At 44.6% G+C, this 55395-nt stretch overlaps 2 protein-coding genes across 3 annotated transcripts in view; one reads left to right on the forward strand and one right to left on the reverse strand.

The window, feature by feature from the left end:
* The window catches only part of PPIL1 (peptidylprolyl isomerase like 1), a 17651-nt gene extending 12465 nt beyond the window's left edge, over positions 1-5186 (reverse strand). The window contains exons 1-2 of the mRNA XM_016223738.2: positions 4929-5186; positions 2726-2880 (exon numbers count right to left, since the gene is read on the reverse strand). Of these exons, the coding sequence (XP_016079224.1) occupies positions 2726-2880; positions 4929-4984 (211 nt within the window). The 5' untranslated portion in view covers positions 4985-5186. The remainder of the gene's footprint in view (positions 1-2725; positions 2881-4928) is intronic.
* A 7717-nt stretch (positions 5187-12903) lies between these two features.
* Positions 12904-44006, forward strand: C5H6orf89 (chromosome 5 C6orf89 homolog). Of its 2 annotated transcripts, XM_016223737.2 has the most exons (9): positions 12904-12986; positions 17352-17443; positions 23167-23374; positions 23827-24040; positions 35300-35454; positions 35581-35720; positions 36825-36954; positions 39777-39900; positions 42793-44006. In XM_016223737.2, the coding sequence occupies exons 3-9, from the start codon at positions 23186-23188 to the stop codon at positions 42885-42887; spliced, it is 1047 nt and encodes a 348-aa protein (XP_016079223.1). In that variant the 5' UTR covers positions 12904-12986; positions 17352-17443; positions 23167-23185; the 3' UTR covers positions 42888-44006. The 2 variants fall into 2 exon arrangements, with proteins under 2 accessions (XP_016079223.1, XP_016079222.1); XM_016223736.2 differs by lacking the exon at positions 12904-12986 and having other exon boundaries at positions 15821-17443.
* The last annotated feature ends 11389 nt before the right edge of the window (positions 44007-55395 follow it).

Genomic DNA, 55395 nt, shown 5'->3' on the forward strand with positions numbered 1-55395 from the left:
GGGGACAGAAGCTCTGGCACTCGGGACCCTCCCAGACCTCGCCCTATGCATCTCTTCATCTGGCTATTCATCTGTATCCTTTACCATTATCCTTCAACAAATGGGTGAACCGAAGTGTTTCCCTGAGTTCTGTGAGCCACTCAGGCAAAGCAATCAAACCACACAGGAGGGGGTCGTAGGAACTTCCCATCTATAGCCAGTTGGTCAGTAGATACTTGTACATGGGCTTGTGACTATTGCTTGAAGTGTGTGTGTGGGGGGGGGGGGCAGTCTTGTAGGACTGAGCCCTTAACTTGTGGGATATGACACTATCTCCAGTTAACAATGTCAGAATTGAGTTAAATTGTAGGACACCTAACTGGTGTCACCGAGAATTGCTTGTTGTGGGGGGAACCTCCATTCGCCTGGTGACCACAAATGTCAGAGTGAAGTGTTCTGTGTTAAGCCTGTAAAAGCAAAGGAGAAACAAAGGAGAGAAAGATGGAGTTTTCCCCAACTCAGGAGGTATGTAAAACTGAATTTTCCTAAACAACAGGGATGGGTAGAAATTTAAGTACTAATTACCTCATATTTCATAGCAGGAAGTCAATTTTTCTGTTAAATATATACAAAATTAAATACACTCCTTTTTGTGTAAAAAACAATAGCATGCAAGACACACCCTATTCTCTTGAAATTATTTCCATTTAGCTAGTTATGCATCTATCCATCCCTTTAACTAGGTATCTGAAAAGAAAGTGTTTAGAATAATGGCCACCAAAAGTTAACACTGATCATTTCTGAGAGGTGGGACATTGGGGAAATAGTTAATGGTGGTTAAGAATCTTTAGGAGGTATAATTATGAGTGATTTTGTTCTTCTTTTTTTTCCTACTTTCCTATATATTCTATATTTTGAAATGTGTCCATATACATTGAAAAAATTGAATGCCTCTGGTCATAAAGGATAAATAAAGGACAAAAGAAGAATGAGACTGAGAAAGGACTGCCACAGGGAGAACCAAGCTATTTAAAGGCAAGAGAGCAGGAACAGGGATTAGCAGGGAGAAAATGCAGACTGAGAAGTAGAGGCCTTTGAAACTAATAAGTGTTATTACATGTCACTAATAAATTTCATTAATAAATCCCATTCACTTTTTTTTTTTAATTCTCATCCGAGGACATGCTTAGAGAGAGGAAGGGAAAAAGAGAAACATCGATCCGTTGCCTTCCGGACACTCCCCAACTGGGGATCAAACTCGAAACCCAGGTATATGCCTGACCAGGAACTGAACTAGCAACCTCTTGGTGCACAGGAGGATGCTCAACCAAATGAGTCACTCCAGCCAGGCACTAATAAATCCCACTGAAATGATGGTAACTCCCAAATTCATACCCCCACCCCAGACCTTTCCATGGACTGCTGTACTCATATCCCATTACTTACTCAGCATCTCTACTCAATGTGTCCAAAACTAAAACCAAAAGCAAATTCTTAATCTTCCCCCTCCAATCACGCTTCTCTCTTAGCCTTCCTCACTTCACTAGATTCAAGTCAAAAACTTTGAAGTCATCCATCATTTCTTTCTCTCACACACTCACACACCCCTAATCCAATCTCAGCAAATCCCATTGGCTCTATTTCCATCAAAACATAGCCTCAATCCCACCACTTCCCACCGCCTTCCCTACTATTGGCCTGTCCTACCATATATTCCTAGAATGAATGACTACAGCAGCCCGTGAACAGGTTGCCTGCTCTCACTCTTGCCCCTGTATCTGTTCCCTAAACAGCAGCCAGAGTGATTTTTTTTAAAGTATATCTTTATTGATTTTAGAGAGAGGAAAGGAGAAGGAGAGAGAGTGATAGAAACATCAATGATGAGAGAGTCATTGATCGGCTGCCTAGCCTCCAACCCGGGCATGTGCCCTGACTGGGAATTGAACCCTAATCGCCTGGATCCTAGGTTGATGCTCAACTGCTGAGCCACGCCTGGCCGGGCCAGAGTGATCTTTTTAAAGCATCATGGAATTCCTTTGCTCAAAACTTTCTACTGGCTCCCATGTTACTCAGAATAAAACCCAGTCTCTATGCCCTACAAGATCCTCTATGATCTTCTACGTGGGCCCCTGCCTCTGGCCCCTGGGCCTGCTTTTTCCTCCAGTCGTAAGTTTCATTTCCCTCCCTTCTTTCAGATCTCCGCTCCATTAATAACATCTACAGAGGGCTTCCCTGGCCTTTCCACTAAAATCACATGCCTACATCCTTTTCCTGTTTTATTTTTTAAATGTATCTTCATTGTTGAAAGTATCACAGGTGTCTTTTCCTGCTTTACTGAGAACAAGAAGTTGTTTTTCTCTGTTCATGGCTGTACCCAAGAGCTTAGAAAAGTATCTGACACAAAGCAGGGGTTCAATATTCGTTAAATGAATGAATTAATCAAAGTATTCTATTTTTCTCACAACAATGCAATCTTTCTTACTTTTGATTATCAGACTATTCTATACATTACTAGCATTCAGGCAATATTATTTGCTCTTAGTAAGCAATACATGGAAGTAATAATAAAGCCCAGGAGTCCAGATTAGTCAATTCCCCATGTGTGTGTTTGGGGAGGGTGTGTGCTAGGGAGGGAGGAATAGCCACCAGAATCAAACCCAGTCCCTGGCATGCAGAAGGAGTCCTGCTGCCCTACTTCAGTTACAACAGAAGGAAGCCTCAGAAATTAACATTGGCTTAACTGTACCTGTCCCCGTTGGGTCACCTCCCTGGATCATGAAGTCCTTGATGATTCTGTGGAATTTGGTGCCATTGTAGTAACCTCGACGGGCCAACTCAGCAAAGTTCTTACAGGTCTTTGGAGCATGCTTCCAGTACAGCTCCAGCACAATGATCCCCATGCTGCAGAAGGAAGGGGACGGTAGAGTTCCAGTCAAAAACAAGGTCACGGCAGATAGGGATGATATGGGACTGCGCCAGGACTCTTCATTGTCAAGCTTGTAAGTCATGAAATTGTGATAAACATCAGATTTCATGCTCAGCAAAGGGAAACAACACAAGACAAATAACATCAACACAGTCATCTCCTCTGAGCAAAACATGCATGGGCTTCTGGTACTTCTTTTAAGCAATATAACTGTGGACAATTAAAAATTTAGGGTCCAGGGCACCCTTCCATCCAGGGCACATTCTCATTCTCTCTCTCTCTCTCTCTCTCTCTCTCTCTCTCTCTCTCTCACACACACACACACACACACACTCATTCACGGAAATGAAACTTTATTCAAGGACCTGCTGTACTACTCATATTCAACACAGATGAACAATTACTCTGTGCAAGGCACGGTTCTAGGTGCTTTTCCCTTCATGGAGCTTACATTCTGGTGGCTATTTTTTTAAATACAGGTAATAACTTTAGAATGGCAATCAGAAAGTACATATACAATTTTGAAATGTGCATACTTTTTGACAGCAATTTCAACTTCTAAGTATCTATTCTATAGAAAAAGTTACTAAAGTGCTTAAGGGTACAATATGTGCAAGGATGTTCATTCCAATATTTGTCATAACAAAAAACAAGAAGCAATTTGAATGCCCTTCAAAGAGGAAATTACTAAAATCTGAGACATCTATACTATGAAAGGCTGCATATATTAGTGAGCAAAAGAAAAGCAAATTACAGGGGAAAAACATACAGTATGGTCATATGATCGTATTTTTGTTAAAAAAATAGAACATAAAAGAGAGATGTTTATGTGCACACAGAGAAAGGTCTGGAAGGTCATTCAACAAACTATTAAAAGTGTTTTTACACGAGGGGTGGTCTTCACTGCTTATTCTATACATTTCTACACTGCTTGGATTTAAATTTAAATTTATTTTGTAGTTTTAAAAACATGTTAACAGGTGAGTTCAGAAATTACTTTCAAGCTGGTGCCTGAAGTAGAATTTTGCCTTAAAAGTTGGGGAAAACGGCCTTGGAGCAAAAGCAGCACCTGAGAGAACTGTGCTCTGGTGGGAAGCAGCTTAGGCAAGAACAGAAAGAAGGCAGAGGGGTGATGGCTGGACCCTGGCTACTAACGGGGAACGGCAGATGTAGCAGAGAGGTAGGAAAACACCAGATAAAACAAATCACCTTGAATGTCAGACTAAAAGTTTTAATTTTATAGTGTTGTAACAGTAAGAAGTCACTTCAGGTAATCTGTCCTACTTCAGAAAGATCACTCTGAACGTTTTCCAAAGAGGCGATGGAATGAAGGAGACTAAGGAACCTAGCATGTGAGTTAGGCAGACACACCAGGCTCCAAGTGAGGTTCCCCTACTTACTAGCGGTGTGGCTTTGGTCAAGCCACTTAATATGTAAGTTCTGGCATTTCCCTGCCAAAACTGGAGAAGAGAAGGTGAATGCCTACATGATATGAGCTGCGAGGAGGATTAAACTAGATGTGATGCTTGCTATACACCTGGGGCACGACCAGCTGGTTGGTGCTCAATTATATTACATTTGACAGTGGGGGAAATGGGCTTCTTCCCGTGTCCCCCTAGCAATCTGTCTGTGCAGCCGTAGAACTTACATGACAACGGTACGACCTCTCCCGTTAACATTTCTGTAGCTGTCTCCTCCACTATAATGTAAGCTCCTAAAGGCATGGCTGTGCGTTTCATCCACCCCTGTATCCTCAGAGGCAGATCCTACGTCCCTGGGCTGAATGCAAGGATGGATGGATGGATGAATGAACGGAGGGGTGGGAGGAGGGCAATCGGGCAGCTGTCGCCAAGGTCCCAGCGCGAGTCGGTGCGGAGCTCGGACGCCGGCGGCGACGGTCCACACGTGCCCTCACGGCCGCCGCCCCACGAGGCGGGGATGCCCGCGGGGAATCCGGCCCCGCGGCCAAGCCCGGGCTCCGCGTCGCCTCCGCCGGCCCAGCCCCGAGGCCCGACCCCCTCACCTGGTCTCCAAGTAGACGTTGGGCGGCTGCCAGGAGTCCGGAGGGATGGCCGCCATTGTGGTGCCGGCGGACTCTCTCCAGCAGAGCTACTTCCGGCGTCGATTTGCCGGGGGACCCGCCGCCGCTGCGCACACTTCCGGTCCCCGAGGTTCAACCCCGCGATGCCAAGATTTGGGGAGTTAGGAAAAGGAGGAGGAAGGACCCCACCTCCAAGGCCGCGAAGCTGGGGTGCGAGGCGAATACCGGCTGGCGGCGAGGACAGAGGAAAGCGCCGGCTCCTTCGCAGGTGGTCTCCCAAGTGGAGCCACCGCGCCACTCTCCGGGCGCTCTGATTGGTTCGTTTAGGCGTGGAAGGCGGGAACAACCAGCAAACATGCACTCCGATTGGAGCTCTGTCCAAACTTTAAATTCCAAGAATTTCCTAAGTCCCACGGTAAGCCGGGGACCGAAAGGAGAGGAATAGAGGTGGGAGAAGCCCGGGACTAAGGCTCTGTCCAGTTTACACAGCACTCGCACTGTATTATCTCACCTACTCAAAGTAGATGTTGCTATTCTCATTTTTCAGATCTGAAAACTGAGACTCAGCAGTTAGATGACTTATTTGTTTGTAGACAGACAGCAAATCCGAGCCTCCACACTAAAGGCCGAGAGCCTGGGGAGAGAGGGAAGGGCCTGGAAGAAAGTGAGAGACAGGGAAAGGGAGAGACAGCGGAATGAAGATCAAAGGGATCAGGGCTAGGGCAAGGCCTAGAGTGACCTGCTGGGATAGCCGGTCGCCTAAGGTTGTTAGGGGGGTTCGCTCGGGGTCAAAGATGGAGAAGCAAGGTAGAGGCACTTCAAGGAAGTTTGAATGGAGGACAAGAAAGAAATGGGGTAAATAAACCTACACAGTAAATGCTACGCGCACCACTTAATAATGATAGCTAAATGAATGCTTACTTTGTGCCAGGCGTGGACCTAAGCACAATTGTTTACGTTCACATTGTTAAAATCCAACACAGACAGAGACCAGACTTGCAAACTCCCTGAGCAGGCAAACCAGGTTAGCCATTCAAGCAAAACTTAGGCCAGTTCTTGTTAATGCTTCCGAAAATGATACACAGAACTTAAACTGTTCCCCAGAATCGATGTGAGCTAACCACTTTTCACCCATTCTCTATCACTAGGAAAACCCTAATTTTACAACTTATCTCTGGAGAATAAACGCCTTTGCCTCCTCACTACGTAAGCTGCTTTATAACAACACGTCTCTGAGCCTCATTTGTATTCAGTCTGAATGCTCCCAGTTTGCAAAATGCTTTGTTTTGTGTGTGTGTGCAATAAATTTTTGCTAATTATTATTTCAGTGATCCAGTGATTTTACTTCCACTATTTCTGAACTTTTGACAACACTTAATCTTCAAAACGCCATGAGGTAGATATTACTATTCCCTTTTTACTTTGAGGAAACAGATTAATAACTTGCTCAAAGTACCACAGCTGTGAGCCTGTGCTCTAACCACAGTTCAATCCTAGTTTCCTTAATTGTCAAGTGGGCATAAGATAATGCAGGTCTTAAACATCAAACTAGTCAGCAAGCTCTGTGAAAGAGGAACTAGGCCTGCTGCATCTCTGTGCCCTCCTCACAGAGAACTGAGCATAGGTTGCTTAGGTTTCAATGAATGAATAATAGACATAAAACCATGTTTTAGCCCTGATTGGTGTGACTTAGTTGGTTGGGCATTTCCTGTGCACTAAAAAGCTCCTGATTGGATTCCTGGTCAGGGCAGTGCTGGATTGCAGGCTCCATCCCCAGCATGGGGCATGCAGGAGACAGCCAATCAAATCGATGTTTCTCTTTCTCCCTCTCCCTTCCTCTCTCTCTAAAAATCAATAAAAATATTTTTTTCAAAACCAAAACAATGTTTTAAACCGATGAGTGCTCTGCTAATGTAAGGTATAATTAAATTTACATCTCCAGAGGTCTTGTGTTAATGCCCTTTGTGACCCTTGAACTGGAAAGAAAAGTCTTTATTATTGATCCATAATGTGTGTTATTGTTTGAGTTGCCTTTTTCTGGACCTTTTGTACTTTCTTACTATGTATTTTGGGAGGCTTAGGGCACAGTGAGGATGCTTTGGGGTTTTATGCAAGAATAAGACAGTGTCTTGCTGTCTCATTACAAAATCCTTCCTCTAGAGGCTCAATATTTGTTGATCTTTTTGTCCCCTAGAGAACATTGGGTATCAGTGACTTCAGGAAGGAGTTGACAAAGAGGCCTGGATTCCTTTCCTGAGTTATAACTAATAGTTCACATTAAGTTAGAGTAGCTTGTATTTATTTCATTTATTCTGCTTCTGAGCTTACTGCATCTTCTGAATAAATGTTCTTTATTTTAAAAAATTATAAATTTTATACAGAAGCATCATTTTTCAGGCTGGAAACCTTAAGATTATCCTTTCTCTCTGATTTCTCTAAGGGACATATCATCAGGTGTTGGGAGTCGGTGACATGTCTGGACATGGTCCACATCACCTGAGGGCTGGAGTTAAGGACTTGACCCTCCCCACAAGTTCCCATGAGGAGGCTTGCTATCCGAGATAAGGAAATACCAAGGTCTGGGCTCATGCAGGAGGCAGGATATTTACTCTGAAAGAGTGTTTATGCAGCCTTGAAGGAACTACTTTACATCACGCTCACCTCATTACCAACTGTTTGTCACTTACTATATAATAAAGGCATTGAAGCCATTTGGGGCTGCTCCTCGCCAGAGGACAGTCCTCCTGATCCCATAACTTTGTTTGTCTCTTTCATTCCCACCACTCGAACTCAGGTTTGTTCGTTTCTCAGGCTGGTTCCTGACAATCAGGACCTGTCAATTCTTTTTCCAAAGGTCCCCAAATTGTATCCCTTCCCACTCCCACTTCTGTTTCAGACCTTTAACAACAAGGTTATTTCAGAAGCCCCCTGGCTGGGTTCCCTGACTCTGGATTTCCCCCACTAAACCGTCCTACGCACACACAGCAGCCAAAGCCTTCCTCTGAAATGTCACTTTGCCTATTAAAGTCTCATACCACTTGTCCTGGGCTTGAAAGCCCTTCACCATTGGCCCCCCTCACTGACTTCTCCAGCCTGATTTCCTACTATTTTATCCATGACTTAAATGTGCCACCACATTCCCACTCCCAGGCCTTTGCCCAGGCTGTTCTCTTTCCTTGCAATGCTTCCCAAACCTTGCCCATGCCTTTGTCCCAACTCCTTCAGAAACCTCTCTACTCCTCCTGTCTACAGTATACTCTTCTCCCCTTCTCTCTTCTTGGCCTTTCATTCTGTGCTGCCTTCCATTGTTGTCTAACTGCCTGTGTCAGATTCTCTTTTCTCCAAGTAGAATGTTAAGAGCCCATGTTAAGGCCCATGTCCTAGTTCACTTCAGTTCAGCACTCACACAGGGCCTGTTCTAGGCTATAACCTGAGCGGAGGGAATCTCCAATTGCTGAGCAGAGCCAAGGCACCAACCCACAAACAAGCAATTCTGTTACACAGGGTGCTATTACCTGGGAACCTTGTCAAGGGTTTTTCTAAATCTCAACAGAGAGAAGCCAACACTAAAGAAGTGAGATTTATCCATCATTTCCCCCCTTATTCTCTCCCCCTAACCAGTTCCTCCTCCCATGCCTCCAATCACTACTGTCTTAGTCACCAGACATCTTTGACTCCTCACACTCCCTCAGCTACATCCCCACACACGTTACAGGTTTCCAACCACTTTCACACTCATGATCTTTCTCAGTCTACATTGACCAGGTTCTAGAGCAGAAGCTCTGAGTGACTGACAGAAGGAAGCGGTCAGCTTCAGACCCACTAGGATTTACTGTGTCCCAGGACTCAAGCCTTTCCCCTGCTATCTTCTTCTGAGCCCTTTCTACTACCTGGCAGTCTTTCTGATCTGTTTTACCTGGGAAATGTTTCTTAAGTGGATTCTCATTCCTTTTACCTAGACCATCAAGGTTGTTTTTCCCTTGAACTTTCCAAGTTAATTTTTTGTTTTCCAAGATAGCCTTCATCCTGCAGTGGATGAAGATGTCCATAGCAGAGCTCTGAGCATGTCACACCCTTGCTCAAAAACCTTCAGTGCTTCCCACTGCCCTCACATTAAAGTCCTAGCACTCCAGGCCTTCCTGGCTATGCCAACGTGATCTTTAAAGATTGGTTTTTCTTCTATAAGTAGTCTTGCCTCGGCCAGATTGACATTCCAGGCTCCCAAAACGTGCTCATGTCTTCCCTCCTGAATCTTCTCACTCCTATACCTTGTGCCTGAGATGTTCATTTTCAGGCTCCAATGTCTGAATCCTTAAGGCAATCTCCAAACTCACTTTGTCCCTAAATCTTTTCCTGGCACACCTACCAACCACCAGGCACTGGGGAAGACAGACGTGAGTCACATGCACTGTCCTCAGCCCCAAAGGAACCCATATTCTAGGAGAGACAGACAAACACATGGCTACAGGAGAGTGGAGTGAGGGCTGTAATAAGGAAGCACATGTGCTTCCTGAGCTTGAGCTCTTCCAGAGCTGGCTTTAGGTAGTTAGAGATTTCTCTAGGAGTGGTAACCTGAGCTGACATCTGGAAAATGTTGAAACCAGGCGAGGTTTCTTTGAAGATCTGGAACAAGATAAAGAGATTGGGAAGTCAGAGATTGTTTCTCAAGCTGTCCTAGAGCTGAGTAGGATCTTGAACTTGATTCTGAGGGCAATAGGGATCCGTGAAATGACAGAATCAGATTTGTACATTGGAAGTGTCACTCAGGCTGTGGTATGGAGAGTGACAAGAAGGGCCAGAAAGACGTGGGATTTTTAGGACTCTCCAGAGCACATTTTTTCACGTAAAAATTTAAATTGAAGTATAATATACATCCAGAAAAGTAGAGATACTAAGTGTGACAGTTTAATGATTACAAAATAAACCAACCTGTGTAACCACCATCAAATCAAGAAAAAAATGTTTCTAGCTCCACAGAAGTACCCCCATCAATCAGTGACCTGCCCCACTCCCTAAAGGTAACTAACCACTTCCTGACTTCTACATTCATAGATTAGTTTTCCCTGGTTTTGAAATTTATATAAATGGAGTTGTAAGGTATTTTTATGTCTGGCTTCTTTTGTTTAACATGTTAGTGAGGTATATCCATGTTGTTGTATGTAGCGGCTATTGTTTCATTTTTCAGTGCTGTGTAGTATTCTGTTGCATGAATATACTACAACGTATTTATTCTATTGCTAATGGGCATTTGGGATGTTTCCATATTGTGGCTGTTACAAATAACGAATCTGTTAATATTCTTTTAAAATTTTCATTTATTGGTTGATTTTAGAGAGAGAGGAAGGGAGAGAGAGAAATATTGATTTGTTGTTCCACTTATTTATGCATTCATTGGTTGACTCCTGTATGAGCCCTGACCAGGGACCAAACCTGAAACCTTGGCATATGGGAATGACACTCTTAACAACTGAGCTACCCAGCCAGGGCTAATATTCTTGTATGCATCTTCATGTACATTAATTTTTGGGGGGTATATCTAGAGTTGGAATTGCTGGGTAATAGGTTACGTTTATATTATAATTTAGTAGTTTAACACCAGGTTGTTTTCTAAGGTAGCTGTAGTAATTTACATTCCTACCAGCGGTGTGTGAATTGCTGTTGCTCTGCTTCCTTGCCAACACTTAGTGTTGCCAGTCTTTTTCATTTAAGCAATTCTGGAGCCTGTATAATATCTCAGAAATCACTTGCCTAACCACTAATGATTAATGAAGTTGAATACCTTTTCATATGTGTATTTACCATTTAGATATCCTCTTTTGTGATATCTTTTTGTGTTCAAATCTTCTGCCCATTTTTCTATTTGGCTGTTTATTTGTGGAGTTCTTTATATATCTTGGGCACAAGCTCTTTGTTGGTTTCTTTTACTCTACAGCTTGTCTTTTCATTCTCTTTATTGTGTCTTTTGATGATCAGAGGTTTCTAATTTTAATGTAGTCCAACATGTCAATTTTATCTCTTACAGAACATCTCAATTCTGACTAGCCACATTTCGGGTATTCAATAGTCACTTACACGGTGACAATATTGGACAGAACAGCTTTAAAGTTTTATTGTTTTTCTCATATCGATCTACAATGCACATAGAATTTATTTTGCGATATGATGTGAAGTTGGAGTCAAGTTTCATTTTTTTCCTATACGATATACAGCTGACTCAGCACCATTTATTGAAAGCGTTATCCTTTCCTCACTCCTCTCATACCTCTTCGTCATAAAGCAGGTGTCTATATATGAGTGGTTTTCTGGTTTTGGTTTCTCTGTTCTGTTTCATTGGTTTGCCTTTTTCTGCATCAATATCACATTGCCTTTGTAGCTGTAGCTTTATTAGTCTGAACCCAGCAGCATTTTGCTTGCAGATCTCTTGCAGAAAGCAGTTAAGATCTTTGGCACTAAAGACAGGGCAAGATAAGGAGCCTGGCTTTAAATCCTGACCTCACCACTCTCTACATATGTAATCTCAGCAAGTTAACCTTTCCATAAGCCTCAGCTTGGTTGGTATAAGGATAAACGTGGGCTATTTATGTCATAGTGTTGCCGAGGCGGTTTCACAAATATAAAGTGGCACAGAGTAATGTCTGGCACAGAGTAAGCTCTCAAATATAGTTGAGCCCTGGCAGGTGTGGCTCAGCTGGCTGGAGTCACCCCACACAGCAGGCGGCGGTCCGGGCACAGACCCAGGTTGCCGGTGGGTCGCGGGTTTGATTCCCGGAAGGGCCTGTGCTGAAGGCAACCCATTGATGTTCCTCCCATGGATCTTTCTCTCTCTCTCTTCCTCTCTCTAAAATCAATTTTAAAAAATGGAGCGGGCCGTGTGTAAATCTGAGTTACCTGTTTGCTTGTCTCTGTTTTAGTCAAGGAGCTCCAGAGGTAAGGGCCTGCTTTCCATTTATTATCCCTCCCACACCCACCCCTCAATTCCGATCTCGCTGCCTGGCGGGCAGGAGGGGGCTCAATAAATGCCTGTTGAATGCTCACTTCAGGTACTTACTCTGCGTTAACGCAGGCGAGGGAAGACCCCGGCAAGGACCGAGGAGCTTTGAGGTGGAAGAAGCAGCTGACCACCAGGGGGCGCAAGGATCCGTGCTCTCCAGATCTCGCGAGAGAACCCGCGTGCGCCCCGACTTCCCGCGGTATGTTTTCGGCCGAGCGCGCCGCTGGAACTAGAGCTGCTCTTGGGTTGAGCCTGCGGCACGCTTGTAGCGTGGGAGTCGCTTCCGGGTTGCGCGCCGGAAGCAGGAAGTTGTCGGCTTCTCATTCTCGCCGGGCAGCTGCTGTCCGCGAGGCGGGAGGAGGCCGAGGGGCGCGGGCCCCGCATGTGAGTGACTGGGGCCCGAGGCCGGGAGGGGGAGGTCGCTCCGTGACAGTATCGCCGCCCTGCTCGACTGTGACATCCTCGCGCAGCCTCTCCCCTGCCGCTACAGCCACCTCTTCTTGCCTCTCCGCTGACCCCTTTTTTGAGCCTCTGGAGTTTTGCAGACTGAAAGCGCCGCAGGCAGCTCCCCCGGGCTCGACTCCCTTAAGACATGTCCGCTACTTCCCTTGGTTTTCCCGGGGAGAGCAGGCGGGGTCGCCCCGGCTTGAACTTATTTCCCAGACGTCATCGCTGTGTCCAGAACATGAGGGGTGCTAGCGAAGTTTAGGTGTCACTGCCCTTTGACAGGTGGCGAATTTTTCTGTATATCGAGGTTGGCTCCTCAGCCCCCCTCTGAAACGTCTTTCTAGTTGTTAAAGAGGAAAAGTTTTTTTTGGTAGGTGATAAACATGGCATCTCGGATTTCAGGAAGAAATGTAACTTGGTTCATTGGCCTGAAAAAATGAGCTGTTTGTAATCGCCTTTCGTCTAGGGAAATTCGCCTCCTTCGTGTTCCGTAGTATTTGAAGGCCGGCTTGTAAGCCGCACTTTTTCTGGAATACCACGTAGCGTTTGTATTCGCGAATATGTATCTTCCGTCTTCACCTTAGAGTAGAGACTACTCTGAGGTATTATTATGACTTTATCTGGTTGCTCATTTGGTTGTCCCCATGGTGAAATCTTCCATGACCATCTCTCCCTTAGTGAATTTGAGTTTGAGTTATCACAATTTCCCTCTAAGGAACAACATGCCTTAACCTAAATTCAACTTTAAAATTGCTGGGGCTATAATATCAAATATAAAGTATTACTTTTCCTCCCATCTTCTAAGTTCTCCTAGCTGAGCTAATAATCAGATAAACAGGAGAAAGTAAAAACTTCAATATGTGTGCACAGGGAATTCACACAAGCATGAAACTCCCAAAGACAGTGAGGCACAATTGGTGTATTTCTGGACAAAGGAGGGGGAGAGGAATCTTAGATTTCAAAAGTAAGAATGAGTGATTTGCAGGTAATTGAGGGAAGAGGGCAACGTAAGTGGCAGGTAAATTTTTGCCAAAACAACCCAGAAAATGATGGAGTCTTCCTGAAGCAAGTTTTCCCACCTGAATCTCTTAGGGCAGAAAAGCCTGGGAGGATCAGAGGTGCTTTGAAGTCTTTTCTTGATAACCAACTTAAAATATTCCAAAAGGCAGCTTTAGGGTGGCAAAACTTGGTCTCCTTCACTACATGGAAGCTTTCACGAAAGTTCTCTTAGTCCAACTTGCTTAGCCAGAGGCCCTGTTTGCCCCTTTCTGCTTTGGACCAAAACAGTGTTCAAGACCCAGTTTGAATCCCTGTTCCTCCACAGCTACTTTATAGCACCTGCACACGGAAACCTTCACTATACTAATGTGTTGTGTGTGTTTTTTTAAAGAATAGTTTATTGATTTTTTAGAGAGGAAGGGTGAAGAGAGAAACATCGATGTGAGACTGCAGCATCGGTGGCTGCCTCCTGCAAGCCCCCTACTGGGAATCGAACCAGCAATATTTTGGTGCACAGGACAACACCCAGCCAACTGAGCCACACCAGCCAGGGCTAATGTATTTATTTATTTTTTAAGTAGAAGAATAAGTAAAATGCATAAACCATTAGTTACATTAAATTAGTTTGGGAACAGAATGATCACTTTAGGTCCTTTCTATAAATTTCTTCCACAGACACTGATGAGGGTCCACATCTCTTAGTTGAATTTGCATGTCTGTTAGTTTCTTGTGTTGTTACTGTCTCTATTTATCTCTGCCTTCAGAAAACAATTTAATGTGAGAGGAAGACAAGAAAATAGATGTAATACAAAGTGATAGAGTTGTGTTTAAGGTTTAAAGTTTAGAAGGTTTAAAAATCAGGGTTGGAAGAGAGTTTGATCATTAGAGGAAGCACTGGGGGCTAGGCTTTGTAGGCAGAGGGCATCCTGTGTACAGACGCAAGAAGATTTGCAACGTGATGTCAGTGAAGAATGTGAGGAGGGAATGGGAAATGAGACTAAACAGGGAGGCAGTGACCAGATCATAAAGGGCCATGCTAAGTAACTGGGACTTCTTCTTATAACAGTATTTAATTTGGATATTGGGACAGATGTTTTACATCCATCATTTTTTAATCCCTTAACAACATTGTTGGATAGACAAGCTTATCCCCATTTTATAAATGAAAACTCTGGGGCTTAGAGAGGTTAAATGTTGTCTCCTGGCCACACAGTACATGGAGCATCTAGTATTTCATTCAGCTTTTTCCAACTCCAGCGCCTGTATTCTTAACCACTGTGCTGAACTGTTCCCTACAGGGCATGGGGGAATCTAGGAAGGAGCTTTAAATAGATGAGTAATGTGAGCCAGTTTTGTTTCAGCTAACAAAACTTTTGGGGAGGGTCAAGGATGGATCAGTAAAGAGGTGAGCCAAAAATGTAGAGATTAAATACATCTTTGTGATGGTCCGTGGGAGAGATGTTTCGGGCCTTAACTGCCATTAGTGTAGACCTACAGAGGAGGTGACGAATGTGAGGACTATGCAGGAGGCGGGGTTGAGGATCTGGTGATTGGTTCATTGGTGGGGATGAGAAAGGAGGAGGAGGTTTTAAATGTGGAGACCTGGTGTTTCCATTAATTAAGAAAAGGAATGTAGTAGGAGAAATCAGTTGCAGGGGAAAAATAATAAGTCAGTTATGGACACTTTACATGTAGGGGGCTATAGGAAATTTGGGTCTTGAGTTTGGGAGAGAGTTCTAGGCTGGAGAAGAGATTTGGGACTCACTAATAGCTGGCTGTTAAAGCCATGGAGGGAATGAGAAGGTCAAGGACAACTGCGATGAGCAGCAGCATTCAGGGACGTAGACTCTGGGAAGAGAACCAGAGAATTATGCCAAGGTTTAAGAGCACTCGATGGAGAGATAACGGGTAGCCAACGCAGCTGCTGCGGAGAGGTCAGGTAAGTTGATAACTGAAAAAACGTCCTTTGGACTTGGCATGTAGAAAGCCATTGGTGACCTTAGTGAAAGCGGTACCAGTGGCATGATGGGGGACAGAAATATGATTTCAACAGGTTAATAAGTGAATGGAGACCTGAGAAATAGAAAGATGAAGTGATGGCGTTTTTTTAAAGAAATTATTTATTTATTTTAGGAGCATGCATTGGAATCTAGAGAGGAAGGATTATTATCTCTTAAATAGTAGAAGCTGAAAAAAGTGAGGATAGAACGCAGGTAGAGATAAGTTTAAAAATATGGGGACTCCTGCTTTAAATATGTCAATGTCATAAAAGAAAGAAAAAAAGCCAGAATCTGTTCTAGGTTTAAGCAGATCAAAGAGACACAGCAGCAAACTGATGTGTGACACATTGGTTGGCTCCAAGATTTCTAAAAGGCAGTGTGGCTTCTTGGGAGGGGGTGCAGTTAGGGAAATTTGACTATAGACTGGATTAGGTAATATTAGAGAGTTATTAATTTTAATAGATATGGTAATGATGCCTAATGCTCTATATAATAATGTCCTTATTTTTAGGACATGCGTGCTGAAACATTTAGAAGTGATCTTGTGATGTGTCGCAACTGACTTTCAAATGTTCTGGTAAAAACAGAGACAGACAGAAAGCAAATACGGCCAAGTGTTAACAATCGGTGGATCTCAGGATGTACAGATGTTCATTGTAGTCATTCACTTTCTGGAGGCTTGAAACATTCAGCGTAAAAAGTTGGGGGGAGAATTTTGGAGGAGGCATAGTCTCGGAGAGTGAAGCCAGTACCAGACTCTGCGAATCTCATTGGACAGAGGTGGCCAGAGAGGGACCCTTAGATTCAAGCGATAAGAATGTGAAAAAGTAGATTCCTTCAGTTGTAAATGCTAAGTACTTATTGCAGTTTTAAATTGCTACTCTTTTAAGTTATGTTTTATCAATTATTTTTTCTTTAAATATGTTTGTTCTTTCTGAGTGGTTTTTGTTACAATCCAAAGATGACATTTTCCCCCTGTAGCATAACATATCTTTAACCGACGTGAATCACTGGACAAAATATAATGGAATATATTCATAACACCAAAGAATGGATTAGTATACTACATAGCTAGCATAATAGTAAAGAACCTAGTAGGGAAAAAACGAAGTTTAATATTACTTTGGATATTGCTCCCATTGTTGAAGATTGGGACATATTTAGATGGGCTTTTGAAATTTTATTTCTCAACTATAGCATTTCCCCTTTTGTGTGTTAACTAGATGAATCAGTATTGCCTCTTAGGATTGCCTACCTGGCTTATCTGTTTAGTTTGGCAAGTGACAACCTCCAGGCTGATGCCACGTCAGTATTTAGGATATAGTTGTATCATTAGAGGAATTAATTCTATATTAAACAGGGCAAGTCTGACATCTTAACTGTTTTCTGTTTTAAACAAACAGATTTATTGGTAAGTTCCATCAGAGTCATTCTGTTATGCCTCTGTCCTGTTTTTTCCTAGACTGAGACCCAGAAGGAATTGTGGAGAACCTTTCACCAGAGCTGTCAGTTTCTTCCTCCTATTCTTGGAGTTCTCCTTCAGAAGTGGACAGCCCTTGGCTAACCTCCCCCAGGCTTCTCTTGAAAGCAGGATTTCGCAACCTCAGCACTCTTTTAACATTGCTTGAGCAGGGCAATTCCTTGTTGTGGGGTCTGTCCTGTGCATTGTAGGATGTTTAGTCTATACCCACTAGATGCTAGTAGTATCCCCTCAGTTTTGACAATGAAAAATATCCTCAGATATCACCAAATGTGCCCTGAGGAGCAGAATCAACCCTAGTTGAGAGCTATTTTAAAGCAGTGTCTTCTAGTTGAGGGTGTGCCTCTGGTCAGCAGGGAAGAGGTTTGAAAACTTCTGCTCCTGGGACCCTGTCTCAGAGGTTCTGACAATTCAGCATATCCATGGTGTGCATGCATGATACTTTGATTTTTGTAATGCTGCTAGTGATCCTGCCTGTGTCCTTGCAGGTATAAGGCATTGTTAAGAGTCAAAGTCACTCTTTGGAACTTCCCTCTGCGGCAAAGCTCGTTTCTGCCAGAGTCGGACCTTCTTTCTGGAGGTAAAGGGATTGCCGTCAGGCTTCAGCTGATTTCACTCAGTTCCCTCATACTTGATGCTTAGCCATGACTTTGTGTTTGATTTTTTTTGAAGGGATATGATTTTATTTTTGTACAAACCCTTGTGTCTGAAGGCTGACTTTCACTAGATCACAGGGAGGGGGCTGCTCTGGTGGTATGAAACCCTGACCTAAAGGGACAAGATTTTTGTTATTTAACATCGTATCCACTAGATGCCAGTAGTACCCCTCAAGTGTGACAATCAAAAATGCCTCCAGACTTTCCAAAAGTTCCCCTGGGAGCAGAATTGCACCTAGTTGAGACACTGACCCAACGGAAGGCAATAGGAAGACTTACTATATCAAGATCCCCAAGTCTCTTAGACATTCCACTAAATTGCGAGTAACTACCATTCCAGTAACTCGGGAACTGCTAGAATATCAGGGAAGAAGGATGTACAGCTGGCAGAAGTATTTTCAGGATCTTAATATCATTGTATACTTGATTTAAACAAAAAGAAACTGTTGCTTTTGCAATTTAAACTGGGAGTTTAATGGTACTTTTATGGGTATCAAAAGTGGGCAGAGGTTTACAAAAGTTGTAAAACAGTCATCAAAAATGATGATAGTTGGTCCTGCCTTCAGCCTCACCGCACTCTGTCCCCTTCATGGTTCTCCTAAGGGTACACCAATATGATGCTCTCTTATGCCTGGGGGATGCCTACATGTGCCCCACCTCCCAACACTTTAAAAAGTTTTACTGGATTTTTTTCTGTAATTCCCTCTGCTCTCTTTTCTGGTCCTCTTCTGGGCTTTAATGGATTTCGACTAGGTACTGTTGAATAATTTATTGTAGTGTGCTTAAATGAACATTCTTGCTTGCTTGCTTGCTTGCTTAGAATATCTGTGTTAATTAAATAGGAAAAAATCTATCTCTGGGATCACTAGTCACTAAACCAAGATGTGAAAAATACTATAATACATTATTGCTCTATTTTTCCAGGAATCATTGTAGTTGATCACTTTCCAGTTCTCAGCCACTCAGTTGTGATAATCAAGGGACACGGTGTTGTGGTTTTGGAGCTGCCAGGTCAGAATAGGAGAATACTTGCTAAGGGAGGCAGCATGTATAAAGGTTAAAAGCACCAATCCTGAGGTCACACTTGGGTTCACATCCTGGCAAGTAATGAAACCTCTCGGAGCCTTAGTTTCAACATCTGTGAGATGGGATTAATCACACCTTGCTTATGAGATTGCTGTGATGAGTCACTGAGATAATGTTCCTAGAGTGCTTAGCACAGTGCCTGGCACATAGGGTGGCAAAACTGGAAATGGTAATACACGAATGCAATTGGACATAAATCTTTAGTTTCTGATGAATTGAATTTGTCCTACTTCCTGAAGTGTTCATACACTCTTAAAATTTTATAGCTAGAGGAAACTTTAAAAACCTTCTGGTTCAACCCTCTTCTTTTTTGGTTGAGGAAATAAGCCAAATAACTTAGCAGACTCATGACAATGTAGTATAATAAATGCCAAAACGGGTAAGTTCAAATTCTAGAAATATAAATTTTAAAAACATCTTTATTGAGGTGTAATTTATATACCGTAAAATTCACCTACTTAAAATGCACAATTTATTGGTTTTCAGTATATCACAAAGTTGTGCAACCATTACAACAATTTAAGTTTAGAACATTTCTATCACTCTAGAAAGAAACCCTGTATCTGCTAACAGTCATTTCCCATTCCTCCCACCCCCTCTTCTAGACAACCACTAATTAACCTATTTTTTGTCTCTATAGATTTGCTTATTTTTCACTTTTCATATAAATACAGTCATATAATATGTGGTCTTTTATGATGGCTTCTTTCACTTAACATAATGTCAAGATTTATCTATGCTGTAGCATGTGTCAGGACTTCACTCCTTTTTACTATTCAACACTGTTTCATTGTGTGGATATACCACACTTTATCCATTCATTCAGCAGTTCATAGACATTTGGATTGCTTCCATTTTTTATCTGCTTGAACATTCATGTGTAAGTTTTTGTGTGAATATATTTTAAATCCTCTTGGGGTCATATTTAAAAGTGAAATTGCTGAGTCATTTGGTAACTCTGTATTTAAATTTTTGAGGAGCTGCCAAACTGTTCTTGAGAGCATCTGGACCATTTTACATTCCCAGCTGTATATAAGGGTTCCAGTTGCTCAACATCTTTGCCAACACTTGTTATTATCTGACTTTTTAATGTAGTCATCCCAATAGATGGGGACTGGTATCTTATTGTGGTTTTGGTTTGTATTTCCCTGATGGCTAATGATGCTGAACGTCTTTCATGAGTTTATTGACCATTTTTATATCTTTGGAGAAATGGCTGTTCAAATCCTTTGTTCATTTTCTAATTGGGTTATTTGTCTTTTTATTGTAAGAATTCTTTATGTACCTGAATATAGTCCTTTATCAGATAAATGATTTGCAAATGTTTTTCCCCATTCTGTGGGTTGTTGTTTCACTTTTTTGATAGTATCATTTGCGGCACAAAAATTGTTAATTTTTTTTTTTTAATATGTCTTCATTGATTTCAGAGAGAGGAAGGGAGAGGGAGAGAGAGAGATAGAAACATCAATGATGAGTCATTGATCAGCTGCCTCCTGCACAACCCCCACTGGAGATTGAGCCCACAGCCTGGGCACGTGCCCTGACGGAGAATCAAACTGCAATCTCCTGGATCATAGGTCAATACTCAACTGCTGAGCCACACCAGCCACGCAAAAAAATTGTTAATTTTGACATAGTCAATTTATCTTTCTTTTGCTGCTCGTGCTTTTGATGCCATATCTAAGAAACCATTATTTAATCCAGTGTCAAGAATATTTTCCTCTGTTTTCTTCTAAGGATATTATAGTTAAATTTAGGCCTTTGATCCATTTTGAGTAAATTTTTGTGTAAGGTAGAAGGAAGGGTCCAACTTTATTCTTTTGCATGTTGATATCCAGTTGTCCCAGCACCGTTTGTTGAAAATACACATTTTAAAAAATATATATGTTTTTGTTGATTTTAGAGAGAGAGGGGGGGAGAGAGAGAGAGAAACATCAGTGCGAAAGAGAAGCATTTATCAGTTGCCTTCCATATGCACTTGGACCAGGGACTGAACCCCCAACCTGAGCATGTGCCATGACTGGGAATCAAACCAACGACCTTTCAGTGCACAAATGACACTCAACCTCCAGGGCAAAAATACACATTTTTAAATTGAGTTTACACCATGCTTTTATCTAAACCTTGAAATTGTGGTCTATATGGCCTTAAAAAAACACACTTTGAGCAAGAGCAGAGAGTTTGGGGAAAGAATGTATGCCCTTTAGTATGTGGGGTTCCTCCTTCCCTCTCCTAGTTCCTCAAAGTCTAGATGACTTGGCATTAGACGTCTGAGTCTGATTTAATTGATCTGGATTGGGGCCCTGGTACAAACATTCATTAAAAGCTCTCTAGGTGACTCTGATGTGCAGGCCTGTGTCAGACTAGTGAGCTAGTTTTATAGCCACAAAAGGAACCAAACAGGAGTCATTAGGAGGTGCTTCTGAAAGAGAGATATACTGAGATGCTTTGGCTTGTGGCATTTCAGGCCTCCTTGTCTCTGCTGGACCTATACGACTGTTGTCCTCTGCTCTACAGGTGGCTTCACCTTGTTACTGAACAATAGAGTTGTACCCTGTCAGTGGCTTTTGGGATTAGAAGCACTTTGGAGATGGAGTATGTGAAATAAGAGGACGTTCTGCAAAAGGTCCTTTTTTCAAAAAAAAAAGAAAGAACATCAATCCCAAGCACTGGTTTTCCTTTTATAAATGAAGAAAAAAGTATTAATGTTCTGTAACAAAAGCACTTTTTTAAAAGAACAAATTTTTTGTTGTTGTTAATCCTCACCTGAGGATATTTTTTCCATTGCTTTGCTTTTCAGAGAGAGTGGGGGAGGGGGCCTTCGATGTGAGAGAGACATGAACTGGTTGAATCCCTCACGCCTCCCCCCATAGAAGGTGGGGAGAAAACCCTCAATCCTCTGTGCTTGGCCTAATGCTCTAACCACTAAGCCACACCAGTCAGAGCTGAAAGAACTAATTTTATTTTACAAATGATACAGAGAGAATTCTACTTGCCATTTTACCTTTGATTCTATCAATAGCCACCGTGAAACAATTTGTCTTTAAAATAACTATGAGAACAAATTGGATCTTGAAATTGGTTATAGATCTTAGGTCTTTTAAGTATGTAAAATACAAATGAAATGGCCTTCATTGTCTAACATTGTATTTGCTGAAAGGCATGAGAACTGCAGCCTGCAAGGTCTGAAGAGCTCCCATGCCATGGTTTTTGTGTTGCCTAAAATCCTTGCTCTGCCAGGAACAAAGCGAGTCAGCATGTTCTTGTCAGTAAATCTTGCCTTCAGTGATCCGTTCTTCATCTTGTGTTTCTAAAAGGTCTGATAAGGAGAACATTTTGAGAGGGTTAGTGGCAGGCCAGCCAAAGAGTGAAAGAGCCCAGCGGGCATGGCTCAGCAGCTGAGCTTCGGCCTAGGATCCAGGCGATCAGGGTTCCATTCCTGGTCAGGGCACATGCTCGGGTTGTGGGCTCGATCCCCTCGATCCCCAGTCGGGGGCGTGCAGGAGGCAGCCGATCAATGAGTCTTATCATTGATGTTTCTATCTGTCTCTCCCTCTCCTTTCCTCTCTCTGAAATCAATAAAGATATATTTTAAAAAAAAAAGAGTGAAAGAGACAGAATTGTTAGTCTGTTTTTGCCTGAGGGCCAGCTAACAAAAGACCATCCATATTACTTCCGTTGCCTATTGGAACTTCAGAGTAGTTTCTAGGTGGCTGCACCTATTATTTTTACCAGGCAACCCTGACAGTCCAGGAGCCTCTGCTTGTTGCTTTCGGATTACTGCCACAGCCAGTCTACAGCAGTGAACTCTTCTTTATGTGGACTCTGCCACTATCCCAGAGCTGGCCCGCTTCACCCTCTCCCACCCCTCTCTCCATAGTTAATGTAAATTTCTGTCAGACCACCTCTGTCTTCTTCCTTTCCCCTGCTTGATGGATGAAAACAAATGCTTGCAAAACCCTAGGACAGTGGGCGTGTTGTCCCTTCTACCTCACCTTGCTGCTGGGAGTTTAAATGCCATGCCCCAAGACCGTCTTTTTGGCTGGCATTTTTGTCTCAATAAAACTTACTTCCAAAAAGACTTTTAGCCTTGCAAGTTAAATATTTTTGTTTCACAGGTCTGACTGGTATAAATGGAAAGAGATAATTGACCAACAACATTCTCCATATTCCATTTCTTTTTATTTTAGTAAATTACCAGTAGCAGATCTTTGGTGATAGGTTTCAGAAATCATTTTGGATGGCACTGGTGTTCAAAGTCCCATGAGGAATTTATTGTGCTCTAGACCAGTGCCCCTCAAAGTGTTTGGGACCTTGTGCTTGACTGTAAACTGTTTGTTACTAACCTACACTGGCCACACTTGAAAACTTTGTGTAACAGCTTGACATTGTCTCACATAATCATTGTGTTTTACAAAAGTATTGCCCTGCAGTGGATGGGGGAAAGCACAAAACTGGTTCTTCCCCACAGACGGCCAAGAAGCACTGTTCTAAAGCAACTAGCTTTGAGGAGGGAGAACTTTAAAGAAACCGTCTTTCTTTTTACATTTCTTTCTCTCAGGGATTTTGCATTGGAAGACATGGATCTAGCTGCCAATGAGATCAGCATTTATGACAAACTTGCAGAGACTGTTGATTTGGTGAGACAGACGGGCCATCAGTGTGGCATGTCAGAGAAGGCAATTGAAAAATTTATCAGACAGCTCCTGGAAAAGAATGAACCCCAGAGGGGGCCACCCCAGTATCCTCTCCTTCTAGTTCTGTATAAGGTAAAAATGTCTTCTGACCTGGCAAAACTTAGACGGAGCACAAATTCTTCAGCTTGCCCCCCAAATACTTCTATGACTGATTCCACCATTGAACCTTGGTTTTTCTATGAATAAGTTGGCCTGCAGTCTTGTTACCATGTGTTCCTAGGAAATTTGACTATTTTGTTAACTGTCCTAGGTAAAAGCTGTGTATTTATATTTAAACTGTATTTGTGTGTTTTTTTAATGGTGGACGTACCCACCCACGCACCCCCACCCACCCCTGGTATTGCAGTACTCATGGTTCTCAAACGTCAAATGCTTTCAGAAGTGAATATAAATGGCTTGTTGATGAAAATGGATTCGTTCTTAAAGCACATTGGAAATTGTAGACGAGGCCTGTTATTTTCTTGGCATTAAAGTATTTTGTTTGCTGGGACAATTACTAATTATTTTTTCGTCTTTCCTTGTAGGTCCTCGCAGCCCTGGGATTAATCTTGCTCACTGCCTACTTTGTGATTCAACCTTTCAGCCCATTACAGCCTGAACCAGTGCTTTCTGGAGCTCACACCTGGCGCTCACTCATCCATCACATCCGGCTGATGTCCTTGCCCATTACCAAGAAGTATATGCCAGAAAATAAGGGAGTTCCTCTGCATGGGGGTGATGAAGACAGATCCTTTCCAGGTAGATGCTGCATTTACTACTTGTGAGATACAGGCTTCTTGACAATATATGATGGGAAAGGAAATAACATTTATTGACATCTAATGAGATACTTTTCCTATGTTGTCTCATTTAATTCAACCCCCAGTAAAACTCTCTGGGATAGGTTTTATTTTCCCCATTTTGCAGATTGAGAAACTAAGGCTTAGAGAGGTTAAAAAACTTTCCCAAAAAACACATCTGATGGAGCCAAATTCAAACCCTAATTCCAAAACACATGTCATGTTTTTATTCATAGTAAGGATTTGAATGTATCTTTTCTACCTTTTTCTCTCCTGTGATCCCAATCCATAAGAGATATTTTAAGAAATAGCTATTGATTTATTGAAAGCATCACTTCAGCTTGCTTTTAACCAGGTCCTCTAACAGTCCTCAGCCTGTTGAGCTAGGTTTTTGTCTAAGTATCTCTCGCTCTTTCAATTGGGTCTTTTCTCTCTGTCTCACGGTGCACTTATTTAGTGCTACTAAGTACAGTTTTGCCAAATATTGAATTTAAGAAACATTTAAACTTGGTAACAGTGCATTAGTGGCAGCATAGGAATTCCTAGTCTAATAGACCGTTTGAGGAGTTTCCTTTGAGAATAGTGAAACGTGGTGAGACTTGCAATTTACTTTTTGAGAAAGACTAGGAGGATATTATTTGGGGATTTTTACTTTTTTTGGTGGTGTTAATTTTATTTGCCCATAGGAAGGAATGTGTAAATTAATATCACAAATGGATTATAGAACTTGTGTAACCATGTTCTGAAACCTTCAGAATGCAGCATAACTGTTTAGGAAGTATGTTTTCTCTTCAGTATTGTCTTCAGAAAAAATTTATTAGTTGAATCTAAGCTTTATGATCATAATGCCAGTCCTTTTTTTTTTTTAATCCTCAGCCAAGGATATGTTTTTTTAATCGATTTGAGAGAGAGAGGAAGGGGAAAAGAGAGAGAGAGAGAGAAACATTGATCAGTTGCCTCCCATACACACCCCAAGCAGGGATCGAACCTGCAACCTGTTTATGTGCCCTGACCTGGAATTGAACTCACAGCCCTTTGGTGCACACAACGACTCTCTGGCCAGCTGAGCCACACCAGCCAGGGCAATAATCATAATGCCAGCCTTTAAGCAAAGACCTAATCGGTCATAAAAATCATCACTCGGCTTAGATCTCCTTTGAAAACTTTTGTTACACACTTGAGAAAATCATGGAGAGATTTCCAAAATTATATCAAAATCAGAGGAAGAGAATGTCATAAATCAAAAACCCAGCCTCGTGTGCGTGTGTGTATGTGTTTGTGTGTATGTGTTTTAAATTAGCTCATATGCTTAGAGTTTTAAATTCCAAATATAACTTTCTATATTTTATTAGGAAGGTTGTTTTTGAAAAGTCATCAACAAAGCTAAAAAAAATGAAGTTTCTAACTCTTATCAGGAAGATCCAGAGAAACTCGTCCGTCAGGCCAGGCTGTGCTGTTCCTCAGACACCCTGCTCCTTTGCTGTCTTCCCCTCACCGCCTCCTGAAAGGCATCCTCTGCTCGGTGGCATGAGATGAAGTCAGTGGTTTTTAGGACCAGAGTGATGGCAGTTTCTTTCTTTCTTTCTGTCCTGTAAAGTAAATCAACATAGACTGTTGAGTTAGGAAATAATAGTCAATGGACAGTGATTGCTCATTTTCTAAATTGGAGTTTAAAAATTCAAAAAAATTTTAGCGTCTTGTCAACAAGCCTGATTTTTTGGTCCGCTCCAAATAAATATTTTGCCCTGCAGATGGAAATAAAATGAGTCCTTGGAGCTCAGTTGTAAAAAGAGATCATTGGAAGGGTGTGGTTTTAGCTCTTAAATGTTGTTGATTCTGTTCAAGGGCTGCTTTTGCTTGTAATGTGGATATTGATGCACCATAGTTTCCTATGTGTGATGATTCTGGGAAGCTGTAGACATGTAAAGCTAACAGCGTTTGCATAGCATTTGGAAGAAAACTTAATGGTATGATGTAAGGGATACATAGAAATATATTGGGGAGAATTAATGTAAGCAGGATAGAAAAGTAAAAAAGTTAAATTGTCGTTCATAATGTCATGGTACCAAAAAATAATGGCCTTTCAGTTTGGATTACTTAGCAGTGTCTTTAAAGCAAATGTAGAGGGAGGATGCTGTGGAAAGCCCAGGAGTGTATAGTTTCCTTAAGGGCTGGCCTGTCTAGCTCCCCCAGGGTCATCTGATGTCCCCTGTGGATGATGGAGGACAGCAGGAGCTGTGGGATGTACCAGAGGCACCACCAGCAGAGGTAGTAGGTTTCCTCCTGACCACTGGTAGTTTTTCCCTTTGACTCCACCCAGGGAACAGAAGGCATCAGAAATGAGGTTCTTTTTCTAGGTTTCAGCCTTGGGCAGGAAACCCTGTGCCTAAATCCTTTAAGCAGCAGGAAGTGACTCTGTAGTGAGCCATGTCAGCATCCCTTGTTGCAGCAGGAAATAAACAAGCTGACACTTAGTGCCTACCAGATGCCAGACCCTGTTCAAAGGGCTTTCCATATATTAGCTCATGTTTACAATATCTCTATGAAGTAGGTTGTGGTTTTATGCCTATTTCGCAGATGAAGACCCAGAGGTACAGTGAGATTAGGTCACTTGCTCAATGTCCTAAGGCTGGTTAAGTAATGGAACCACGATTTGAATGCAGGCAGCCACCGTCAGAGTTTGAGCCCTTGCCCTCTGACATGAGGAGCTTGCAGCTACACAGTACCTGAGAGTAAGAGCTCAGTTTGATTTGGGAGCTCTACACTCTCCCCCCGCTCCCCACCCTCAGGTCACCAGATGCTTTCTTTCTCAGCTCCCTAGTCCCTGAAGAAGAGGTTCTTTCCCACCGGTACTAGCCAAAGATAAGCAGTCCTCCAAGCTATTGGTCCTTTAGAATTTTCCTGAACTAGTCTTGTCCTAGGCATTCAGCCCAGCTCATCATAGGTAGTGTGTGACTTATTGTTTGACCTAATCTTTTCACTTACCCACAGTTTTCCCTTCACATCCTTAGTGCCCTCCCCCCCTTATACCTTTATGTCCGCTTTGACCCTGCCAGCAGCCATCCTCTTGGCTTTCACCCTTCCATGGAATCACTGAGTCCTAGAGCTAAAAAGGGACTTTTTAGGAACCAACCTAGTACATCTTCCCATCTTATAGAGAACATTGAGGCCAGAAGTTACGTGCTTAACCAGCTAAAAGTGGCAAACTTAGCACTTGAACCATAGTTTCTTGACTCCACTGTAGCATTCTTTTCCTCACAGCACACTTACTGCCGCTGTCTCCGCCCAGCAACACCAGATTCCAGCATGTCAGGCTCGGTTATTTTGTTTATTTTGTGCACTTACGATTTTTAACTATAGCTCCCATTTATACTGAGGAGGCCTGGGGTCGTTCTTACGTACAAGGAGAAGCAGCCTCTCTGTGTCTGTGCCACACGGCTGGAACTCTGTGCATCCAGGGACTCGCAAGGGAAACTTGAAACATCCAGGAGCACAGGAATAGCAGATCCTGCATTGACTTAGAACTGAGACCTAATCACACTTGGAGCCCAGGCCAGTGCCCATAGATGAAATGCTTGGGCCTCAGGCAATGCCTTACTCTTTTATTTTCAAATAAAAGAACGTGGCATTTCTTGAGGTGATGCCACTCTGTCGAGCATTACTGTATGTCAGGCACTGTGCCGTGTATTTTCTGTCTTCACAACAGTCACATAGGGTAGTTATCATTTCTATGTTCGTTTCAGCGATGAGGAAACTGATGTGCCAATGGGATTGAGTAACTCACTTAAAGTCTCACATGTAGAGACATTTTTATACAAGGAGAATTCATGAAAGTAGATGAGCTCTGTGGTTTAGAATGGCTCACATGTGTTGCTTTCGGAAGGCAAGGCTATCGGCAAGATGATTTCTTGGGTTCCTTCCATCCCTACCATGATGAAAATGGCTCTGGGTGTGCTGCCCCTCATGCAAGGGACCTGGCCAAGGGCGCCTCCACCACCAGGACTTCATCCCCGCCTCATGCCCAGGATTCTAGAAGAGGTGCTAAGGAAAACAAGCTGCTGGAGAGGAGCCTAATTAAATACTGAGCACGCCCAGTGAAAGTCACAGAAACTTTGTCGTGGGCTTTGCAGGCTTTTCTTGGCTACATTTGTAATATAAGAAATCTAGAAGTTATATTTATTTAATCTTTATTTTGAGGTTTTTTCAAATTCAGACTGCTCATTTGATTTTTCTCCCCATGGACTTAATCCTATTGTGAAAGCTTCTGAGAAGTCATAGTTTCATTCATTCATTCATTCATTCATTCATTCAATGAATGTGTATTGAGATCCCACTGTGTGCCAGGCACTGTTCTCAGCAGAGCATGAACAAAACAGACAGTCCCCCTGCTCTTGTAGAGCTAGTCTTGGCTCTGTGCCTGTCTTCCCTGTCCTTTTTACCCAGAGAGAGTTTTTGTCCTGGAAAGAAATCTTTTTTTTTTTTCCTTCCACTTTTCTCCAGGTTAATAATCAGTGTAAAAGGACTCTCTCTGCTCAGAATTCCAGGGCATGTTATGGTTGCCCATGTTATGGTTGCCAGCCTAAGTGCATTTATTTTATAAACAGCTCTCAGGCACTAGGAAACCTGACCGGCCTTGGCCACTACTTTTCTGCAGATTGCCCAACTTGCAGAGAAGGCTGGGAGGTTACTGTTTCTGCCTCTCTTAACTTTTAGGCCATATTTTATCTCAGAGACTGTTTTGATATGTTAGACTGAAATGATTCCAACTCATGGTGTGAATTTGGAATACAGGTCATGTGTTTTATTGAACTCTTATGTGGACACTTCACTCATCTGTCAACCTTTTTTAAAAATATAAAATAGTATATGGAGGATGTATCTGGAGTAAAGAAGCCTTGGAAAGTAAAAGGCAGTTGCTATCCAGCTTCCACTGGCCTTGAAGAGCGGGTAGAAACGGGAGGGCTGGCGAGAAGTGAGAGACAGTGTGGCAGGTAGTGAAGCAGAGCGGTGGCCTGGGCTGGCACGGATGGTCTGCTGTGTGCTGTTCCTGTTTTCCAGGGTGGGACTTGCTCACTCTGGTATGATGGGCTTCAGCCAGTTGTAGAGAGATCAGATAAAACCTTTTCAGGTAGATGGAGGCCAAGTTGTAGTCTGGGCACTTCTCCCTTTGCTGTTGGGGGTCTATGTCAAGGGGAGGAATGAGCCCCAACTGTCCCCAGTACCTAGACACTTCACTGCCTGGCCATTCCTCGGTCCCCTACCACCTAATATAAGCACATTCTTTATCCACCTTGGTGTTCTCAAGGTTGCAAACCCATCGAAAGTAGCTCTTCTTCTTTAAAAAAAAAATTTTTTTTTTAATTTATTTGAGAGAGAGAGAGAAACATCGATTTGCTGCTCCCCTTATTTATGCATTCATTAGTTGATTCTTGTATGTGCCCTAATCGGAGATGGAATCTGTGTATGGGGACGACACTCTAACCAACAGAGCTACTGGGCCAGGGAAGTAGCTCCTCCTCTTGAAGTTTGGGCTCCCCTAGTTCAGACGGATGGCATAAGCTGCCCCATTCCAGTGATCCATTCTCCTCATCACTTCCCCTCTTCCTTCACCGGCTGCCAGGCTGGCCACAGTTCCCTGCTCTTGCCTTCTGATCTGACTGAGCTCTATGTTTCAAAGTTGATACTCTCAGCTTAAGTTTTCATAGTCTCCAAAGACATTTTTATTTGGAAAATACATAAAACACATAGAAAGACAATAAAGAGGTGTAAGATTTTTATTTTCAAAAATATACTTTTAATAAAGTATAATTTCTTAGCTCTATCCCTCTAGCTCCTCCACTCAAGCAACCACTGGTAATAATTTGATATACATCCTTGATTTTTTCCATGGCTGTACAGATAGATACACCTAATATATATAAATATAAAATATTTTTGGGTTCACATGCACAGAAAAAGGCTTATGTACCTATTTTTGTGTAGACACGTTACATTAGTTTCTATACTAATTTCTAAATGTTAAATTAGTTTATTGCCATAACAAAGTACCTCAGGCTGGGTGGTTAAAACAACAGAAATTCATTATCTCTCAGTTCTGAAGGCTGGAAGTGCAAAAGCAAGGAGTGAGTAGAGCTATGCTCCCTCTTGAAGGTAAGAATCTTTCTTTGCCTTTTTTAGCATCTGGTGGTTGCCAGCAACCCTTGGCATTCCTCAGTGTGGTAGCATAGCTCCAGTCTCTGCCTCTTCCCTCTGTGCGTGATCTGTGTGTCCTCGCTTCTTATAAGGACACCATTTAGATTGAATTTAGGGCCCACCCTACTTCGGTATGGCCTCATCTTAATTAATTACATCTGCAAAGACCCTACTTCCAAATGTGGTTACATTCTTAGGTTCTAGAAGGACATGAGTTTTGGGGGGACACTGTTCAACCCAGTTTACACATCTTTTGGATTTTATATTATTTTATTCTGTGAATATTCCACAATTAAACAGTTTTTAGTTGTTTTTGCTACTATAAAAAATGCACTTGGGACGTTCATATAGACTTATCTTTATACACATGCACTATTGTTGCTGTAAGAGAGATTCTTGGAGCAGAATGGCTGAATCACAGGGCATGCACAGTTTAAACTTTAATAAATACTAACTACCAAACTGTCTTCAGAAACTAGCATGTGTTGATCATCAACACTGAATATTGTCATTGTTTTGCCAGTTAGAAAACTGAAGAATGGTATCTCATTTTAAGTGCATTTCTTTGATTATTAGTGGTGTTGGATGTCTTTTCATATGTTTTATAGTTCATTTATATTTATTTTATTTTTCTGTAGATTACGTGTTTGTATTATTTGCCCATTTAAAATTTTTTTTATCAAATAGGAGTTCATTATGTATTCGCAATATTAATTCTTCACCTTTTATATGCAAATACTGATTAGATCTGTTCATTTTTTTCTATATGGCATCTTGGCATCTTGGTTTATATCTTGTATAAGAAGCCCCTTTGGCTCCCAAAATTGTAAAAATCATCTTATATTTTCCTCTATTTTATTCTTTTTTAAATTTTGTTTTCTCCATTTATATCTTTAACTTATCTAGAATTTATTTCAGTGTATAGTGAAAAGTAGGGATTAAACTTCATTTTCTTCCAAATAGATAGCCATTGGTCCCAATATAACTTACTGAATCCATTCTTTCTTCAGTGAATTAAGATTGACCTTATATGAATTAAATATTCTGGATCTCTTGCCACATTCTTTATTCTTTTTTAGTAAGCTTTTTGTCTGTTCCATTATAAGAATATACAGTCAGTTCTCATTATGTGCTGTAGTTATGTTCTGTAAAATCCCTGCAGACACTGAATTAGTGAATATTAACCTATTGCCCCCAGGGGAAATAGAGGCAGGTTCCTGAGAGCCTCTGGCCACATCATCATGAACTGATCAATACATGACCTTGTTTTATGTATGTTTCTGTTTAAAAGACACCTCATTTTATAGTGTTGATTCATTAACATTGAGCTCAGTCAACAGCTCTTGAAACTTGTGCCTGAACAAAGTTTATCTGACACATGTATTTTCTCTCTAAGGCACATCACAGCCTGTACTTGGGGTCACTAGACAGTACTTCAGCACTTGGCTTGGGAGACTTTTTTTTTTTAATTATTTCAAACTGTTTTTAAGAGCAGTTTTAGGTTCACAGCAAAATTGAGCAGAAGGTACAGAGAGTACCCCTATACCTCCTCTCCCCACAAATGCACAGCCTCCCTTGGGGGCCATTTTAAACAGCAGAATCACCGACAAAAATGCAGAAAATGTGGCACTAAGACACATTTGTTTATAGTGGGAGCCGTGAAACAGAAAGGCAGAGTGAGGTCTGGTCCCACCTCGGCTGGGATTGCTACTCTGCACATGTGTGGATGACCCTCAAGCACTGGAGTATCCCTTGGGTTACAGATACATTTTAGGGAGTAGGCAATAGGAATCTGAGTACTGAGTACTGACTAATACATTAATTAGAGTAGCTTTATAGAATGCTACCATATTTTACATCTGGTAAAGCCACTCCCTCATAATTTTTTCTTTTTCAAGAATTTATTCCCTACAACTCTTATGATTCAATAATAGAAAGACAAATAATCCAATAAAAAATGGGCAGAAGATTTGAATAGACATTTCTTAACTAATATTCGTGTGAGGAGATGCTCAGCATCAGTAGCCATCATGGAAATGCAAACCAAAACCACAGTGAGAAGGCACTGCATACCCACGAGGATGGCTGTAATAAAAAGATAGACAATAAGTGTTGGCAGGGGTGTGGAGGAATTGGAACCCTCATCCATTCCTGATGGGAATGTAACATAGCACAGCTGCGTTGGAACACAGTTTGGCAGTTCCTCAAAAAGTTAAACACAGAGTTAGCAAATGACCTAGTAATTCCACTCCTAGGTATGTACACAAGAGAACTGAAAACATATGCCCACCCAAAACCTTGCACGCAGATGTTCACAGGAGCATTATTCATAATAGCCCCAAAGTAGGAACAACTCAAATGTCCAGCAACTTACGAATGAGGAGACAAAAGGTAGTGTATCCATATGGTGGAATGCTGCTCAGCAGCACACAGGAGTGAACTGGTGCGCGCTATAACCCAGGTGAATCTCGGAAACATTATGCTAAGTTAAAGAGGCCAGACGCAAAGGACCATGTGTTGTATGATCCCATTTATATGAAATACCAGAATAGGCAAATCCATGCTTAGGGCTGGCAGGAGAGGAGTTGGAATGGGAGGGGACTGCTAATAGCAACAGGGTTTCTTTTTAGGGTGATGGAATGTTTTAAACTTAGATGATGGTGCTGGTTACACTATGAATATATATAAAACCACTGAATTGTACACTTTGAATGTTACGGTATGCGAGTTAATCTCAATAAAGTTGGTTTTTTAAAAATGTAATATCTACATAGAGAAAGCAAAATAGTGCACTTTCCTCCAGTCCTGCCCTCCTCATGCCCCAAATGTCATGATAAATCCTCAGGTCTCTGTCTTCTGTGTCACTGCTCCCTTAGGCGAGGAGCTCTCGGGCAGTGTCGAGGGCACAGACATTCTGGGTAGTGCTGCTTAGATCTACAGATCGTGTCATCCCTGCCCCTGGAATCACCTCTTTCTTCCCAAGCCCACTGCCTCAGTTTAGACTCATTGTATTTCACCTCTCATCACAATACAGCCCGCCCCCCAAATGACAAAACCAAAATACAACCAGGTCTTCCTATTCCCTGACTTTTCTAGGACACCCTGGTCACAACCCAGAATAACCTTCCTGAAGCATCAGGAAGCCCCTCCTCAAAGGCGTTTGATGGTTCCTTGTATTGCTCTCAGTACAGCCCTGAGTGGTTCAAGCCCCTGAATCCCTCATCACAGCCATCCTTGGAGCCACTATTCTCTTACCCCCTGTCCCCCAATGCCACCCACATCCTCTGTGCTTTTCCCCACTGCGCTCTGGTGCCTTGGAAACTCCTGTTGCCTCTCACTCTCAGTTTGCTCATCTAAAATGAGACTGATGATGCCTCTTCAAACTTACATGGTATAAAGTAAACCATACGGCACGTGAAAATAACTAGCATAGGGCCTGGCACTTAGCACACTAGTTCCCTTTCTCCCCCCTTCCTCCCTCACAAGTACTTTGGAGACTGCAATGCTATATAATTATAACATGTTGTCATGATGATGTATGCCTCATTGTATGTCCATTACCTAGAGATGTTGTATGTTGGCAAGAATTCATCATATTTGGTCTCTAATAAGGAACACTTAAAACTATTCCAGAAGAAAAAAAACTATAACTTTGCAGCCTCAGGGTGCCACTGAAACAGGTGCCACCAGAGGGTTTTCAGCTGCCCCGGAGGCTCACAGTGATCAGTGAGGGATAGAGGCCCCTCTGATAAGGGCGCAGGAGTCCTCTGGGTGATAATCTGTCCACAGGCAGAGGCAGGTGAGAAGGGTAGGTGGCAGCTGTCTCGAGGAAACACAGGTTCTATCTGCCAAAAGTGGAGGGTGCTCGGGAGACTGGCTGAGAACAAACACAGGCTTTCCCTGACAGGATTTCCTTCACCCTAATACTGCTGCTGTAAGAAAGCAAGGAAGAAGTACTTGCTGCCAGCTGCAGAAAATATTTTGTGGTTAAGAGTCAGTTTCCAAGTGTATTTACTGGTTTAAAGAATTGACTTCACATTTTAGCCACATTTGGTTGTCTGTTGTCTTTTGTTCTAGGCTCTCTCCTGATTTGGTTTCCATTGGGTTTTAATCAAGAACCATCTGGTGAAACATTTTGGATTCAAGTTTGAGTTTATCACAAACACATATCTCAGAGAACACACATAAAACTCAGAATGGAACAGAAAGCAAACCAGCAATAGTCCAGTAACGTTATAAACAGAATAGTGCCAGAGGAAGGAATAGAGGGGAACTGAGGAGGGCTGTGGAGAAACAACCAGCCCCCAGACAGGGAGCAACCAGTGAAAGGTGTAGGGAAGCCGATGGCACTCACCTCAGGGTCTGGGGGGCATTCGTCCTTTTCTGACCAACCTGCAGTCTGTGGGGGGAGAGACTGTGGCTAGTAGCCCCTACCCCCTTCTGAGCTGGGATAGAGCGCCGTCTAATGGGCAGGTACAGTTCACTTTACCCCCGAGTTGGGCCCCTGGAAAGACCTGTCTCCCCTCTATCCCTTCTCTTTGCACCCTTTCCTCACTCCTTCCCAGAGTCATCCTGGCCTCCGCTTGGGCTTGCGAGCCAAGGGTCTACGCACACAGATTGTTGGAGAAGACTCGCAGCGGGACTCAGCACTGATGGGGGACCGCTCTCTGCCTGCCCCTCCACAAGTGCTGTAGATGGTTCAGACATGTGGGCCATAGGTTAGAAAATGGTGGAGGAACTACATCTCCAACCCCATGTCACTGAATATCTTCTCCAACTGTCCAACTTCATTTGTGGATTCGATTGAGAAAATATGTGTACGTGCTAAAAAGTGTTTTCCGTAAAGTGTAGAAAAAACTACAGTTTTTTCCTGTTCCCCAGGCACTCTGCTCCTTTTCAGAGATCACCAGTGCTTGGCATCATTAGCTTTTCATTATTAGTATGTCTTTCCTTCCTGCTGCTTTGCTGGGGCTGTTGGATTTACTGCTGTCTTCTTCCTGGATCTGCTTCCATCTCCCTCGCTCAGATTTTGACCCCTGGTGGACAAATGACCGTGAGCAGAATGAGTCGGACCCCATCCCTGCCAACTGCACTGGGTGTGCCCAGAAATTACCCCTCAAGGTAATGCTCCTGGAAGATGCCCCAAAGGAATTTGAGAGACTCCATCCTCTGGTGATCAAGGTGAGCGAGCAGCCTGATTTCCCTGCTGACTACCCATTTAATGGCCAGAAACCATTGAGCCCTGTGACACTTCTGGTAAATAATTATTTGTTGTTCTGCTGTGCTTTTGTTTTTGGCCTTGTCAAGACGGAGCAGCCGCTGTTGGTTGAGGAGCTGCAGCACTTCCTGTGCCAGTACCCTGAGGCGGCAGAAGGCTTCGAGGAAGGGTATTTCGCCAAGTGGTGGCGCTGCTTTCCTCACCGGTGGTTCCCATTTCCGTATCCGTGGTGAGTGTGAAAAGGGGCACTTGGTCTGCGTGTGTGTGGGAAAGGGGCAGAGCAAGTGTCAGCACTGCCTGGCACCGTGCAAGCACATTGCAGTACACCGTGCGAGTCAGACAATACCCAGGAGCTCGCTGCAGACAAACGGGAGATGAGAGGGAAAGGGGCGAGTGGAAGAGCTGTGTCAGGAGGAGCGGTAACATGGGGGACACCAAGGCTGCCTAACAGATTCATAAGTTATTCCTAGCATTGTCTTTATGCAGCAGGGGTCCTGAGCGTTGCGGGCTGAAGAGAGAGTAGGAAGAATGGAAGGGAGACTTCATTCCCCGGCACGTACTAGGCCAGACAGTGTGATTGCTGCTTGGTGTCTGTTGCTCAGCGGTGATGCTCAGAATAGCTCTGGGAAGTAGGAATTATCAGTCATTTTTCATATCAGAAAAGTGGGAATCAGAGAGGTTAAGCACCTTGCTTAAGGTCACCCAGCCAGGATTGAAACTCAGGTCTGTCTCCCTGTTCTTTCCTGTGTCCTATAGAAGACATGGTCCATTTCTTGGGATGCTCTCTAGAAGGAAAGGAAAGCCAGTTTCCATCTAGAACCATCCTAAAAGGGAATGGAAATTGCTCTTTCAGGCTTTTTGTTGGATAGTTACTCGATGCTTCTGCCTTTCTTTATTTGCGTGATCACAGACTCAGTTTAAGGAGCTAGTCAGGCTTCCCACTGCTATTCCTCTGCCTCAGGAGAAGGTTCCTGATTTTTGCTGCCGCCTCCTCCCTTTGTCTCTTCTCCCTCTTGGCTTGTTCTTACTCCAGTCTCTTTTCCAAGATGGAATGAATGGATTGTTTCCTTCCTCTATATGTTGTTTTAGCTGGATTTTATAAACACCCACCCACATGGACAAATCGTGGCTGCAGTTTGTGTGCATGTACATGTTACAGTTAATTGATTTGGCATGACCGCTCTTCCAGGACCTAGTACTTAAGATATTGTCCTGATATTTTCCCCTCTTTAGCCCCCCGCCCACAGTTTTCCCACCCTTGCTCAGCTCTGTGTTGGTCGTGGAGGCTGGCTTGCACAGTTTAATTACTTTTTTCTCTTCCAAACTTTTGCAGGAGAAGACCTCTGAACAGATCACGCATTTTACGTGAGCTCTTTCCTGTTTTCACCTACCTCCCATTTCCAAAAGATGCCTCCTTGCAAAAGTGCTTCCTTCTTCAACCAGAACCTATTGTGGGGAGTAAGGTAGGAAATTTTGAGAGGACTTAGATCCAGAACTTTCCTCATTTGGGACCTGGGCCGATGTCATAATCAAGGCCTTCCCTGCACATTAGAGGGCAAATTGAAGGGACACCCACACAATCTGAGGTTCTCTCCTGCTGCTGCTAGCCAGGAGCCTTGCAGTGGCCTGCTCTTTAGGGAAGGCATGCTTATGGAAAGTCTAGTTGTCCTGCAGATCTGCCTCCTGCAAGCCATTCTCCTGCATTCAAGTACGTAGAATCCAAAATTTTGAAGGGAGCTGAGCATGCAGTTAGTCTGACTTCTCTACCTCAAAGTGGAAAGCAGGCAAACTCTGAATGAATAGTATGCAAATGACTAGTCCTCCTGACTCATTTTGTAGGTAAGGAAACAGCCCCAGCGAGATTAAATGATTTACCAAGGACACAGTAAGTTCATAGGAGGGCTCTTCCCCTACCCGCACTCTCAGGTTGGCTTTTCCCAGAAGTAAGTGAGGAACTTCAGGTAGAAAACTGGAGAAGCAAAAAGCTTGGGAGCATTAGGAGGTCTGGGGACTAAAGGGTTGACAGGCACATGCCTGAGGCAGGCAGCCCAGTTAGGTGGCCACGCTTCTCACCTGGGTCTAGGGCCAAGTGCCCAGCCCCTGCCCTGCCCTCTCGGGTAGCGGCCCTGCAGAGCTGCTCTGTGTTTGTGTCCGCCTGCTTGTCTCTGAATTGCTCTTTCGTTGAGTCTCATTCCTGAGGAAGGTTTTTGAGCCTAGATTGGTTTCAAAGAATTAAAATCATGAGTTTTTACTTTGGAAAAAAATGAAATTTCCCCAACCGTGACCCCTACCAACTCTGGGGTGCATCTTTAACCTCCTGATACTATTGGCTCCAAATTTGCTGAATCGTGTTAAAGGAATTTCAAAGCCTAGAAAAACAATCATTTTGTCTAGAAGTAAGACCTTCTGTCTGCCAGCAGTAGGGTGGAGGTGCCGGGCTTTTCTCAGATTTTGAAGACATTTATCCTGCTGTCACTGGCTAGACTTCGGGGCCCTAGTATGATTTCATCTTCATAATTAGGACATAAGTCTGGGCGAGGGCCCTAATCTTTATCTTAGTTTTCCCACTTGAATCTGAAGTTCATTTCACCAGCGTGCTTAACAGGGACACCAAGGAGCCCAGCCAAAGGAGTAAATACAGAGTTACTCAGCCGCCTATCAAAATCGTCTTGTTATGGTTCTCAAAGATGTTTTGGGATGGGGAGTCGCCCAAATAGGCAAAAATCCTGAGAGTCTGGTTTCTTAGAGCATCTGTTCCCCACCCTGGCCCAAGCTTGCCACAGCCTTGTTACTCCACCCTGTTGTCCATGTTTCTGGACCCTGAACCCTGGTTAGTCACATATCTGTGGGCCCAGGATCCAGGAGGCAGCCTTGGGGTACAGAAGTGGGGATTTGATTGTTAAGAGGCACTAGGGGAGAGAGGTGAGGGCTCCAAGGCCCACTGCACCCCTCCACATTGTTGCCCACAGGCTGGCCTGCTCTATCCTGTTGTCTGTTTCTTCCCACCCTGGGTGTGGAGGAACATGGTCCTGCCCCCTCTCAGGCTTATATGAAAAGAAATGCATCCACTTGGTTTTGGTCTTCAGGGATTTTTTTCAAGACTACTGATATCAGGGCTTCTGCTGATATTACTCAGTGCAGGCAGCTCAAGATACCGTCCCTAGTCTTCCTCTCATCACTGCAGCAACAGTTGAAATGGCTTTAGTGTGGCCATGGAATCAGAGTCATGGCCAGGTCTGCCGAAGCACCAGGGAGACCAGGGTTGGGGACAGGAAAAGATGGGGCTAAGACCCAAGACTCTGGAGGCCCCTACTGGCCCAGGGAGTCAGACTTCTGAACCTTGCTTTATGTGGGCATATAGAGGGCTTCCCAGACTGGCAGGGCTGGGATGGGATGGGAGGCCTAGGGGTTCTCTCTCCCCATCTAGTGAGCAAGATCAGTCTCTCCGTTTGTCCCTGCTCCCTGATTCCTACCCTCCTACCCCCTGCTTCCTAGCTCCTGCCCCCTACCCGAGCCTAGTCCCCCGGTTCACAGCTGTGCCTGGCACCCAGCAGGGTGCACTCCATGCTTGTGGGTGGCAGTAGTGCTCCCTCAGGAGTGCAGCCCTTCCCTCTGCAGGTGCAATCCTGCTTTAGTTTTCAAAATCAGAGGCCAATCTTACTGTCTTTAGCTTTTACGCAGTAGCATGATATACCTGCTCTCCTGGGTCTTACCCAAAAATGTAAACTTGAACTTGCTGCTTTTCGATTCTCATCAAAACCCTGGCAGTAAGAAAGAATATTCCATGGAACATTGTCCAGAGGATATGTAGACATCTGTTAGTTTAAAAGTCCAGATCAGACTAGACCCTCAGAAGGCTGCATTCTTAGATCAGTGTGTATTGGCCTTTGCTAGATTTTTGTTAAATTGCATTTAGATGTTTTGCCTTTGGCCTGCTTTGAAGCTGTGGCTAGAAATAGTTGTGAATTATGAAGCTTATGCCATTTCTACTATAGGGCTATTGTTGAGGATGTCACCCACTTAATTGCACAGTGTCTCTTTAGAAGCCATTGGAAGAGATTTTGTCCTGGTCTCAGTACTGGGAGATGCCATGCTTTGGAGAAACTGGTTTGTTTTTGTCTTTTGGACATAATTGTGAATTGTGTTATTGGTTGTTTTCCTTTTTGCTTAGGCTGCTGGGAAACTCAGAGCCATATGTGCATGGATGTTTGTGTGTTAATCTCCTACAACCCTGGGTTTTATTTTGTTTTATTTTCCTTCCTTTCTTCCCCTGTGTTTCCTCCAGATGCATAGGATGCACGACCTGTTTACCGTTGGCAGTGGAGAAGCCATGCTGCAGCTCATCCCCCCCTTCCAGTGCCGGAGACACTGCCATTCCGTGGCAATACCGCTAGAGCCAGGGGATATTGGTATGTGGGGCCCCAGGAGGGAGAGGTCAGCCCCAGGACCTTTTTAGTTTTTAACTCAAAAAATATTGTAAGAATTAAATATTGTCTTCACAAAGATCAATTAAATAGGGCCAAAAATAGCATTTGTTATTAACAGAGTCAATATTTATGCTTAGAAGGAACACTAATGAGAAAATGTAGCAGAAGGAAATGTCTTGTAGATACATTTAGAATATATATATCCAAGTTAGAAAGGATTATGGCAAATATTTAGAACAGTCCTTTATTTTACAGATGAGAAGATTGAGACCCAGAGAGGAGAGGTGACCACTCTTTGCTCCACTATCAGTTAAGCAAAGAAAGCCTCAAGTCTAAGTGTCTCATTTAACAGTCAAGTCAGGGGAGGTACAGTTCCAGATTCAAGGATACCCCTCCAGTGCCCCAGTGCCCACTTTGCTAATAACACAGTGCAAGCAGCACGTATGGGCAACAGCCACACAAGGAAGTATTACCTCCCGGCCACAGCCTCACAGTGGTGACTCACCCTTGGCTCCATGATTTCCCAACTGTGGCTTGTTCTGTGCATTAAATTCTAAAAATCGGTTCCAGGGAAACAGGTTTAAATCAACTTCTGTCAGTAGCAATCAGTTCAAACTGTAGAGTTTTCTTGGCAGAAGCAAATAAATCAGCAGGCATCCCCATTGCCCTCCTTGCTTTTCGTGCCTCACAAAACCTAGGGGAGGCCTGGAGTCCCTGGCAGAGCTCAGACTGGTTTTGCAGTTGATTTCTTTTAATTTACCTATTCAGAAAACCTCGATCCCTAGAAACCTCTCACCTCATTTTGGGGAAGGGTGCAGACTGCAAACTGTGCCAAAGTTTAATCCAGGTTATATAACTTTTATTTCAGTTTAAAATGAAAAAATAAAAATGCACAAATTAAGCATTGACTGATAATGGGGCACGGCTGGCCTGGGCCCTAGGAATTACTGCAGAAAAGAAGATTCTTGTGTAGAGAGTGTTCTGAACCTATTTTCGTATGGTGGCTTGACCCTCCCATGAGGCTGCACGAGCCTGCATGGCATTTGGAGTTGGGAGTGTGTAGTTGAACATGAAAAAGTTTCTGTCCTATGTTCTACAAATGCCTGACAGTTCAGACAACTACAGAAACACCTTGGTTATCCAAATTCCAGGTCTCTGGCTCCCAAAGCATCTAGAATGCCCATTACAGAATTAGGGAAGAAGAGAAAATGGGTGGCTGGTGGTGAGCAGAGAAGCTTCGAGCATCAGAGTCTGGTGGGGACAGTCCAGAAGAGCCTGAAATCCAGAGCCCACTGCCTGCTGAGCTGTGACTGGCTGGCCTGCCAACCAGGAGGAACAGAGCCCTGTGGCTGGCAGTGCCCACAAAAGGCCGGCCACATGACAGCAATGTGGAGAAGGGACAGGAGACAGAAGAGAACAGGAGGAAGAGGCAGGCCTGGGAGAGGGACAGGGAGAGCAGTGGGCACCTGAGCAGTAGCAGGAGCAGAAGCGATGGCTGCCTCAGTTACAAATGAGGACTGGAGAGCAGACCCGCAACGGAGAAACGGTTCAGTGGTTGGAGGACAGATGGCATCTTAATAGCACCTCAGGGACCCTTAGGAATGGCAATGTAACAAGAAGGTTCTGTTAAATAAGCCTTGTCCTGTGAAGACTGAGGGGAAAGGGACAAGGTTACAGACCACCAGAAACCTGTGATAGGGGACGTTTGCAAGAATGACCTGGGGGTCAGGCTCTGGTGAGCCCGCACACCCGCCAGCTTGTCCAGTCACTCCTCATAGTGACCTTTCTTTCTTTTTTTCTTTTTTTAAGTATATCTTTATTGATTTCAGAGAGAGGAAAGGAGAGGGAGAGAGAGAGATAGAAACATCAGTGATGAGAGAGTCATTGATCAGCTGCCCCCACCCCCCGACTGGGGCTCGAGCCCACAACCCGGGCATGTGCCCTGACTGGGAATGGAACCCCGATCGCCTGGATCCTAGGTCGACTCTCAACCACTGAGCCACGCCCAGCCGGGCTCATAGTGACCTTTCTTGACTCACCAGGCAGAGCTAAATTCCATTCAATGCTTTCCACTTAAAGATGAGTAGGGTGTATCATACTCTAAAAAATTTCCATCAAGAGAGTATTGAAGTGATAAAGGTTAAGTTTACCTTTCTAGCCCCTCAAGTGATACAGATCAGTGTTTCCTAGACAGTCCTTCAGATCACTCCTGGCCCCAGGTGGGAACAGGAACCCCTTAGAAAGGCCCTCGGCAGACAGGGCTTCTGCGTCAGGTGACTTTGGAAGATACCTGTTTTGTCAGTGCATAGTGCATATTAGTGTGCAGAAGGCTCCAAAAAGCCGTGGAGGAACCTAGTATTTCTGAAACTTACTTGGCCACGGAACCCATTTTCCTCGGACTGTCTTACAGGAAGGATGCTGTAGGAAATTCTGAGTTGGGTCAATCTGGCTACAACATGGCTCTATAATGAGGCCATGTTGTAGGTAACTTCAGGGAAATTGGATATGGGTCCCACTTTCCTCAGAGCCCATCCTGTCTTCCTGCTGAAAAAGATGAGGTGAGAACTGATGCCCAGCCCCTGCTCATCTGGAGCATCTGCCCCTGTAAACCTGCTGAATGTAATTCAGTTACCCAGATGAGGGGCAGTGATGAGCCCTTTGGTCAGTGGGGCTCCTGTTGGGTCAGGTTACAGAGAAGACTGGTAATAACTGGGAATATTTATGCCAGGAAGAGCTAAAAGACCCTCAGAGTAAGATTTGCCTAACTTTGCAGGTCGCCCTAAGGGCACCTCCAGCAGACCTGCCCTGCTCATGCCCGCAGGTGCGCCCTGTCCGTGATATTCACATACTTTCCTGTTGCTGTTTCCCTTCAAGGCTATGCAGCTGCTGCCCACTGGAAGGTCTACATTATAGCCAGAGGGATCCAGCCTCTGGTCATCTGCGATGCAACCACCCTCTCAGAGCAATAGGAAGCAGAACTGTATAGAGGAGCAGCTTGGAGAACTGAGGACCAGATTGAAAGAAGGAAATAATTTTTAAAACAACAATGAAACCACTTTCCAGGGATTGGTTACTTGGTTCCCTGTCCTGTGCATGCATATGTGAGCCAGGTGTGTGCCAGAGCTGAGGGCCAGAGCCCGCCCTCCAGCTGCTTGGCCAGGACTTCGCCAGCACCTGTCTGAGGGAGACTGGGCTCCTCCAGGTCTTTTGGCCCCGCAGCCTTGAGGTCATGCTTCTGGCAAAGACCAGGGTGGTGCCCCCTCACGTGTATGGCATGATCCCCTCTGCTGCCCCCTGGCCACAGGGAAGGCAGCCAGCCAGTCTGACTTCACAGCCATCCCTGAGCAGGTGGGCCTGCGTGTCCCATCTTCCTGGTCACACTACCCTGTACTTTTTAAGGAAATCCGTGGCCAATGAAAGAAGTTGTTGCTGTTTCCCAAACAGAATGGAATCTAAAGCCACTGAGAAAAGATCAGATAACCTCAAATTGCACTCAAGAAATGAGCTTTCCCAGCATCCATGGCTCTTGGAGTATCAGTGATGGAGGCTGGAGTTGATTGTAACAAATGGTTACTAGTGAAGTAATACTTTTCTCCTTTTTATCTTTTGGTTCTCCCCCCACCAGCCCCAGTTCCTTCCCTTCTCCCTTGGCTGGCTGGTTTCTTGGCCCTTAGGCTCCTGGTCCCCCTCCCTTGGCTGGGCCAGAGCACTTTACTGCCGAAGCAGCATCATTCCTATAACTGTTGCTTTACCAAGTGTCTTCAGAGGGGATGAGCTAGATGCTGGCCGGGGAGAGGGCGCCTCCCCAGGTTTGATCTTTAGGGTCTGACTCTGAAGGGAAGATGTTTTACAGATGTGTGAAGCTGATGTTGTAATGTGGTTGGGGAAGGGACTCCATACCCAAAGTGTTTGCCAGCTGGGTGTGCAACTATATGATCCTCTGTGTTAAAATGATCTGTCTCTTTGTACTGGAAACAAGGTGAGGCTTTTATTTTTTTGTTACAGTATAAAGCTGTATCCTTTTGATTGGATAATTCATTGTTTCCCTTGAGTGCTTTTAGTGTGTATTAATCAAATGGTGTAAATTAGGATGCTCTCTTCTTGTTTCCTTTTTTTCCTATATTGATACTACTGGGTATCTGGCCTCTGACCATGCCAACACCAAGATGGAGGAAAAACAAAGCACACGGTGTCCCCTGGCCCTGAATGACAGAAGGCGAATGAACACAGGAGGTGTCTGAGTCAGAGGTATGGGCCAGGCGGACAGTGGTGAGGAGCGCGCTGGTTCCTCAAGGGTGCTCTTCATCCTGGGCGCCATCCCGCCCCTGTCCCAGGCCCTTGCTCTCTGTATCTCAGAACCGCCTGTCTGTGGGCTTGTCCAGGACAAGCAGGGTTCACAGAGCTCAGGGTGGGGACACTCAGCCTCCTCCGCAGGCTGGAGTGAAACCAGGATGAACTGCACCTGAGGGAGTTTTTCTGTAAAAGGAACAGTGCCTTGTGTTGATTAGCGCAGGAAAAACAAACTTTCTGTTCATGTAAAAGTCACGCTTGCTGAGCAGTTATGTTTTAAGAGGTATTAAATGAGAGGGACACTTAGTGCAGGCCTTTCAAGCCTTTACAGGACCTTATCTCTGCGCAGAGGGGAGGGAAGGATTATCTGTAAACAAGTTCTCGAGAGGCCTCTCAGTTTTCCTGTTAGGCCCTTTGGGTTAAGAAGAGCAGCTTCCTTAAGAGCAGAGCAACTGTTTTAGTGTTGAGATTTCTGTTTCATTTTTATGGATTACCCTGTGTTCCTTCCCCATTTTATTCCTACTCTTCACACCTTAAATGTCCATAAAATACCCACTTCACCTCAAAACTTTGAAAGCTAAGAAATTCTTGCATATGTCAGTGTTCCGCGGCATCCCCAGGAAGTCCTCCCCCCACCCCCAACCTATCTACAGTCCAACAAAGGGTGTGGCTGCTGCTAAGTGGAGATTTGTGCACACACTGCTCATTCTATTAAATCTGTCCAGTTCAGAAATGAACGTAGATTTATGTTAGAGGAGACCTTCTCCAGAGAGGGTTTTCTGCTCTTAATTGCTGAATTCATAGAAGTAACTTGCCTTCTCAAGGTAGCTCTGGTAAGCAGGTCTGCCACTGCCGGTCCTACAGGAATGGCTCAGGGATGTCAGCCTGCCCCTTTCTGGTTGTCCAAGGCTTGTGTGAGGGCGCTGAGGGGTTTCCCCTGCTCACCTCCCTTTCAGCTCTTCCAAGGAAGCACCCACAGGCCCTCCATGACCTGGTGTGGGAAAGAGGGCCACCTAATGCAGAAGCAGGGTCTGGGGGGGGGGGCACCTAACCAACTCCAACCACCACCACCACAGTTAGAACAAACCACATGGCTCTAAGAAGAGGGACTTGCTCATGAATTTGTTGGCTGTTTACTAAGAGGTTACATGACCTCCACACAGGGGTCAGGTTCACTGTTTATAGGTCCCCAGAGCAGAGTCTCTGGGGAAAGAGGCTGCTCTGGCACCAGCGTGAAGCAGTTATGTCCAGGTGGCCTGAGGTCTCAGGAGTCAAGTATTAGACATTACACCTGTTCTTTTTACCCTTTCCCCACTCCCATTGTTTTTGGGGAAGGGAGAGAGCAATATAATAATGGTTTATAAAAACAGAATCTACCTATTTGGCAATATGTAAACAGTCTATGAGATAGGCAGACTTGGGCTCTTTTTGTAAAGAGAAAGGAGCAGCAACATTTGTGTAGTCTATGGTCTCTTTTCATCTTTACTCAGTCCTGTAAAGTAGGTGTTAGATCCTCATTTCACAAGTAAAGAAACCCCAGCTTAGAAGAGATTCAAGATGGTGGTAGCTTGAGTGGAAGCTGCACTGACACTCTCCTGGGACCAAACTGGAATTACAACTAAAATATAGAAAAAACACCCTGAATAATCAACTGTAATTGAAGATGAGCTGGAGAGCACCCTCATAACCAAGGAGGAAAAGTGAAGACCACATAGAGACTGATAAGACTCGCAGAGGCACGAGAGGGCTGGCTGGGCTCCCACAGGCAGCAGCTGAAGGTCTAGAGGGATACCTCTGCTGTGGGGGGCTCCCACTGAGAACTCTGGGGACTAAACCCCAAGCTGGGCTTCCCAGCCCAGAGAACCAGAACTGAGAAAGGTGCCCACATAACAACACTGTGAAAAGCAGCAGGGTCTCTGTCAGCCAGAGAGAGATGGCTGGAAATGCAGGCACCCTTTTAAAGAGCCAATGCACAAATTTCATTGCAGCCACTCACCTTGGGCTCTGGTAGAGGGAAGGCAGAGTGGACTAGAGCAGCATGAGGAGAATCTAGTGGGGCTTGCAGGGGGAATAGATCTAAGAGGGCACTCATCTGGATCCCGGTGCTGAGTCATTCCCCCATACAGCAGAGGACATCTTACTCAGGCAGACATTTGCCTTCCAAGCAGCTTTTGCCTGTGAAGGAAGCAATTGCCCTACCCTGCTGGAAAACCTCTGGCCCCACAGCCTGACGCTCCTTAAGCAACTCATAACAACAATCAGCCGCCCTACCCTGTGGAGTTTCTACAGCCTGAGGCTCATTAAAAGACTGAATAACAGCCTCTGGGTGCTTTGAGCCTTTGCTTGATTTGCTTCTGGACCCAGGGCTTGAAAAAGCAGATCTTGGTGCACATCTTCATCTTGTCCAAAAACACCCAGACCTAGCAGAGGAAACCAGAAGCTGTAGACAGTGGAAAACTTCAAACAGGGTTCTCAAGGCCAGTCACAAACAGTGTCTAACATTGGCTTGCACCAGAGACCATCCAAAAGACTGGGAGTCCTAGCAGATCTACCTAATACATAGGAACAAATCCAAACAGGCAGCCAAAATGGGGAGACAAAAAAACAAGCCCCAAATGAAAGAACAAGAGAATTCTCCAGAAGAAGAGATAAATGAAATGGAGATAAGCAATCTGTCAGACACAGAGTTGAGAATACTGATCATAAAGATGCTCAACAGCATGAAAAAAGATATAGAAACTATGAAGGAAATTAAGAATGACATAGTAGAAATAAAAAAAAAAAAACATTGGACGAAATGAACAGCAGATAAGAGGAAGCTGAGAATAGGATCAGAGAATTAGAAGACAGGGTAGGAAAAATCATTCAATTGGAGAACCAAAAAGAAAGCAATTATAAAGCAGGAGGACAGTTTAAGGGAGCTGTGGGACAACATGAAACATAACAATATTCACATCATAAGAATGCCAGAAGAGGTTGAAAGTAAGCAAGGGTTAGAGAATCTATTTGCAATAATGGCAGAAAACTTCCCTAACCTGGTCAAGGAAAAAGTCACCCAAGTTCAGCAGGCACAGAGAGTCCCAAGCAAGAAGAACGCAAAGAGGCCCATGCCCAGACACATCATTGTTAAAATGCCAAAAATCCAAGACAGAGAATCTTAAAGGCAGCAAGAGAAAAGCAATCTGTTACCTACAAAGGAGCTCCCATAAGGCTATCAGCTGATTTCTCATCAGAAACTCTACCAGCCAGAAGGGAATGGCATGAAGTATTCAAGGTAATGAGAAGCAAGGATCTGAAACCAAGACTATTCTAGCAAGATTATCATTCAAGATAGATAGCGAAATAAAGAGCTTTTCAGACAAAGGCTAAAGGAGTTTATCACCACCAAACCAGCAATGCAAGAAATGTTAAAGGGGCGGCTGTAATAAGTTGAATAGGATGAGAAACATAGACATAAAGAAATAAAATGGCAATAGATAAGTACCTATCAGTAGTAACCTTAAATATAAATGGATTAAATGTCCCAATAAAAAGACATAGGGTAGCTGAATGGATAAGAAAACAAGATCCAAATATATGCTGTCTACAAGAGATCCACCTCAGAACAAAAGATTCACATAGGGTGGAAACAAAAAACAAAAAAATTCTGGAGGACTTTAAAGGAGAGATCAATTGCAATACAGTCATAGTCGGGGACTTTAACACCCCACTGGCTTTACTGGGTAGATCTTCCAGACAAAAAATCAACAAGGAAACAGTGACTCTAAATGACACACTAGATCAGATGGATTTCATTGACCATTTATAGAACATTCCACTCCGAAGCTAGAGAATACACATTCTCCTCAAGTGCACATGGGACATTCTCAAAGATAGACCACATGTTAGGACACAAAACAAGTCTACAAGTTCAAGAAGATTGAAATCATATCAATCATCTTGGACATTTACACCATGGAATACTATGCAGCTGTAAAAAAGGATCCCCTACCTTTTGAGACAGCATGGAGGGACCTGGAGAGTATTATGCTAAGTGAAATAAACCAGTCAGAGAAAGACAATATCCCATGATCTCACTCATATGTGGAATCTAATGAACAGAATAAACGGAGGAACAAAATAGATCCAGAGACATAGAAGCATGGAACAGACTGAAGGATCTCAGAGGGAAGGGGGGTGGGTGGCTGGGGAGAGATCAACCTAAGAACTTATATGCATAACCCATGGACACAGACAATAGTTCGGTAAAGGCCTGGGGAGAGGGGTACAGGGTGGAGGAGATCAATGGGAAAGGGCAACATTTATAATACTTTGAACAATAAAGATAAAACCCTGGGACTTAGAACAGTTAAATGCTGGTGGGTAGGCGGTTGGCTGCGCAGCATGTTCTCTTCTTGCCTCCGCACAGCACGGTGCCCCGGATGAAGATGGTGTACTGGACTCGGGGAGCCTCGTGGGGCAGGAGAACTAGGACAGGGTCAGCAAGCTGGAACTCTTCAGGGCTTTTTGTTTGTTTTTTGTTAATCTTTGCCTGAGGATATTTTTTCCATTGCTTTTCAGAGAGAGTGGAAGGGAGGAAGGAGGGGGAAAGAGAGAGAAACATCCATGTGAGAGAGACACATTGACTCGTTGCTTCCCATACACACCCCAACCAGGGGCAGGGAGCGAACCCGCAACCCAGGTACATGCCCTTGACTAGGAACCGAACCAGCGACCCTTCAGGACTCAGGCCGACACTAACCACTGAGCCATACCAGCCAGGGCACGGTTTGTTTTCAAAACTGTTTGGAGAGAGATGGAGGAGAGAGTCTTACCAGATGACTTTCATAAAACATCTTTCACTTTTCCCTCCCATTTGAAAACTCTTTAAGAGCGAGTGTGGCTGGAACACGCCATGTCCAGCCATCTCCCCGTCACTCCACGTTTCCAGATGTGTGACCAGAAGAGGGAGTCTGCCCAGTTCCAGTTGTGGATCCCCTTGGAGTTGACATCACTTATTTTTCAGTTCTGTTTTCTGGTCCGTCCTTCCAAATTCCAAGATAGGTCCCCGTGTCGGAACACTTATTTTAACAAATCTCAAGCTGCTTAGGCGCAGGCGGTGACCTGTCATTTAATGCAGTCTGGGCGAGGTTGCTCTTTAGCCAGTGGCTTCCACAGTGAGCACTGGGAACCCAAGCAGGTGTCCGCTTCTCAGCCGGTCCTTGCCCAGCAGAAGCCAGGTTTCAGGGGCAGAGGGGAAGCTGCCTGGTGGCAGGGACAGAGGCGACCTTGTCCACCTTTTGCGAGTCATTTGGTGAGCAGAGGGGCCTTTGAGGCTTTCGAGTCCTAGCCATGGAGGAACTCCTGAGCTCACGGGTCCCACATTCACTCATTTTCAGCGGCGACGGGAGGGAGAGCTCGAGATGGGCTTTGACATGGGGGTCAGGCTGAGATCCTCCCCACGTTTGGGCCTGCGCGCCTTGTGCCTGGAGCCCACGCGTGTCAGGGTCAAGAGGCTAGGAAGGTGACGCGCTGTGGAGGATGCCCTGCAGCAAATGGGAAATGGGAGGCCCTGGGAATGTGCTGTCGCCGCCGTCACCGTCAGCGTGCGTATCCCTGGCCGCCTCCCATAGCAGCTTTTTCCGCAAAAGCCCCTCGGAGGAGATGGACAGGTGCTCCCGCCTGTGTGCCACGTCCAGGGCGGCCCAGCCTGGACACTGGCTTTAAGTGCTGGCCGGGTGGGAAGCCCTCCAGCCGCCCAGGCTCTGCTTTCCTGCCCTGCATAATTTAAGCATTAGAGCTAAATACATCTGTCAGCTTCCCTTCTCTGGAGACGTGGAGAGGCCAGACCTTTCCAGAGGAGAGGAGAGAAGAAATGTTACGTAACTCCAAGCCGAGGCCCGGACTGCCCCCCTGCGCTCGCGGCGGTGCCGTCCATCCAGGAGTGAGCCCAGCCGTGTGCCCGGGCGCAGGAGACGGGAAACCAGTTTAGTTTTCAGTTTCAAACAGAAACTGGGGAGTGGGGCATCAGCTTTGTGCCAGGCTGGATTTCCCTCATTCCTCCTCACGGCTCCTGGGGGTGTTCGGGGGGGGGGGGGAGGAGAGATGAGGCCACCTGTGAAGCCACCATAACTCACAGCTCAGCAATGTCCCAACTCTCAAACTACAGCCCCCAGGAGCACTTGTGACCTTTTTAGAAACAATCCATCGCTTGTCTATGAGAATCTATGACATGATCAGACACGTGGCATTTCCAGAGGGAACCCCACCTCACCATAGGCAACTTTCCCTCCAAACTTCTTCCTGTCGCCCCACCCTCAGAAAATGCTGTCTGTGGTCTCTTCCTCCCCCATCCCTCCTGGGGAAGGTCGGTAACCAGCTGGGAGAAGACTGGAGGGCAGAGAAAAGCCAGGAGCCCCCCCTCAGCCTCTCCCTGCTGTCACTACCCACAGGAGCCGGCCAGCAGCCAGGGTGGGGAGCCTGGGGGCCCTGTGAGCAGAGGAGGCTGGACCCCTGCCCCAACCACTCGTGCTCTGAATGGCCTAAGCTGTTAACGTGTTCAGTGCAGAATGCTGACCGTGACTTAATGTGCTGCGAACTTGTAGGACTCTGCCATGTCAAGAATATGTACATTAATGTTTTATGTAATGGAAGCTTTTCCTTTTTGCAGTTAAAAGTGTATATGTCGGTTGATAACTTTCCTGTACTTGTCATTCTTTAATTTCCAGGTTTCTCTTTTCCCGTAACTCAGGAGACTTCTAGCCACCTCCTCTTCATGGGCGGGCCTTCGGGGCGCTTCTGTGGGCCTTGGTCCCCTGTCCCACCTGAGCTTGGTCCTCTAATGTTGTCTCCCAGCTTTGTACTCCCTCGCTTCACAGACCCTTCTTTTATCCCTACTCCGGGCCTTTGCCCACCATGGCTTCCCATCTGCTGTTGCCAGGGATTCTCTCGTCTCAGTCCTGTTAATACCTTCCCATGTCCCTGCACTTGGCCCAGAACTCACCTGAGACCCTGGGTGCCTTTTTCCTTCTCACCCACTGGCTGCACGTGGCCCAGATGCCCTCATAGTGTCACCTCACCTGTAGATGTACTGGGCTCTTGCTGGTTCACCCCAGCTGCCACCAGAATAGGGCCACTCTCAACACTCAACTCAGTGCAGACCTGATTTGTCATCTTTGTCTGTGCATGTTTTTTGGTAATTTTCTACATAGTTTTATATAAATGCATGAATATAAGCACTTCTTATATAGTGTGTAGTGTCCTGTTTTACTTTCCTTCATTACTTGCTAGACCTTCCTTCTCTCCCCCATTACCCCCCTCCCCTGGTCAGGTAAATGTAATATATACACAACCATACTCTGCCTGTGTCTTTGTTTCCTCCCTGCCCTCATAATCATACAACATAAGGTTTTCGTCATTGCTTTACCAAAACTGGCATCATATTTATATGAAATATCAACAGGCACTTGATGTTTCTTGCTTTTCGTAATACCTCACAGAGTTCTCTTTGAGTCAACGGGCATAGCTCTAATCCATTCTTTGTAGTCTAATATTTCATGGTGTGGCTAAGCCATTATTTATTCAACTGTTCTCTTAATGATAAATCACATCCTGTTAAATGTTTATTTGAATTATAAGTCAAGAAGTCTGGACTTAATTTTAAAAACACTTGTCCATGTAAAGGTTGCAAAGTCACCTGTTTCAGTCCCTGCCTTTCTCAGCTCCTCTATAGCACTTGACACTGACTTGGGGAAGACATCTCCTCTCGAGTACCAGAAGGTGAAGAGAGTGATCAAGGGATAGAGAACTTGTTTGAAATAATGGCAGAAAACTTCCCTAACCTGGTCAAGGAAAAAGTCACACAAGTTCAGCAGGCACAGAGAGTCCCACGCAAGAAGAACACAAAGAAGCCCACACCCAGACACATCATAATTAAACTGCCAAAAATTCAAGACAAAGAGAGAATCTTAAAGGCAGCAAGAGAAAAGCAATCTGTTACCTGCAAAGGAGCTCCCATAAGGCTGTCAGCTGACTTCTCATCAGAAACTCCACAGGCCAGAAGGGAATGGCATGAAGTATTCAAGGTAATGAGAAGCAAGGAACTGAAACCAAGACTATTCAATCCAGCAGGGCTATCACTCAGAATAGATGGTGAAATAAAGAGCTTCCCAGAACAAAAAAGGCTAAAGGAGTTTATCACCACCAAACCAGCACTGCAAGAAATGTTAAAGGGACTGCTGTAATAAGAAGTAGAATGCTTGGTGAAGCTCCCCTGTGAAGCCGTCCAGACCAGGGCTTTTGTTTGCTGGGAGTTTTTTTGTTACTGCTTCTATTTCGTCAGTTGTTATTGGCCTATTCAGGTTTCCTGATTCTTCCTGATTCAGTTTTACATGATCTCACTCATATGTGGAATCTAATGAACAAAATAAACTGATAAACAGAATAGATCCAGAGACATAGAAGCATGGAAGAGACTGATGAATCTCAGAGGGAAGGCGGGGGTAAGGGAGCGGGAGGGGAGAGATTAATTAATCAAAGAACTTATATGCATATATGCATAACCCATGAACACAGACAATAGTGTGGTGAAGGCCTAGGGCAGGTGGAGGGTGGAGGGGATCAATGGAGGGGATCAATGGGGGGAAAAGGGGACATCTGTAATACTTTCAACAATAAAGATAAGTGTTTTCAAAAAAGAAAAAACATCTCCTCTCTTGGCTTCTGTGAGTCTTGCTACTCCCTCCCTGCACCTCCCTTTTCCACTTCTGTCTCCTGTGTGGGACCTTCTGCCCTTCTCTGAAACATTGGCCTCCTCTGCTGGGTTGCCCTTGGGCCTCCTCTTTTCTCTCTCTGGAAGACCTCACCTCTGAGCTTTTCCTTCCAGCCATGGGTAAGTCACCCCAGTCTACACACCGAGCCTACTCTCCTCGCCTGAACTCTATTCCTATAGGTCAGGGGTGGGTAATGTCTGGCCCACGGGCCCTATACGGCCCGCGAAATCATTTGGTCTGGCCCTGCCAAGGCAATCGCAGGCAGGACTCCAAATTCAATAAACCTAGGAGATTTTTTCATAGCTAATTTTTAGGTTGATAATTTGAATGGCCTGGGAATGATGTTGTAAGTATCCAAATACTTTTCCCTTGGCAGAAAAAAAGGTTCCGCACCCCTGGTCTACAGAGAGAGGAAGGGAGAGAGAAAGAGGGAGAAACATGCCCCACTGCAACCTAGGTATGTGCCCTTGCCTGGGAATCAAACCTATGACCCTTCGGTGCACAGGCCGACACTCTGACCACTGAGCCACACTGGCCAAGGCACAACTGCATTCTTCATTCTCACAAAGATAGCTTGTATATTCTTTATGAATACTTTTTTCTCCTTTCATTGAGTTCTCTGTTTCAGATTCTATGTTTCTCTGTTTTGTCTTTATCTTTTATGATGAGTGTCTTCTCTCTTTTTAGTGCTTGTCTTTTATTCACCATGATTATCTCAAACTTTCCTCCCTAGTAATTTAGTTTTCAGCCATATTTATTGTTTCTTGTTGTTACTGATATGTTTGTTTTATAAAGACCCTTCAGTTTGTTCCCTTTTTATCTCATTCTGTCATTTCATCTTTGCTTACTTTTTTGAATTCATGTTGTTGTTAAGTTTTTCTGTAGCTCAAAATGCTACAGGGAGTTTTTTCTGTTCCTTGGATTAGATTTTCTTCTGGACTTGGTTTTCATCAATCACAGGCATGTCCCTTTCTTTTAGATTTTTTCTCACATGTTCGCGTAGCTTCTTTCCAATGTCTCGGGCTTAATGTGGCAACCCTGGCCAGACCTCTCTTTGCTTCTGTATAATCTGGATAAATTCTTAATTTTAACAGTATCTATACTCAACACTAAGATTTAACAAATGTTAACATTTTAGCATATTAATGAAGTATTGATTTATGAAACCCATTTAGTACAGGCATGCCTCGGAGAGAGTCACAGGTCTGGGCCTCCGGGAGAGTCGCAGGTCTGGCTCACCAGGAGAGTGCCTGGGGAGTCCCACTACTGCTCTGGTTTGGGTTTCTCATCCCTAAGTCTCGCATTTCAGAGGGTGAGATCAGGGTACCTGGGCATCTCAGAGGGTGAGATCAGGGTACCGGGGCCGAGTGTGAGGGCCCCTCACTGTCCCTGCACAGAGCGCTGTCCCCTGCGTGCTCTCCCCTCTCCCTCTTGTCCTCAGCCTGCTGTTTCCTCTCGCCCCCAGCTCTGCCCTCACTGTGGACAGGCTCCTCCAGCCTCGAGAGCCATCCTGGGAACCACGAGGCAGGCCTAAAAGGCTCTCTGACCGCCCTCCTTTTGGGTAAGTATGGTAGTTGGAGGTGGAATCAGGGCTGGAGGAGCCCACCCAGTGCTCCTGCCCACCAGCCCTCAGTGCATGGACGGTCCGTCTGCTCCTGCCCCTGGCCCCTCCCTAGCTCTCTTGGCTCCCCTTAGCCCAGCTCCATCCTCTGAAACTCAGGAGGTGTCCCCTCGCAGCCCACCACACTCAGCCTTGGTCCTGTTCGCTGCCGCCCAGCTTTCCTTCGCTCTGCCTGGCCTGGGTTTGAGAGACAAGGGCAAAGCCCATTCTTTTCAGCTGAGCCCCTCCCCAGCTCGTCCCATATTGTCGGAGGCCCTCTGCTTCGCTCCTGCCCTCCGGTCCCCTCAGGCAGCTCACAGGGACAGAGGCGGCCACTCTCCTTCTGCTCACGCAGATCCCTTCCCGGCTGAGGGGAGGGTGTGCAGCCTGACTGCATGCTCGAGGCCTCGGAGAGAACCCAACTGTCTCGGTCCAGGAGTACCTCTTGGTCCCGGGCACTGCCGCTCCTGCCCGGCCCCCAGTGCCCAGCAGCTCTGCCCCCTCCAGTCTCCAGGCATCTGCGGCCCAGAGCAGGTGTCCAGCTTCAGGCCCTCACGGTTCCAGGAAGGAACGTGGTCCCAGCCCCTTGAGGTTTAATCATCTTTGAGGACGCACGGGGAGCAAGTGTCAGGTGCATTTTAAGAACTGAAGTTGAGAAATAAACCATATCAATACAAAATGAATCGGAACAGATGTGCAAAGTCACCTGGAGAGACGGTTCCCAGGTTTGACTGAAACCAGAATGGACATACAATGCAGAGAAACATTAAAGATCATGCCCATCAGGAGGTGGGGAGAGGGGCCACCAAGCGAAGCCCAGAAAAGGGGAGCCTTGGA

This window comes from Miniopterus natalensis, chromosome 5 (assembly GCF_054644295.1).
Source record: "Miniopterus natalensis isolate mMinNat1 chromosome 5, mMinNat1.hap1, whole genome shotgun sequence".
Lineage (NCBI taxonomy): Eukaryota > Metazoa > Chordata > Mammalia > Chiroptera > Miniopteridae > Miniopterus > Miniopterus natalensis.

Excerpts from the sequence above, each read along its gene's own strand:
- C5H6orf89 (XM_016223737.2), top strand. The coding sequence starts at position 23,186 with ATGGATCTAGCTGCCAATGAGATCAGCATTTATGACAAACTTGCAGAG. Across the intron at positions 23,375-23,826 it reads TCCTTCTAGTTCTGTATAAG|GTCCTCGCAGCCCTGGGATT; the intron begins GTAAAAATGTCT and ends CTTTCCTTGTAG. Across the intron at positions 35,721-36,824 it reads TTCCCATTTCCGTATCCGTG|GAGAAGACCTCTGAACAGAT; the intron begins GTGAGTGTGAAA and ends AAACTTTTGCAG.